Source organism: Hypanus sabinus, chromosome 2, assembly GCF_030144855.1.
Source record: "Hypanus sabinus isolate sHypSab1 chromosome 2, sHypSab1.hap1, whole genome shotgun sequence".
NCBI lineage: Eukaryota > Metazoa > Chordata > Chondrichthyes > Myliobatiformes > Dasyatidae > Hypanus > Hypanus sabinus.
In genome coordinates, this window is record NC_082707.1 from 11,183,406 (window position 1) to 11,255,494 (window position 72,089).

General features: G+C 43.3%; 1 protein-coding gene across 3 annotated transcripts; it reads left to right on the forward strand.

Annotated features, from left to right (window-relative positions):
• Window positions 1-2,752: 2,752 nt before the first annotated feature.
• mmp23bb (matrix metallopeptidase 23bb) lies at window positions 2,753-53,067 on the forward strand. Of its 3 annotated transcripts, XM_059988284.1 has the most exons (8): window positions 2,753-4,456; window positions 12,266-12,408; window positions 23,107-23,243; window positions 31,923-32,090; window positions 37,296-37,460; window positions 40,509-40,619; window positions 43,068-43,197; window positions 52,109-53,067. In XM_059988284.1, the coding sequence occupies exons 1-8, from the start codon at window positions 4,307-4,309 to the stop codon at window positions 52,320-52,322; spliced, it is 1,218 nt and encodes a 405-aa protein (XP_059844267.1). In that variant the 5' UTR covers window positions 2,753-4,306; the 3' UTR covers window positions 52,323-53,067. The 3 variants fall into 3 exon arrangements, with proteins under 3 accessions (XP_059844267.1, XP_059844274.1, XP_059844278.1); XM_059988291.1 differs by lacking the exon at window positions 31,923-32,090; XM_059988295.1 differs by lacking the exon at window positions 2,753-4,456 and having other exon boundaries at window positions 11,643-12,445.
• The last annotated feature ends 19,022 nt before the right edge of the window (window positions 53,068-72,089 follow it).

Sequence of the window (72,089 nt, forward strand, 5' to 3'; positions counted from 1 at the left end):
CATAACATTCCATCTACTGTACCCAGTGCATTGATCTATGAAGGCCAAGGTGCCAAAAGCTTGCTTTATGACCCTATCTATCTATGACCTACTTTCAATGAAATATGGACCTGTATTTCAAGATCCCTTTGTTCTAAACACTCCTCAGTGCCCTACTGTTCACTGTGTAAAACCTCTCACTTGGGTGCATTAAATTCCATCTGCCAATTTTTGGCCCATTTTTCCGGCTAATGCAGATCCCTCGGGAAGCCACGAAACCCTTCCTCACTGTTCACTACACCCTCAATCTTAGTGTCATCTGCAAATTTGCTGATCCAGTTTACCATATTATCATCCAGATCATTGATATAGATGACAAACAACAAGGGACCCAGCACCGATCTATGTGACACACCATGCGACAGGCCTCCATTCAGAGAGATGACTCTCTACTACCACTCTCAGGTTTCTCCCACAAAGCTAACACCTAATCCAATTTACTACCTCATCCTGAATGCCGAGCAAATGAACCTTCTAGACCAGCCTTCCATGCAAAACCTTGTCAAATGCCTTTCTAAAGTCCATGGTGACAACATACACTGCCTTGCCTTCATCCACTTTCCTGGTGACTTCCTTGAAATACTTTCTAAGATTGATTATACATGACCTACTATGCATGAAGCTGTGCTGACTATCCTTAATCAGTCCATGTCTATCCAAGTACATATGTATATGGTCCCATATAACCATATAACAATTACAGCATGGTAACAGGCCATCTCGGCCCTTCTAGTCCGTGCCGAACACTTACTCTCACCTAGTCCGACCGACCTGCACTCAGCCTATAACCCACCATTCCTTTCCTGTCCATATACCTATCCAATTTTTTTTTAATTGACAATATCGAACCTGCCTCTACCACTTCTACTGGAAGCTCATTCCACACAGCTACCACCCTCTGAGTAAAGAAGTTCCCTCTCGTGTTACCCCTAAACTTTTGCCCCTTAACTCTCAACTCACGTCCTCTTGTTTGAATCTCCCCTACTCTCAATGGAAAAAGCCTATCCATGTCAACTCTACCTATCCCCCTCATAATTTTAAATACCTCTATCAAGTCCTCCTCAACCTTCTACGCTCCAAAGAATAAAGACCTAACTTGTTCAATCTTTCCCTGTAACTTAGGTGCTGAAACCCAGATAACATTCTAGTAAATCTCCTCTGTACTCTCTCTATTTTGTTGACATCTTTCCTATAATTAGAATACCTATATGGAATACCCTCCAATAATTTTCCCACAAACAATGTCAGGCTCACGAGGCTATAATTTCTTGGTTTATGTTTAGAGCCTTTTTTTTAAACAGCGGAACAATATTGGCTGTGCTCCAATCCTCTGGTTGAATGCCCAGGCTGGTGCATTCTTTCATTGATTCTATTATGGTTGGAGTCATACAGTCGTAGAAAAGTACAGTACAGAAGCAAGAAGGGTCAGATAATGAGTTTCAAGGTCATAACAAGGTAGACCGTGAGATCAAGAGTCCATCATCAAGAGGTGGATGGTACCTTGGATAGTTTACCAAAGGTGGTAGTGGAGGTGATTCAGAGGCTCTTAGGTAGAAACATGTTAGTTCAGGGAATGGATGGATGTGGACCTTGTCATACCCCTTGGCAGAAGGGATTAGTTTAGTTAAGCATTTCATAAAACATGGAACGATATAGGCCCTGCAGCTCACCATGTTGTGGCATGTTGTTATCAAGATCAACCTAACCCCTTCCTCCCAAATAGCCCTCCATTTTTTTTCATTTATGTGCCTATCAAAGCCGTTTAAATGTCCCTAATGTATCTCCAATCCACCCCCCCCAGCAGCACATTCCACAGACCTGCCACTCTCTGTGTAAAATGCTTACCTTTGACATCTTCCCCTGTATGTTCCTCCAATCGCCTAAAATTTATGTCCTTTGCTAATCCCTCCTCTCCTCTCATATCTTCTGTTCCCTTTCATACAAGATGAGGAGGAATTTCTTTAGCCAGAGGGTGGTGAATCTGTGGAATTCATTGCTACAGATAACTGTGAAGGCCAAGTCATTTAAAGCAGAACCTGATTGACTCCTGATTAATAAGGGCATTAAAGGTTACGGGGAGAAAACAGGAGAATGGGGTTGAGAGGATGATAACATTTGCTTAGATACTGAGAAAAATTGAGTGAGGTACTTAATGAGAACTTTGCTTCACTATTTACTATGTAAAAAGATGTGGAGGGCCAGGAGATCCGTTCTGAGTGTATAAATACGTTAGGGCATTTAGAGGTCAAATAGGAAGATGTATTGGGCCTCCTATGAGTGTTAAAGTTGATAAATACCCAGGGCCTGATGGGATTTACCCCAATTTATTGACGGAGGCAAGAGATGAGATTGCTGGGGCCCTGACCAGTATCTTCCTATCCTCTCTAGCCACAGGCGAGGTCCCAGAGGACTGGTTTTCTAGCTGATGTTGTCCCTCTATTTAAGAAGGGAAGAAGGGAAAAGCCTTGGAACTATAGACTGGTGAGTCTCATGTCATTTGTAGGGAAATTGCTGGAGAAAATTCTTAGGCATAGAATATATGAGCATTTGGAAACACGTGGCCTAATCAGGGAGAGCCAGCATGGCTTTGTGCAGGGCAGGTCGTGTCTTACCAAATTGATTGAGATTTTTGACAAGGTGATGAGAGGGAATGATGAGGGTAGGGCAGTGGATATTGTCTACTATGGATTTTAGAAAGGCATTTGACTAAGTTCTGCATAGGAGCCTAACCAAGAAGATTAAAATGCATGTGGTCCCTGGTGAATTGGCTGTTTCAATTCAGAACATAGAAGACAAAGGCTAGTGGTTGAAGGGACTTAATAGTGGTGGTGGTCTGCAGGGATCTGTGCTGGGACCTCTGCCGTTTGTGATGTATATGAACGACCTGGATGAAAATGTAGATGGGTGGGTTAGTAAGATTGCAGATGATACTAAGAGTGGTGGAGTTGTGGATAGTGTAGAAGTAGGCAAGTGATATAGCACGATATAAACCAGTTACAGATATGGGCAGAGAAATGGCAAATGCAGTTTAATCCAGGAAAATGTGAGGTGTTTCACCTCAGTAGGGCAAATGCAAGGAGGCAGCACACTGTTAAGCACAAGATCCTGAACAGTGGTGCTGAGCAGAGATCCTGGGATTGAAGTTCATATCTCCCTGAAAGTGGCCACACAGGTCATAAGGTGGTTAAAAAGGCTTACAGAATGCTCGTTTTCTATTAGTTGTGGCATTGAGTTCAAAAGTCAGGAGGTTATTTTGCAACTTTATAAAACTCTGGTTAGGCCACATCTGGAGTATTGCAAACAGTTCTGGTTGTCCCACTATCGGGAGGATGTTGAGGCTTTGGCGAGGGTGCAGAAGAGGTTTACTAGGATGCTGCCTGGCTTAGAGGGCATGTGCTATTATGAGAGGCTGGATAAACTAGGGTTGTTTTCTCTGGAGCATCAAAAGCTGAGGGGAGATCTGATGGAGGTTTATAAGATTATGAGAGGCATAGATTGAGTAGACAGGGAGTATCTGTTTCCCAGGGTTGAAAGGTCTAATACCAGAGGGCATGCATTGAAGGTGAGAGGGGTAGGTTCAAAGGGAATGTGAGGAGTAAGTTTTTTTCTCAAAGAGTGGTGGATGCCTGGAATGTGCTGCCTGGTATGGTGGTGGTGGTGGCATATACATTGGAGGCTTTTAAGACATGTTTAGATAGGCACATAGATGTAAGGAAAATGGAGGGATATGGCCCTTGTGTAGATAGGAGGCATTAGTGTTTGGGTGTTTTTGATTTGCTTTTTAGCTGTTTCAGTACAACACTGTGGGTCAAATGGCCTGTTCCTCTACTGTACTGTTCAATATTATAAATCAGCTATGTTCTGAATGGCGGAGCAGACTTGATGGCCTGAATGGCCTAGTTCTGATCCCATGTCTTAAGGTCTCATCTCATTCCTAGTTTAATTAGTTCAACACAAACTTTTGGGCCGAATGGCCTGTCTGAACTCTGTACTGTTCCAGGTTGTAAATTAAACAGAGGCAGGATTTCTGTGCTGCCACGAGGCTGCCCTTGCTGTCTTCTCCAGCTTTGTACAGCTGCTTTCAATCTTGAGAGGTAACGCTGAGAGAGGGCTGTAAGCTACTCGTGGCATGTCTACGTATGTAATAACAATGCTGAGAACTGAAATATGCTAGAGATTGTTGCTAATACTGCTAACGGGGACTCATCTAGAGAAACTTTTACCTTTGTATTTCCTTAAGAAGTATTTTCAGCGTCTGTGGAGTGAAATGTGGGTGAAGCCTTTCGAAATGTGTTACCAGTCCAAAAAGGCTGATTGTGGATTATTTTCCTGGAGTTTCTCTTTGTTTCTGTTGCTCTGGATAGCCTTGCTCTTCCCCAGTCACCCTGAAGCTTTCCCTACATGGAAGATCGAGCTGGTAAGAGAGAGTTTTACAAAAATTTGGCCAGAGAAGTAAACTATTAATCTATTTACAGAAAGGAAGTGTTAATATTCCCTTTGGGGAGAACTATAACATCGATATTGAGGAATTATACAATTTGATTTAAAGTTTGTATAACTGCTTTGATATATTTAGGGTGTTACAGTAGCATAGTAGTGTGACACTACTACAATTCAGGGCACTTGGTGTTTGGAGTTCAATTCCGGCGCTGACTGTAAGGAGTTTGTACATTCTCCCCATGACCACGTGGGTTTCCTCCCACAGGCCAATGATATTCGAGGAGGTTAATTGGTCATTGTACATTGGCCTGTGATCAGGCTAATGTAAAATTTGTGGGTTGCTGGGTGATGCAGCTCATTTGGGAAGGTAGGCAGAGCTATCTTCTGGACTCGGCAGAGTCATAGATAGGCTGAATTGGAAAGGTGGGTATGGGTCCTGAGAGCATATTGAAGCAGCAAGTGGGAGTGAGGAATCACCCAATGTTTGGATGAGTTAAGCCCCTGGCCAGGTCAGGATGTCGGGGCTGGAGGTGAAGGATGGGTTGGTTCAGCTCACTACTCTGTGACGGTTACTCGGCCCTGCACTGAACGGGGGCCGTAGTTTTATGTCTGTGGATGCACTCATTTTTTGTTTGCATGACTTGTTTTCTTTTCCTCTCTCTCTACACATTGGGTGTTTGACTGCCTTCTTTTTTTAATGGGTTCTTTTGGATTTCTGTGTTTTGTGGCTGCCTGTAAGGAGACTAATCTCAAGGTTGTATATAGTATACATACTTTGATGTTAACTGCACTTTGAACTTGCTCAGGGTTGGTTCTGTGCAGTAGTGCTCTATGACAATATGACTATTTTAATGACCAGGATAAATCCCTCTCTGCTAAAAAGTTATGTAATTTTACACCATAAGACATAGGAGCAGAATTAGGCCATTCAGCCCATTGAGACTGCTACACCATTCCATCATGGCTGATTTATTATTCCTCTCAACCCCACTCTCCTGCCTTCTCCCTCTAACCTTTGATGCCCTAACTAATCACAAACCTATCAATCTCCACTTTAAATATATCCAATAACTTGACCTCCACAGCTGTTGGTGATAATAAATTCTACAGACTCACCACCCCTGGCTGAAGAAATTCCTCCTCATCTCTGTTCTGAAGTGCTGCTCTTCAATCTTGAGGCTCTGCCCTCTGATCCTATACTCCCCCAGTATTGGAAGAATTCTCTCCATGTCTACTCTATCTAGATCTTTCAATATTCGATAGGTTTCAATCCCACCTTATTCTCTAAACTTCAGTGAGTACAGGCCCAGAACCATCAAATGGTCCTCATACGTTAACCCTTTCATTCTAAGTACCATTCTCATGCATCTCCTCGGATCCTCTACAATGCTAACACATTCTTTATTGGGTGTGGCCTAAAACTGCTCATAATAACTCTCCAATATTCTCTGTGTCTTCCACAATGTTATTTCAATGACGAAGCCTAGACTCCGGAAATTACTTATCAATGAAATAGTGAGAAAATCCTAGGAGGAAAAAAATTACGGTGATTTTCAAGGTTGGACATTTTTGTTGTATTGAATTTTCCTTGATCACCCTTCTTAATTACAAACAGTTGGATTGAGAATCAATTATTATGCAAGAGGGTATCAGAATGTTTATTGCAGTACAGTCACCAGCCTCCCCTATATCGACTCTTGCTACATATCCCGCCGCCTGTGCAAAGCAACCAAAGTAATCAAAGACACCTCCCGCCTCGGCCTTTCTCTCCTCCCCACTCCCATTGCACAGAAGATACAAAGCCTTGGAAGCACACATTACCAGGCACAATGACAGCTTCTCTGCCACTGTTACAAAATTCTTGAATGGAATCTTGTATGATTGATCTCTCTGTCTACCTCCTCAAGGTCTTTGTACCTTATTTGTTTACCCGTTTTGCAAAAGAACATTGAGGTAGCACAGGGGGAGAAAGCAGTGACTTGCAGAGTATTTTGTTACAGTTGCCAAGCAAGTAAATCGTAGGTACAAAGCCATGATGAGGTCAGGAGTCCATCTTATTGTCCTGGGGAACTGTCTTATACTGTCCTTAAGCCTGGTGGTTTGTGCTTTCAGGCTTTTGTATCTTCAGTGTAATGGGAGACAGGTGACGACCATAAGAGTTGTGAAAAATGCAGCTCAGAACATCACAAATGCCAGCCTGCCCTCCGTGGATTCAGTCTACACATCTTGCTTGGTAAATTAGTTGACATAAACCAAAAGATTTCACCCACTCCAGAGATTCTCTCTTCTCCCCCCTCCCCATTGGGTAGAAGACACAAAAGCCTGAAAGCATGGACCACCAGGATCAAGGACAGCTTCTACCCCACTGCTATAAGACTACACTTGAACAATAAGATGGACTCTTGATTTCACAACTGACCACCCTATTTTCTTCCTACACTACACTTTTTCTTTACTCTGCATTTTGTTATGATTTTTTCTTTTGTACTACCGCAGGGTACCAATGTACGGATGGCAAACAAACAAAAGCTTTTCACTGAAATTCATAGAATCGTAGAGCAATACAGCACTGATACAAACCCTTCAGCCCATCCAGTCCGTACCAACCTGGTCGCCCAGCCAGCTCGTCTCAATTTCCAGCATTTTGCCCATATCCCTCCAGCCCCAAATCTCCTTACTCAGGTACAATGTATCTCAGCACGTGGGACAAGAATAAACCAGTTACCACTGATCCCCTTTCCCAGTTTGCCGGCACAGCTGGAAGAGTGGAGGAGACAGTGTGGAGGAGCTTGGAGATGAGACTAATTGTTGGTGTCAAGCTATGTACAGTTAACATTACCATAGCCAGCATCACGTTATGACTTTGGTTAATGACAGGTTTTGGATGCACAAGAATAACTCAAATTGCTGAGCAGAATTTCTCAAAGTTCAAAAGTTCAAAGTAAATTTATTATCAAAGTATGTATAGGTTACCATATAGTGTTACGTATTCAGGCAACAATAAATATATGAGTTTGGCAAGGGTTTCTTATAACAAACAACACGTTTATTAAACACAGAAAACAAACCCCCCAAAAGTAAACAAACACTACCGTAACCGGAAACAGCTGCTGAGCGGCAGCCCAAACAGTTCGTAAAGTGATATTCCAAAAACAGTTCTTTAAAGTGGTATTGCCAAAAGTTCGATATGCTCACAGTCCATTTAAAAGGAGAGACTTTATAAGACGATTTAGGTTCTCTTTCACGTCGCTTGCTTCGATCCCCGACGTCAAACTTCCCACGAAGAATTCACGAAACAGAACGGCTTAAAGGCACTGACCTTTCCTTCTCCACTACCTTCAATCCTTTCTAGTTAAACCTAGGGATTAACACGAAGATAGTCAATGAAATCCTTCCAAATAAGGATCAAACAAAGGTCACCCCCGTTTCACCGTAGAAAGCGATTCTCCTCGATCTTTAACTTCCAACTTCGAATCTTCACTCTCCACTAATTTCGAACTAACAGAATCATAAAAACCTGCTGGCAATGACCTCTTAAACTTTAGGCATTAAATAAAAACTTCATCCTTCAGCTAAACTGCGTCATCACTTCAAACACGCAGTGGCTTGAAGTCAACCTGGCAAATCCAGCCACAAACTGCCCCTCCTCACAGGGTGGGGTCTACCTTGTATAACCTGTAAAAAAAACCCATCACATGATCTCTACTGGCGGGAAAATGACGTCATTCCACCATCACAAGACCATCACCTCAAGTCCAGTACAGCTTCAACCCCAGTCACATGACAAGGGCTCCACTGTCATGTGTCACGAGTAGGTAACAATAGAAACATAGAAACAGAGAAAACTTACAGCTCAATACATGCCCTTCAGCCCACAATGATGAGCTGAACAAGTCCTTATCTTAGAAATTACCCAGGGTTACCCATAACCCTCTATTTTTCTGAGCTCCATGTACCTATCCAAGAGTCTCTTAAAAGACCCTATCGTATCTGCCTCCACCACTGTCACTGGCAGTCCATTCCACACACTCACCACTCTGCGTAAAAAATTTACCCTGACATCTCCTCTGTATCTACTTCCAGGCACCTTAAAACTGTGTCCTCTCATGTTAGCCATCTCAGCCCTAGGAAAAAGCCTCTGACTATTCACACGATCAGTGCCTCTCGTTATCTTATACACCTCTATCTGGTCACCTCGCATCCTCTGTTGCTCCAAGGAGAAAAGGCAGAGTTCACTCAACCTATTTTCATAAGGCATGCTCCCCAATCCAGGCAACACCCTTGTAAATCTCCTCTGCACCCTTTCTATGGCTTCCACATTCTTTCTATAGTGAGGCGACCAGAAAGGAGCACAGTACTCCAAGTGGGGTCTGACCTCTTGGTAACATTACCTCTCGGCTCTTAAACTCAATCCCAGGATTGATGAAGGCCAGTACACCATACGCCTTCTTAACCACAGAGTCACCCTGCGCAGCAGCTTTGAGTGTCCTATGGACTCGGACCCCAAGGTACCTCTGATCCTCCACACTGTCAAGAGACTTACCATTAATACTATATTCTGCCATCATATTTGACCTGCCAAAATGAACCACTTCACACTTATCTGGGTTGAATTCCATCTTCCACTTCTCAGCCCAGTTTTGCATCCTATCAATGTCCCGTTGTAACCTCTGACAGACCCTCCACACTATCCAATTAGGCTCATAAGGCACAGCCTGCCTCTGACAAGGCTATGCTGACTATTCCTAATGATATTATGTTTCTCCAAATGTTCATAAATCCTGCCTCTCAGGATCTTGGCCATCAGCTTACCAACTACTGAAGTAAGACTCACTGGTCTATAGTTTCCTGGGCTATCTCTACTCCCCTTCTTGAATCAGGGAACAAAATCCGGAACCTCTCCTGTCCCCATTGACGATGCAAAGATCATTGCCAGAGGTTCAGCAATCTCCTCCCTCACCTTCCTCGGTAACCCGGGGTACATCTCATCCGGTCCCAGTGACTTATCCAACTTGATGCTCTCCAAAAGCTCCAGCACATCCTCTTTCTTAATATCTACATGATCAAGCTTTTCATTCTGCTGTAAGTCATCCCTACAATCGCCAAGATCCTTTTCCGTAGTGAATACTGAAGCGACTTATTCCTTAAGTACCTCTGCTATCTCCTCTGGTTCCATACACTCTTTTCCAATGTCACACTTGATTGGTCCTATTCTCTCACGTCTTATCCTCTTGCTCCTTACATATTTTTAGAATGCCTTTGGGTTTTCCTTGACCCTGTCCGCCAAGTCCTTCTCATGGCCCCTTCTGGCTCTCCTAATTTCATTCTTAAGCTCCTTCCTGCTAGCCTTATAATCTTCTAGATCTCTATCATTACCTAGTTTTTTGAACCTTTTGTAAACTCTTTTCTTCTTGACTGGATTTACAACAACCTTTGTACACCACAGTTCCTGTATCCTACCATCCTTTTCCTGTCTCATTGGAACATACCTATGCAGAAATCCACGCAAATATCCCCTGAACATTTGCCACATTTCTTTCGTATGTTTCCCTGAGAACATGTTTCCAATTTATGCTTCCAAGTTCCTGCCTGATAGCTTCATATTTCCCCTTACTCCAATTAAACACTTTCCTAACTTGTCTGTTCCTATTCCTCTCTAATGCTATGGTAAAGGAGACAGAATTGTGATCACTATATCCAAAATGCTCTCCCACTGAGAGATCTGACACCTGACCAGGTTCATTTCCCAATACCAGATCAAGTTCAGCCTCTCCTCTCATAGGCTTATCTACATACTGTGTCAAGAAACCTTTCTAAACACACCTAACAAACTCCACCCCATCTAAACCCCTTGCTCGAGGGAGATGCCAATCGATAGTTGAGAAATTTCCCACCACAATAACCCTGTTATTATTATAATTTTCCAGAATCTGTCTCCCTATCTGCTCCTTGGTGTCCCTGTTACTAATGGGTGGTCTATAAAAAACACCCATTAGAGTTATCGACCCCTTCCTGTTCCTAACTTCTACCCACAAAGACTCTGTAGACAATCCCTCCATGACTTCCTCATTTCCTGCAGCCGTGACACTGTCTCTGATCAACAGTGTCATGCCCCCACCTCTTTTGCCTCCCTCCCTGTCCTTTCTGAAACATCTAAAGCCTAGCATTTGAAGTAACCAGTCCTGCCCCTGAGTCACTCAAGTCTCTGTAATAGCCACAACATCATGGCTACAAGTACTGACTCACGCTCTAAGCTCATTTGTTTAGTTCGTAATACTCCTTGCATTAAAATAGACTCATCTCAAATCATCGGTCTGAGCGTGTCCCTTCTCTATCACCTACCTATCCTCCCTCTCGCACCGTCTCAAAGCTTTCTCTATTTGTGAGCCAACTGCCTCTTCCTCCATCTCTTCAGTTCAGTTCCCAACCCCCAGCAATTCTAGTTTAAATTCTTCCTGATAGCCTTAGCAAACCTCCCCGCCAGGATATTGGCCCCCTGGGATTCAAGTGCAACCTGTCCTTTTTGTACAGGTCACTCCTTCTCCAAAAGAGGACCCAATGATCCAAAAATCTGAATCCCTACTTTCTGCTCCAATATCTCAGCCACACATTTGTCCTCTACCTCATTCTATTCCAGTACTCACTGTCGTGTGGCACAGGCAGTAATCCCGAGATTACTATCTTTGAGGTCCTGCTTCCCAACTTCTTTCCTAACTCTCTGTAGTCTAAAGATTAGCCTTATTTTTTCACATACACATCGAAATATCGAAATGTACAGTGAAATGTATCGTTTGCAGGAGGCAACTTGCAAGTGTTGCCATGCTTCCGGTGTCAACATACATGTCTACAATTTACTAACCCTAACCTGTATATCTTTGGAATGTGGGAGGAAACTGGAACTCCTGGACGAAACTCACACAGTCATGGGGAGAACCTGCAAATTCCTTGCAGACAGCAGCAGGAATTGAAAACCAATCTCTGATTGCTGTTACTGTGAAGTGTTGCATTGTCTGCTCTGCTACCGTGTTGCCGTATCTTGAGGTATGGTATCCTCAGATTCATTTTCATGTAGACAGTTCCAGTGAAAAAAGTAGAATAGAATTTATGAAAAAAATATTTATTAACAGGCAAAGACTGACAAACATCCAACATGCTAAAGAAGACAAAATATGCAAATAAATGAATAATACCAAAAACATGAGTTGTAAGTGTCCACGAAAGTAGGTCTGTAGGTCATCGAATCAGTTCAGAGCGGTGGTGAGAGAAGTTACCCACAGTTCAGGAGCCTGATGGCTGTAGGATAATGACAGTTCCTGGAGCTGGTAGTGAGGGACCTCAGACCTCTGTAGCTCCTCAACTCCACTGTTGATCACTTTGCAGACCAGGGTATTAATACTTTGATAAATATTGAGATAAGGATTAGATTTATTTGTCACATGTGCACAAAAACATTGAAACATCCAGGGAAATGTATCATATGCATTAACGAACACACAATTCGTAGTTTGCAAGTGCCAGCATGCTTCCAGCACCAACATAGCATGCCTAGAACTTACTAACCCTAACCCGTGCATCTTTGGAATGTGGGGGGACCAGAGCACCAGGAGGAACCACAGGGCCTAATGAAGATGGTGCTACATGTCAGTTTGCTTTTGAGTCCTCCCCATCTCCATGTTCCCCAGTGCTGGACATCTGGAGTTATTTATGTAGGAACTTAGGCAAGGTGGAGGAGATCCCACCAGCCAGAACATCAGGAGTCTGTCTAACTGCACCATCTCCATTACAGGAAGAAGGGAGAGCTGCACTGTGGAAATCGTACCAGATCCCAGCCTCAGCTGAAGAGATGCACAACATGTTTCTGCGACGCAGTAAGCGGTACGCCATTAATCCTTTGCTCCACAAGTGGGATCACTTCAACATCACCTACAAGTGAGTGGATCGTTGCAATGGGCAGACCTTACTTCAGGTACACTTCCTGGGCCAGCAGACCAAGTTGGCTGTCAAAAGCAGTGGGAAAATTCAAACACCATCTTTAATAGAAAAGTAAAATATGGCAGGAGCTGAAATTCAGAAGTGAAAATAGAGTACATTACAGAGCAAAAGTCTGAGGCACGTATATATAGCTCGGTGCCTAAGACTTTTGCACAGCACGCTATTTGTCAACATGGAGCAGAGAGTGAGTTTGGAAATCTGACAGGATCAAAGGATGTTGGGAATGGCGAGGGTGGAGCACATGGCAGGGGTGTGGGAGAGGTGGCAGAGAAGGAGTGCCGGGGTGGGTGGCACCAGTGCAGACACTTCCAGCCCTGAGACATCAGGCAGGGCCATTTAATTCCAAACAATTGCTTTATTGCTCATTACAGAATGGGTCTCTGGTGCTTCCCACTCCCTCCCCGCTTCTCCTTTTCTCAGCCTTGATTCCCCTCTCCCTTCACGCTCTCAGTCCAAAATAGAGACCCATATCAGTATCAGGCTTATTGTCACACACGGATGTCACAGTACTGTATCCTGACAATTCTCAGCAGGGCAGGCAGCACCTGTGGAGAGAAAAGCTAAGTTTACATTTCAGGATGCTACCCTTTCAAAATCAGAATCAGATTTATTATCACTGAATTATGCCATGTTAATGTGTTGTTTTGCAGCAGCTGTCAGTGCAATACATTAAAAATTACTGTAAATTACAATAATAACTAAACAAACAAATAAGTAAATAGTGCAACTGAAGAATAGTGGAATAATGGACAGTTCAGAAATCTGATAGTGGAGGAGAAGAAGCACTGAGTGTGGGAGTGTGGGTCTTCAGGCTCTGGTACCTCCATCTCTTGAAGTTGCCCTCCATGGTGGGGAGAGTTTTGCCAGTGATGGAGCTGGCTGAGTTGACCCTCATCAGTCTCTTGTGATCCTGGGCATTGGAGCCTCCGTAACAGGCTCGGAATACTCCCCACTGTACAACTGTACAATGTTAGCATTCATTTCACGAGGACTAGAATACAAAAGCAAGGATGTAATGCTGAGGCTTTATCAGGCATTGATCAGACCCCACGGAGTATCGTGAGCGGTTCTGGGCCCTTAACTGAGAAAAGAACGCGCTGGCATTGCAGAGGGTCCAGAGGAGGTTCACGGGAATTATCCCAGGAAAGAAAGGGTTAACATACAAGAAGCGTTTGATGGATCTGGGTCAGTGCTTGCTGGAGTTTAGAAGAATGAGGGGGATCACATTGAAGCCTATTGAATATTGAAAGGCCTAGATAGAGTGATGTGGAGAGGATGTTTCCTTCAGTGGGGGAGTCTAGGACCAGAAGGCACTGCCTCAGAACTGAGGGTGTCCATTTAGAATAGAGATGAGGAGAAGTTTTTTTTGGCCAGAGAGTGGTAAATCTGTGAAATTCATTGCCACAGACAGCTGTGCAGTCCATGTCAGTGGGTATATTTAAGGTGAAAGTTGATAGGTTCTTGATTAATTAGGTCATCAAAAGTTATAGGGAGAAGGAAGAAGAATGGGATTGAAAGGGATTAAATTGGCCGTGATGGAATGGTGGAGCAAACATGATGGGCTGAATGTCCTAATTCTGCTCTTATGTCTTATGGTCTTATGGTTTTCTTTGGTGTCATACCAAATCCCCTCAAACTCCTAATGAAGTATAGTCACTGGTGCGCCTTCTTCATAATTACAACAATACATTGGGTCCTTTGAGATGTTGATGCCCAAGAACTTGAAGCAGTTCACCTTTTCCACACCAATGCCCAGTGTTGCGCAGGGACAGGGAGCATCTTTACTACAGCTCAAACTGTTTTTCCACAACCCGAGTTAGAGTCACAAAACAGGAGCAATACAACACAGATATAGCTCACCCAGTCCATGCTGACCACAGTGCCCACCCAGCTAGTCCCAATTTCCTGCATTTGCCCCGTATCTCTCCAAACTCTGCCCTTCCATGTACCCATCCCATTGTCCCTGAAATGATACTATTGTACCTGTCTCAACCAATTCCCCAGGCAGCTCATTCCATATACTCACCACTCTGTGTATAAAAATCATTTGTGGATCTTTCTTCTGCCTGATAAGAAGGGGAGAAGAGAGAATGAACAGTTTCTTACCAGAAACTCATGAGAGACCTAAGTAAATCAGTTAGTGGGAAGCTTTCCCTGTAGCAGATGTATATAAAACTTGAAGGTACGGGTTTAGGTTAGGGGTTAAAATGTGAAGTCTGTACGTGCAGTCTCCACCCAGCTAACAGGAGTCACCAGCCACTCGTTTCCAACTCATCACCTGTACCTATTTAAACCCAGTTCTCATCCACAATCCTTGTTCACTCAAGCAAACCACCCACCCTCCACTGGTTGCTCCATGTCTTCAGTTATTATGCTGCCTTGTCATGTTTAGTTTCTGTTCTCTTTTGTTTTGAGGTGCCTCATGCCTTGTCGTTTTGCAGTTTATTATTAAAGGTTATTGCTCACCTCTAAATTGTCTCCACTGCTTGGCATTTGTGTGAACCAGCCAATGGCCCAGCAGAGTTTGCTTGCCTGAATGTTGTCGTCCATCAACATGAGCACAAAGTCCAGAGGCAGCAGGAAACCACTGACTGTGCTCACCACTCTCAACCAACTCTCCATCTCAATACAGTAACCTCACGCCAGTCAACTTCCTCCCTCGGAGCCCTGAATTCCAATGTCTGATCGCTTCGACTGAGCCCCAGCCTGATGTCACACCTTCCTCTCCCAGTACGTCTTACATTTCAAACTTCAGAGATCCCTGTATGTTACTGACTGAACCAAGATTGCCTTCATCGTTTCTCTCTTGACTGAGTGAGCTCTGACCTGGGCAATCGCTAACTGGGACAAAACCTGTTTGCAACCAATAGGAGGGTATCACCACTGAGATGCTCCGGGGTTTCAACCTTCTGGGAAGTGGAAGGAGGCAAATAATTGGATGCTTTGCCTGTGTCAAGCTCGGTGCTAGATTCCACCATGGAATTCAGAACCATCACGTTGGAGTGCGACTGGAATACACTACATCCAGGCCTTTTGGAGCACTTGAAAAATGTGCTGTCTACCCAGTAGATCTCCACCGACCTCAAAAGCAACACCTGGATGTTCAGTCCCGTTACACCTCCATTGCCCATCAGGAGGACCTTAAAGCTCTCTGCTTCTTTCTGGATAACAGACCCAACCTGTTCCCCTCCACCACCATGTCTGACAGAAATGGTCCTCCCTCTCAGTTTCTCTTTCAGCTTCTCCCACTTCCTTCAAACCAAAGGCATAGCCTTGGGCACTCACTCACATGGGTCCCAGTTATGCCTGACTTTTTGTTGGCTATGTGCAACAGTTTATGTTCCAGGGCAACACAGGTGTCACTCAGCAACTTTTCCTACACTACTTTGATGACTGCTTCCTGCACTCATGCTGAGCCCGTTGACTTCATCAACTTTTCCTCCAACTTCCACCCTGCCCTCAAATTTACCTGGCCCATTTCTGACACCTCCCTCCCCTTTCTCAATCTGTATCTACCTCTGGAGACAATTTATCTACTGATATCTTTTTATAAATCTTCTGATTCTCACAACTACCTGGACAATACCTCTTCCCACCCTGTCACTTGTAAAATGCCATTCCCTTCTCTCAATTCCTCTGTCTCAGATACATCTGCTCTTATGATGAATCTTTTCACTCTAGAACTAATGAGATGTCCTTCTTCCTCAAAGAAAGAGGCTTTCCTTCCTCCACCATCAACACTCCCCTCACCCGCATCTCTTCCATTTCACGCACATCTGCCCTCACCCCATCCTTCCGTCACCCCACCAGGGACAGGGTTCCTCTTGTCCTCACCTATCACCACACCAGCCTCTGCATCAGCACATAGTTCTCTGGACCTTACACCACACCATCTCCAGTGGGATCCCACCACCAAGCACATATTTCCACCCCCCCCACACTTTCTGCTTTGTGCAGGGATCGCTCCCTTGTCCATTTCCCCTCCCCACCGATCTCCTTCCTGGCACTTATCCTTGCAAGCAGGACAGGTGCTACACCTGCGACTACACCTCCTCCCACTACTATTCAGGGCCCCAAACAGTCCTTCCGGGTGAGGTAACACTTCACCTGTGAATCTGTTGGGGTGATTGACTGTATCTGGTGCTCCTGGTGTAGCCCCAATCAGTCCCCCGATACCCGTGGTCCCACATTGCTACAGATTTCAGCACATGTTTGCCTCCTATCAATGGGATCACAGTGATCATGGCAGTGATGGTCCAGCAGCCCACTTCACTACTCTCCCCAGACCTGCATCGGCTGCTGAGACATCAGAACTGGTTCTCCCACATGTAGTTTCCCCCAGGATATTGTGTTGGATTGAGACCCACAATGACCTCCTGCTTCTGGCGAGCTTTCTGCTCCCTCCTCCTTATCTCAGTGAATTTGTGCTCTGGCTATCATCCATAGATCAAAGGTCAGTCAGAAAGAGCCAATCAGGAAGTGGAGAAGTTTCCGTGATGTTTCACCGCCTCTAACCCTTCCACATGGAAGAAGTAGTTGCTGTGGGCTGAGCTGCCACAGGGAAGTCACCACATCTCTTCTGCCACAGGGTTGTCACCAAACTCATGATACTTCATGGCTACCAGTCCCCAACAGAGGAGCCGATGGTGGAGTTCTGGTCTAATGTTCATGGTTCACCATTTGATGGATTCAAGACACTGTGGACAGGGTGTGCAAAATCTGGTTGACTGGGAGAATATGGCCCAGGGGAGAGACTTTTGGTGCTGTCTGGTGACATCTTGGGTCCATTGCTCATCAAGAAGTTCCAGCATACCCATCTGGATCATCTTGGGTCATCAGGGGCCGGCTGTAGGAGGGATCCCGTCAGGCCTGCATATATAGGCTCCTCCTAGCTCACAGAAGTCATCTGCTACTCGTTCACAACGCATCACCTGCAGCCTATTTAAATCCAGCTCTCATCCACAGTCCTTGTTCACTCATACGAACCCCAGCAAGTTGCTCCTAGCCTTCAGTTACCTTGTTGTATCTGATCTCTCTTGTTTTGTGAATCCTCGTGGCTTGTCATTTTGCAGTTTATTATTAAAGTTATTGTTCACCACTAAATCATTTCTGCTGCTCAGCATCAAGCCTCCTCTACATTTCCTGACATAGCAAGCTTAGAAGGGCCTGTGGAAGAATTTCTTCACCCTGAACGCGATAAGATTGTCACACACAAAATATTAGAGCAACTCAGAAGATCAGGTTTGGAAAGATAGAATCAGGAAGCAGAGCCAGTTCCTCTTCGTTAAGAGTATCTATATCCAAAATGGTTACTAATAGTGAGAGCTTCGCTGGCACTTTAGTGCATTGGGAGATTCACCATTCATTTTGAGTAGGCACACACAAATTCCCAGGCAATAACAACTGTTATCTGACTCTTGAACAATTTTCTTGTGTGATAAGATGGATGCTTAATCTCACAATCTACCTGATCTAGTATCTTATTGTTTACCTGTACTGCATTTTCTCAGTAGCTGTCACACTTTATTCTGCATTGTTTACCTGACTGCACTGTGTAATGATTTGATCTGTATGAATGGTGTGTCGAACATGCCTTTCCCTGTACCTCGGCACTTACTGCCCGTTACGCCGCTGCATTTAGGGCAGAAATAAAGATGCTCCATCTCCGCTGATGTTCAGGGCTTCCTTCATCAAGTCAGTCGCTTGCTCTTGGTTTTCACTACTGTTGGTTATGCACGTCCCAGGTGGAGACTCAGGTACGGCCCCACTCAGATGTAGAATTTTTCATTGCTCTTTCCATAACAGTTTTGTTTGACCAGTCAGGGTTGCGAGCCCTGAGCGGAGCCCCTGAACCTGGAGGACCGGTGGACCACTCCCTAAGGGTAGTCTGGCCTCTGCCCTTTGACCTGTTTGACATGGGTAACCCTATTAAAAGCCAAAGCATAAAGACTTGACCCCATCGACATATCTCTCCAGGTCATTGAGGCATGCACACCTTCAAACCACGACAGGGTTGTGGTTCTCTTGGTGGGGTATTTTGGTACATGTGCCAATATTAAACTAATACCAATACCAAATATGCATTCCATATAGATGTTAACCTTCCCTGTTACCAACAATGCTAAAATGTAAAATAATCAATTCATTAGAAGATGGTGCAGGCACCTCCCATTGTCCTAATCCTGGATACTTACTCATAAGGCTTGTTGAACTCTGACCAGTCAAAGAGGGCTGGGCAAGGAAGTAATGCTGAGGCTTTATAAGGCATTGGTTAAACCTCACCTAGAGTATTGCGAGCAATTTTTGGGCCCCTTATCTAAGAAATGATGTGCTGGCATTGGATAGGAGGAGGTTCATAAGGATGATTCCAGCAATGAAAGGGTTAACAGATGAGGAGCATTTTATGGCTCTGTACCTGTATTCAGTAGAGTTAAGAATGAGGGGTTGATCTCATTGAAACTGATTGATGTCTCTTAGGAAGGTGGCATCCATCATAAAGGATTCCCATCACCCAGGACATCCCCTCTTCACACTGTTACCATTGGGAAGGAGGTACAGGACCCTGAAGGCACACACTCTGTTTCGGGAACAGCTTCTTCCCTGCTGCCATCTGATTTCTAAATGAACACTGAACCCATGAACACCACCTCACGACTTTTTTATTTCTGTTATTTTGCGCTACTTATTTTAACTTAACTATTTAATCGATATACATATATACATTTAATGTAACTCATTTTTTTCTCCGTATTTAGTTATCAAGTGTTTCATTATACTGCTGACATTAAGTTAATAAATTTCACAATGTATGCCAGTGATATTACATCTGATTCAGAATATTGAAAGGCCTAGGTTGAGTGGAGAATGTGGAGATGTGTCTCTACCAAAGGAGGAGCTCCTTCACTCTGCTAGCCTATAGGTCACTTTTGGGCAGCTGCTTAGCAATGTCCTGCAGCCATGGGATCAGGTACTGGATGGTTGTATGAGCAGCTGGTGTGTATCACAAGTCCTGGCTATGCAACCTTTGATGCCAGTAGACAATCTCTGAAGAGTATTGATAATGGCTGGGGTCACCTGTTTTGTAAAAACACTGTCCAGAAGAAGGCAATGGCAAGCTACTTATACAGAAAAAAATGCCAAGAACAATCATGGTTATGGTCTTCCGGAATTCAGTAGAATGAGAGGAGATCTTGTAGAAACATATAAAATTATGAAAGGGATAGATAAGATAGAGGAAGGAAAGTTGTTTCCACTGGTAAGTGAGACTAGAACTTGGGGACATAGCCTCAAGATTTGGGGGACTAGATTTAGGATGGAGATGGGGAGGAACTGCTTTTCTCAGAGAGTGGTGAATCTGTGGAATTCTCTGCCCAATGAAACAGTGGAGGCAACCTCAGTAAAAATATCTAAGACAAGGTTGGATAGATTTTTGCATTGTTGGGGAATTAAGGGTTATGGGGAAAAGTCAGGTAGATGGAGATGAGTCCATGGCCAAATCAGCCATGATGTTATTTGAATGGTGGAGCAGCTCAATGGGCCAGATGGCCTACTCCTGCTCCTATTTCTTGTGTTCTTATGTTCTTATGATAGAATGGCAGAGGAGACCCAATGGGCCGAATGGTCTAACACTTATAACCATATAACAATCACAGCACGGAAACAGGCCATCTCGGCCCTCCTAGTCTGTGCCGAACTCTTAATCTCACCTAGTCCCACCTACCCGCACTCAGCCCATAACCCTCCACTCCTTTCCTGTCCATATACCTATCCAATTTTACCTTAAATGACACAACTGAACTGGCCTCTACTACTTCTACAGGAAGCTCATTCCACACAGCTATCACTCTCTGAGTAAAGAAATACCCCCTCGTGTTTCCCTTAAACTTCTGCCCCCTAACTCTCAAATCATGTCCTCCCGTTTGAATCTCCCCTACTCTCAATGGAAACAGCCTATTCACGTCAACTCTATCTATCCCTCTCAAAATTTTAAATACCTCGATCAAAACCCCCCTCAATCTTCTACGCTCCAATGAATAGAGACCTAACTTGTTCAACCTTTCTCTGTAACTTAAGTGCTGAAACCCAGGTAACATCCTAGTAAATCGTCTCTGCACTCTCTCTAATTTATTGATATCTTTCCTATAATTCGGTGACCAGAACTGTACACAATATTCCAAATTTGGCCTTACCAATGCCTTGTACAATGCCTTCTCCTATGTGTTATAGTGATTTGGCCTTGAATCTGCTTATCACAACAGAGTCAGTCACTGAGCCAAACCACAGAGCAACAGGCTGTTTGGTCCATCAGGTCTATGCAGACAATCAACTACCCATCCATACAAACCCTCTTCTCCAACTGTGAGCCCATAGGTTGCACCTTAGTTCATGGTAATGCATATTGGCTGTTGTAAACTATTAGCTCAAATAAAGCAGTAAACTACCAAGTATGGATTTCTTTCACCTTGTGTTCCTTTAATTTAAATTTTGGTGACTTCTGCAGGGAGGAACCTTTCAGAAATAGCCATTTGATAACTAGACTAAATTTGAATGTTTCTACATTTATAGAATTCCCAATGACTGCACAAATAGACATTACAAGAAGGATCTTACTATTTTAGAAATCCAAATGGAGATGAAAGGAGAAAGGAATTATTATAACATTATAGAGATAAAAACTCAGTGGCCACTTTATTAGGTATAACTATACAGCTGCTTGTTAATGCAAATATCTAATCAACTAATCATGTGGCAGCAACTGAATGCATAAAAGCATGCAGACATGGTCAAAAGTTGTTGGTCAGACGTGGTCAGTTGTTCTGACAAATTATTAGAAGGGGGAAGAAATGTAACCTAACTGAGTTTGACCATGTCACATTTGATTGTTGGTGCCAGATGGGGTGGTTTGAGTACCTGAAAAGCTGCTGATCTCCTGAGCTTTTCACACAGAACAGTCTCTAGATTTTGCAAGGAATGGTGTTAAAAATGGAAAACATCCAGTGAGTGAAAGCACCTTGTTAATGAGAGAATGACTAGACTGGTTCAATCTGACAGGAAAATGAATAGGAACCCAAATACTGTAACCATGCATTAGAACAGGGTATGCAGAAGAACAGCTCTGATACACAACATGTCAAATCTTGAAGTGGATGGGCTACAGCAACGGAAGACTATGAGCCCAGGGGCCACTTTATTAGGTACAGGAAGTAGCTAATAATGTGGCAACTGTATGTATACTTATTGTAATTTATAGCAATTTGTAATGTACTGTATTGTTTCCACAAAAGAACATATTTCATGACATACGTCAATGATAACAAATCTGATTCTGATGTATAGTCCTGATAAAGGGTCTTGGCCCGAAACAATGACTGTTTACTTCCTTCCAAAGATGCTGCCTGACCTGTTGAGTTCCTCCAGCATTTCATGTGTGTTACTCAAGATTTCCAGCTTCTTCAAAATGGCTTGTGTTTGAAGATATATGAATAGTCACTATTGCCCAGAGTGAACAGGTTCATGGTGAAAGGGGGAGATCTGAGGGGTATCTTTATCATGCAGAGGGTGGAGGTTCTGTGGGATGTGTGGAAGGCCCTGCCATAAGATGTGGTGGAGACAGATACAATGTTGGACAAGAAAGGCATAGAGGGGTGTGACCTTAATACAGAAAAACGGTATTAATCTAGATAATTTGTAGACTCAAATACAATTATTTTCCCCAAGCAGTAAGTCCGATCAACACCTCCAACCCCCAAGCACAATTACTTTATCATTTCCTGTCAGAGACACTTCTGTGCTTAGCATCACTTTATGGACATACAAATCCAGGAATGAAAGGGTTACCATATGAGGAATGTCTGGCAGCTCTTGGGCTGAATTCCCTGGAGTTCAGGAGAATGAGGAGGGATCTCATAGAAATATTCTGGATGTTAAAAGACCTGAACAGGTTAGATATGGCAAAGATATTTCCCGTTGTAGGGGAGTCTAGGACAAGAGGGCATGACTTCATGATTGAAGGATGTCCATTTAGACCAGAGCTGGGGAGAAATTAATCAGAGGGTGGTAAATCTGTGGATTTTGTTGCCACAAGAGGCCGTGGAGGCCAGGTCATTGGGTGCATTTAAGGCAGCGATAGATAGGTTCTTGATTAGCCAGGGAATCAAAGGGTATGGGGAGAAAGCAGGGGAGTGGGAATGACTAGAAGAATTAGATCAGCCCATGATTGAATGGTGGAGCAGACTCGATGTGCTGAATGGCCTACTTCTGCTCCTATATCTATTGGTCTTATAGTCTTATAAGCTATCTTATGTATTTATAGTTATTATGTTTTTATTATTATTGTGTTCTTTATCTTATTATGTTTTGTTTGCTGCATTCAATCCAGAGTAACAATTACTTTAATTTCCATAAGACCATAACTTATAGGAGTGGAATTAGGCCATTTTCTTTTACTCTTGTGTACTGGAAATTACATTAAACAATCTTGATTCTTGAACTTTTTTGATCTTGAACAGGGTGAGACAAAGATTCTTTCTGTGCTGCTCTGTTCTATAAAGCAAATACGGAGACCAGAGTGAGCAGTCCATGAGAGGGAGAATATTTTATACAGGCAATCACAGAATCCCTTCCCTTTCTCCACAGGATTGTGAAATTTCCAAGCACCCTGAACAAAGATGACACCCGGAAAGCCATTGCAATCGCCTTTATAATGTGGAGTGACGTCTCACCTCTCACCTTTACTGAGGTCCCAACACAAAAGGATGCAGACATCAAAATTGGTAGGCACTGCTCTCCTTCCCCTTCCTTTTAGACTGAAGGACGTTGGAGCAGAATTAGGCCATTCAGCCTATTGAGTGTGCTCTGCCATCCCATCATGGCTGATTTCTTATCCCTCGCAACCCTGTTCTCCTGCCCTCTCTCTGTACCCTTTGTGACCTTGATTAATCAAGAACCTATCAACCTCAGTTTTAAATATACCCAATGACTTTACCTCCACAGTCATCTGTGGCAAAGAATTCAATGAATTCCACAAATTCACCACCCTCTGGCTAAAGTAATTCTTCTTCACTTCTGTTCTAAATCGATGTCCTTGTATTCTGAGTCAGTGTCCTCTGATCCTAGACTTCCACACTATAGGAAACATCCTCCTCATGTCCACTCTGTCTAGGCTTTTCAATATATGATAGGTTTACTCAGAACCTTTATGCAGAGACTTAATCATTTCCTTTTGATACAGGTGACCAGTCCATTAAGTATTTGTAGTCCCATTCCTCTCCCAACCTTCTTATATTCCCAGCAACTCTCCCATGTTTGAAATGTGATTTGTGATTCTTTAAGGTTGCGAACCAATATCAGAATCAGGTTTAATATCACCAATGACCAGGGTGTGTTGTGAAATTTGTTAACTTTGTGGCAGCAGTACAATGTAATTCACAATAGTAGAGAAAAAAACCGTATTATAGTATGAATATATATATTAAGTAGTTAAATTAAATACGCAATGCAAAAAAATATAAAAGTAGTGAGGATAGTATTCCTGGGTTGAATGTTCATTCAGAAATCAGATGGCAGAGAGGAAGAAGCTGTTCCTGAATCACTGAGTGTGTGCTTTCAGGTTTCTGTACCTCCTTCCTGATGGTAGCAATGAGAAGAGGGCATGTCCTGGATGGTGGGAGTCCTTAATGATGGATGTTGACATCATTGCTTGAAGATGTCCTGGATACTACGAAGGCTAGTGCCCATGATGGAGATGACTACTTTTATATCTCTCTGCAGTTTACCTTGATTCTGTACAGTAGCCCTCCATGCGAGATGGTGATTCAGCCAGTCAGAATGCTCTCCACAGTACATTTGTTTGGATGACATGCAAATCTCCTCAAACTCCTATTGAACGCCACTGTCTTGCCTTTTTTTGTAGCTGCATTGATATGTTGGGTCCAGGTTAGGCCCCCTGAGATACTGACACCCAGCAACTTGAAATTTCTTGCTCCTTCCACTTCTGGTCCCTCTTTGAGAACTGATGTGTATTCTTTCGTCTTACTCCTTCTGAAGTCCACAATCAGCTCTTTCGTCTTACTGACATGCAAGGTTGTTGCTGTGACACCACTCAACTAGCTGATATATCTCGCTCCCGTACACCCGCTCATCTCCATCTGAGATTCTGCCAACAATGGCTGTATTATTAGCAAATTTATAGATAACATTTGAGCTGTGCCTAGCCACACAGTCACGGGTGCAGAGAGAGTGGAGCAGTGGGCTAAGGACATATCCTGAGGTGTGATTGTCAGAGAGATGGGGATGTTATTTCCACTCAGCACAGATTGTGGTCTCCTGGTTAGGAAGTTGAGGATCCAATTTCAAGGATACCCCTCCTCCACCCCGCCATTTGCTACAACATACAAAAGCTGGAGGAACTCAGTGTCTGTGGAAGGAAATTGGCATTCGATGTTTCGGTCTGAGACCCTTCATGAGGACTCGAAGGAAAGAGGAGAGATAGAAAATTGAATGTAGAACATAGAACATTACAGCACAGCACAGGCCCCTCAGCTCATGATGTCGACTTTTAACCTGCATTTTCCTCAAACTCATGAAGCCCTCCAATTTTTCTACCACCCATTTCCCTATCTTTTATTGATTTAGACAGATGGGATGGGGCTGAACACCCCAATGAGGCCAACAATCCATCTATTTAACACAAGCCTAATCACAGGACAATTTACAAGGACTAATTTACCTCGTAACCTGTACGTTTTTGGATTGTGGGAGGAAAATGGAGCACCTGGATAAAACCTATACATTCATGAGAAGGGCTATCAAATCCTTACAGACAGTGCTGGAATTGATCTCTGAACTCTGATGCCCCAAGCTGCAGAAGTGTTGTCCTAAGCACGACGTTACCGTGGCTCCCAATCTAAGAGTTCCTGAAATGTATTTGCATCTACCAGCGCTCCTGACAGCTTGTGTGCGTAAAAAAAAAATTATTAGCTATTGAGAGATAACCAGTTAAAAAGCTACCTCCATTTGTTACATTATTTAATTTTTTTTTTGGATTGTGGGGATTGTTGGATTATCATCCACGCCTGATTGGGAGCTGCCTTCTTGAACTGTCTTGTGCTGTTTTCTTTTATTTGACCAGTGAATCCAGGAGCCGGGAGTAATATTCCAGCAGAGCAAAATCAAATTCCACCCATGGGAGATTGATTCCAAACTAGAAACAAAATCTAAAGCCATGGATTGCTTTAAAAATGCAGCTGTTTCAGAAGTGTCTGGCAAATCTCAAGAATAATAATTGTCGTTCTTATCCAGACTGACCTTGCCAAATTACAACCTAACAGATCTATATATAGTGCCTAAAGGAAGTATTCACCCTCCCAAAAATTTTCATGTTTTGTTGACTTACAATATTGAGTTTTTACGAAGATACTGACTCACCAGCAGTTGGACCTTCTGGATACCTGTGTATTTTTACGATACTGAATTGAAGCACCTTGACTGCACACAGGTCTCCAAAAACACATCTCCATTTAACTAATTATCTGACTTCTAAACCAATTGGCTGCACCAGTGATGATTTGGTGTGTCATATTAAAGGGGGTGCTTACTTATGCAATCAATTATTTTGAGTTTTATACCTGTAATTAATTAAGATCACTTTGTGGAGATCTGTTTTCACTTTGACATGAAAGTGTAGTTTTCTGTTGATCAGTATCAAAAAAATCAAATTAAATCCACTGTGATTCAAAGTTGTAAAACAATAAAACCTGAAAACTTCTAAGGTGGTGGGTGGGGTGGGGTGAATACTTTTTATAAGTACTGTAGAGATACAGTGCGTGACAGGTCCACCTAGCCCAATGGCCCAGTAACCCACCTATTTAACCTTAGCCTAACAGGACAATTTATACAATGACCAATTCACCTACTAACTGGGAGGAATCTGGAACACCTAGAGAAAAGCCATGTGGTTCATGGGGGGGGGGGGGGGGGGGTCCATAGAAGCCCTTTACAGACAGTGGTGGGACTTGAACTCCAAGCTCTGGAATGCTTTGAGCTGTAGTGTCGTGTTAACCATGTCGCTACTGTGGCAACTAACTTCACTTGCCGCACTATTATCTCATACGGCCATCACCCATCCTTTGCATCTTCTCACCTCCACAGAGTAGTACTTTACAGAGTCGTGGAGCAATGTGTGGGGGAAACAGGCATTTCAGCCCAACTCATCCATGTTGACCGGGTTCCTAACTGAGATAGTCCCATTCACCAAATTTGGGCTGTACCCCTCATAAACCTTCCTATCCATGACCATATTGGTGTACAATGGTATACAGGTGGATGATGCATTATATAGTGAGACTGTGAGGAAGGTGATTGTAATAAGCTTTTTGGGTTTTGTGCAGGGCACTGGAGGGTGTTTGGCTTCTAGTTTTTAGAGCACCTGATTTGGTTAATTGTTGTTTAATTAGAATCGATGATTGTTTAGAGTTCCTTGTGGTTTCTTGAGTGACTCGCTCTTTGTAATGCGGTCTCCTGGTGCTTTCTGTTTAAGTTTAATTTGATAGGCTTGGGGATTCCTTGTTACTAGGATTATTTAAGTGGTCACCTGATTAGCACGAGTTGCAGGGTCCTAGTTTTGAGAACGTTATGTCTCGCAGTGTCAATCAGCCAACTCACCAATGTTCTGTTGGAATTCTTATGAATAAACTCTGGTCACTGCCTTTTCATGGAGTCTGTCTTTCCTCTGCACTGGGTTCCGATATTATCAGCGCTCATCGGGACAAAGGTAGGGCAAAATTGTAGTCAGTGGGATGAGTTGAAGTGTAACTTGGGGACAAAATTGAAAAGGATGATGAATACAGGACTGAAGGTAATATAGTTGAAAACACGCAGTATATGGAATAGGTTAGATGATCTTGTATTGCAGGTAGAGATTGGCAAGTGAGATGTTGTGGGCATCACTGAGTCGTGGCTGAAAGAAGATCATAGGTGGGAGCTTAACATACAAAAACACATTGTATTGACAGGACAGTCAGGTAGGCAGAGGGGGTGGGTGGCACTATTGGTGAATAATGAAATTGAATCCTTAGAAAGAGGCGACATAGCATTGGAAGATGCAGAATCCTTGTGGGTAGAGTTAAGAAACTACAAGGGTAAGAAGACCCTGATGTGAGTTATATACAGGCCTCTGAATGATAGACAGGATGTAGGGTATAAATGACAATGGGAAGTAGGAAAGATATGTAATAAAGGCAATGTTACAATAGTCACAGGGATTTCAACATGCAGGTAGATTGGGGAAAATCAGGTTGGCTCTGGATCCCAGGATAGAATGCCTATGAGAATGCCTATGAGGTGGCCTTGTGATTGAACCCATTAGGGGATCAGCAATTCTGGATTGGGTGTTATGCAATGAGCTACATTTTATTAGGGAGCTTGAGCTAAACAAACCCTGTGGCAACAGTATTTGTAATGTGATAGAACTCCCCCTGCAGTTTCAGAGGGAGAAGGTAAAGTCAAATGTATCAGTGGAGTAACGGGAATTACAGAGGCATGGGAGGGTTGATTTTCAAAATTGTCTGGAAGGGAACACTAGCAAGGATGATGACAGAATAGCAATGGATGGAGTTTCTGGGGGCAATTAGAAAGGAGCAGGATAGATAAAACCCAAAGATGAAGAAGTATTCCAGGGGCAAGATGACACAACTGTGACTGACAAGGGAAGTCAAAGACAGCATTAAAGAAAAAGCGAGGGCAATATAATATAGCAGAAATTAATGAGAAGTTAGAGGATTGGGAAGCATTTAAAACACAGCTGAAGGCAATTAAAAAGCCACGAGGAGAGAAATGATGGAATATGAAGATAGGATATCCAATAATATAAAAGAAGATACATAAAGTTAATTTTTTAGATATATTAAGAGAAAAAGAGAGGTAAAACTCCTGGAAATGTCCCTGGAGAGTTAATAATGGGGGACAAAGAAATGGCAGAGGAACTTAATACTGTGAATATTTTGCATCTGTCTTCACTATGAAAGACACTTGTAGTATGCTAGAAATTCAAGAGTCATGCGGCAGAAGTGAGTGTAGTTGCTCTTACTCAGGAGATGGTGCTTGGGGAGTTGAAAGGTCTGAAGGTAGATAAGTGACCTGGACCAGATGGACTACACCCTAGGATTCTGAAAGAAGAAGCTGAAGAGATTGTGGAGGCATTAATAATGATCTTTCAAGAATCAGTAGATTCTGCAATGGTCCCCGAGGACTGGAAAATTGGAAATGTCATTCCACTCCTTAAGAACAGAGGGAGGCAGAAGAAAGGACATTATAGGCTAATTAGTCTGACCAGTGTTGGGAAGATATTGGAGACTATTCTTAATAATGAGGTTGCAGAGTACTTAGAGGTATGTGATAAAGTCAGCAAGGTTTCCTGACAAATCTGTTGGAAATATTTGAGGAAATCACAGTCGGGATGGACAAAGGAGAGACAGTGGGTGTTATGTACTTACATTTTCAGAAAGCCTTTCACAAGGTGCCGCAGATGAGGCTGCTTAACAAGATAAGAACTCATTGTATTACGGGAAAGACATTAGCATGGACAGAAGAATGTATGCTGGCAGGAGGCAAAGAGTGGGAATAAAGTGGGCCTATTCTGGTTGGCTGCCAGTGACCAGTGCTGTTCTGCTGGGGTTGGTATTGGAACTGCTTCTTTTTACATTATATGTCAACAATTTAGATGACAGAATTGATGGCATTTTAGCCAAATTTGTAGAAAATACAAAGATAGGTAAAGGGCAGCTATTGTTCAGGAATCATGAAGTCTACAGAGGGACTTAGATAGATTGGGAAAATGGGCAAAGTAGTGGCAGATAAAATATAGCGTAGGGAAGTGTGTGGTCATGCACTTTGGTAGAAGGAATAGTGGCAGAGACTATTTTCTAAATTGAGAGAAAATTTAAAAATCAGAGGTGCAAAGGGGCTTGGGAGTCCTTGTTCAGGACCCCCTAAAGGCATACTGGCAGGATGAATCAGTGGTGAGGAAGGCAAATGTAATGTTAGCATTTATTTTGAGAGGAGTAGAATATAAAAACAAGGATGTAATGCTGAGGCTTTAAAAGGTATTGGTCAGACTTCATGGAGTATTGTGAGAAGATTTCATCCTCTTAACTGAGAAAATATGTGCAGGCATTGGAGATGGTCCACAGGACATTCACAGGAATGATTCTGGGAATGAAGGGGGTTAACATATGAGGAGTGTTTGACGGCTCAGGGCCTGTACTTGTTGCAGTTTAAATGAATGAGGGAAATCTCACTGAAGACTATCAAATATTGAAAGGCCAAGATGGAGTAGACGTAGAGAGGATGTTTTTGTATAACAAGTGAGTTTAGGACCAGAGGGTACAGTCTCAGAACAGGGGGCTGTCAACTTAGAACAGGGATGATGGGGTGGTGAATCTGTCTAATTCATTGCCATGGATGGCTGTGGAGGCCAAGTCACTGAGTATGTTTAAAATGGAGGTGATAAGTTCTTGATTAAATAGGGTGCTAAATGCTATGGTGAGAAGCCTGAAAATGAGGTTGAGAGGTATAATAAATCAGCCACAGTGGAAAGGCAGAAGATGGGCCAAATGGCCTAATTCTACTCCTTTGTCTTAGGGTCTTATCTGACTGACTTATAAATGTCATAAATAAACCTGCTTCAATTACTTTTATATAACCATATAACAATTACAGCACGGAAACAAGCCATCTCGGCCCTTCCATAGACCCGCCCCTCTTTATATCAAGAAGTTACACCTCAGAAGTTACTCAGCATTTTAGGTACAGCCTCTTCGGCCCTCAGATTTCTGAACAGTCTCTCAGCGTATGAAAACTACCACACAATTTTGCTCTCTTTGTGCACTGTTTATTTACTTTTTATATATCCTTATTGTAATTTATAGATTTTTTATGTGTTGCACTGTACTGCTGCCTCAAAACAGCAATTTCACGTCGTATGTCAATGATATTATCTGATTCTGATAAATCACTCCCCTCTCACCCTACTGCTATGCCCTCTGAGTTTTGGTTCCGTTTCAATGTGTACGTTTATGCTGTCTATACTACTCATGATTGTATACGCCATTGTTCAAGGGATCGATTAGTCTTCCCACACATCCTCGCTTTTCTTTCTCCCTCTTCTCCCTATTGACCTTCCTCACCTGGATCTACCTATCACCTGCCAGCACTGGCTCCACCCCTTTACCACTTTTTACTGTCTTTTTGCTCTCTATGCTTTCAGTCCAGATGAAAAGTCTCAACCTGAAATATCGACTGTGCATTTCCCTCCACTAATGCCTCTGACCCACTGAGTTCCTTCAGAGTTTAGTGTGTGGCTCTAGATTCCAGCATTTTGTGTCCCTCCTTACACAGGCAGAGCAATCAGCACAAAAGAGGCCCTTCAGATGATGATATATTTCTGACTTTTTAGTCTTTTCCATGATCAGTCCAATGCTTCCCTCCCATATAGCCTCACATTTTTTCTCTATCTAAGAATCTCTCAAACATTCCTAATGTATCTGCCTCTACCACCACCCCTGGCAGTATGCTCCACACACCCACAACTCTCTGTGTAAAAAAAAGCTACCTCTGACATTTCCCTTATATTTTTCTCACTTTAAGATGATGCACTCTCATATTAGCCATTTCCACCAGGGGAAAAAGTCTCTGGCTGTCGTCTCTATCTATGCCTCTTATCACCTTCAAGTCACCTCTCACCTTCCTTTGCTCCGAAGAGAAAAGCCCCAGGATGCTCAGCCTTTCCTCAGCTAATCCAGGCAGCACACTGATAAATCTGTGCACCCTCTCTAAAGCTTCCACATCCTTCCGATAAGGAGACACCCAGAACCGAACACGATATTTCAAGTGTGGTCTAACCAGGGCTTTACAGAACTGCAACATTATCTCATAACTTTTGAACTCAATCCCCCAACTATTGAAGGCCAACACACCATATGCCTTTTTATCCATTAACCTCCAAGGCACCTTTGAGTGATCCACAGACATCAACCTCAAGATCTCTCTGTTTCTCCACACTGCTCGCAATCCTACCATTGACCATGTAATCTGCCTCTAAGTTTGATCTTTCAAAGTTCACACTTTACTGGATTGAACTCCATCTGCCACTTTTTAGCCCAGCTCTGCATCCTATCAGTGTACCATTGTAACCTTTGACACTATCCACAATCCCACCAATCTTTGTGACACGTGAAACTTACTAACCCACTTTACTAACTCAAACTTCTATTTCCTCATTCAAGCTAATGGTAAAATAGCAACAAGCAGGGGACAGAGAACAGATTCTTACAGAACACTACTGGTCACCGACCTGTACACAGAATGACCTGTCACATTTTGCCAGAAGTTCTTCTTCTTTGATCATGGAGAGGTGGATCTATTTGTTCTTAAATGCAAGTTGAAATGTGTTTCAGGGTTTTACACGTTTAACCACACTGACTGCTGGTTTGCCCCACTCCACCCCTGCTTTGACGGACTCAATGGAGAGCTGGCTCATGCCTTCCTGCCTCCACTCGGCGAGATTCACTTTGATAATCACGAGTTCTGGATTCTGGGCAAGTCCAGATTCAGCTGGAAACAAGGTACTGTCAGAAGGAATGAAAGGGTTAATGTATGAGGGGCATTTGTGTCTCTGGGCCTGTACTCACTGGAATTAAAAGGAATAAGGGGGATCTTATTGAATCCAATCAAATATTGAAGGGCCCTTTTCTCACACCTGTCTTTGTAAATGTCCTGAATCATGGGAAGTTCACAACTACAGATGCGCTGGGCTGTCCGCACCACTCTCCGCAGAGTCCTGTGATTAAGGGAGGTACAGTTCCCATAGCAGGCAGTGATGCAGCCGGTCAGGATGCTCTCAGTTGTGTCCCCTGTCGGCCTTAGAATTTGAGGGCCCATACCAAACTTCCTCAGCTGTCTGAGGTGAAAGAGGCGCTGTTGTGACACACAGCTGGTGTGTAAGACCAATCGAAGTCCTTGGTGATGTGGATGCTGAGGAACTTGAAGCTGCTTACCCTCTCAACCTGAGATCTATTGATGTCAACAGGGGTTAGCCTGTTTCCATTCCTCCTGTAATCCACAACCAACTCCTTTGTTTTTGCGACATTGAGGGAGAGATTGTTTTCTTGACTCCACTGTGTCAGAGAGATGACATCTTCCCTGTAGGCCACCTCATTATTGTTTGAGATTAGGCCAATCAATGTAGTGTTATTGGCAAATTTAATTAGCAGATTAGAGCTGTGGGTGGCGACACAGTCATGGGTATACAGGGAATAAAGGAGGGGACTTAGTACACAACCCTGAGGGGCTCCTGTGTTAAGAGTCAGAGGGCTGGAGGTGAGAGATACCTGCTGGCAATCTGACAGGAAGTCCAGGATCCAGCTGCATAAGGCAGGATCAATCCCTGAGCTTCTTGTTGAGCCTGGATGGAGCTATTGGGTTGAATGCTGAACTGTAGTCCAAGAACAGCATTCTCACATAAGCATCCCTGTGTTGACTGTTGATTGGTGTGCCAGTAGGCAAATTGTAGGGGGTCCAGTTTGGGTGGTAGAAAGCTGCAGATGTAATCCTTGACCAGCTTCTCAAAGCATTTGCTTATTATTGAGGTGAGTGTGACAGGACGCCAGTCATTCAGGCATGTTTTCGTGGTCTTTTTTGGTACGGAGACAATGGTGGATAATTTGAAGCAGGAAGGCACTCTACACTGGGAAAGGGAGAGATTAAAAATGTCTAAACACACCTGCCAATTATGCTGCACACATCCTGAGTACTCGCTCTGGGACACTGTCTGGTCCCACAGCCTTGCGACCGTCCACTCGTTGGAAACATCTGCGTACCTCAGACTCGGAGATGATCGGGTTGCAGGTTGTAATAGTGGCTTTCCTCAGAAGCTGAGTTAACAACATCGAACCGAGCGTAAAAGCGATTGAGCTCATCTGGGAGATAGACTGCGATGTTGGCGGCACCACAACGTTTGGCTTTGAAGTCTGCAATGGTATGCAACCCTGGTCACAAGTCATCTGTGCTATTCATTGTGAACCTTGACTCAATCTTGTCCCTGTATTGTTGCTTCACAGCTTTGATAGCTTTGCGCAGATCATAGCTGCTTTTCTTGAGCTCTGGCTGATTGTTGATGATCGATTAATGAGAGAAGGCAGTTTCAATGGCCCTGCATGGACTAGGTGGGCCGAAGTGCCTGTTTCAGTGCTGTACTTTTCCGTGACTCAATAAACTATCCTGAGATTCATTCCCTTGCGGGCAAGTTGTAAATAAATAGATAAACAAACAAACAAATAATAAAATAGATAAACAGAGAGATAAATAAAACAGAGACATGAGCTGTTGATACCTTGAAAGTTAGTTCATAGGTTGTGGAATTCTTTATCCATGCTAGTTCAGTAGGGTAGCAACTGTTCCTAAACCTGGTGTGAGGGATCTAAGGCTCATGTATCTCCTTCCCAATGGCGGCAGCAAGAAGATAGTGTCCTGGATAGTGGAGCTCCTCCATGATGAATGCTATTTCCTGTGACAGCACTCCATGTAGATGTGCTCATTGGTGGGGAGAACGTTGCCTGTGACAAACTTGGCTGTGCCCACCAATTTTTGTAATGGTTTTCTGTTCATGGGCATTGGTGTATCCATACCTGGCAGTGATACATCCACTCTCCATTGTACACCTATAGAAGTTTGTCAGACTTTTAGCGACATGCCAAATTTGCGCAAACAGCGGCAGCTTCTTTGTGAAGGAGCCTACATGCTGATCTCAGGACAGACCCTCTGATCTGATATGCTATGTAAAGAATTCAGTTTGTTATAAGAGCCTTATAACAGCAGGATAGAAGTTTCCTTTGAGTCTGCTGGTATGTCCTCTCAAGGTTTGCCCACAGGAGAGGAGGGAACAGAGAATCTCCAGAGTGGGAAGGGTCCTTGCTTATTTTGATTGCTGTCCCAGAACTCTGGATTTTCATCCAAATCATTTATAGAGTCAGAGAGTGTCATCAGAAGATAAATGCCATTTGGCCCAATATCTCTATGCTGACCACGATGCTTTCCTGCATGTGGCCCATATCCTGCCAAGCCCCTCCCCTCCATGTACCTGTCCAAGTGCTTCTTAAATGATACTAATGTACCTGCCTCAACCACTTCCTCTGGTAGCCTGTTCCATCTACTCACCACCCTCTGCATAAAAATCTTTTGCAGATCTTTCTTCTGCCCAAAAAGAGGGGGAGAAGGGAGAATGAGCTGAGGTTCCTTCCAGCAACTCATAAGTGGCATTATTAATTTAGTGGGAAGATTTCCCTGTAGCAGAAGCATACAAAACGTGAAAGTGTGGGTTTACGGTAAGAGCCAATAAGTCTAGATGGGTCCAAGGAAGAAGTTTTTTTCCCCACCATGAATCTGATTAGAATGTAGAACACCACACACAGGATGCTTGAGGAACTCAGCAAATGAGGCAGAGCATTTTGTGTGTGTTGCTCAAGAATTCCAGCATCTGCAGAATCTCCGGTGTTTAGAATGTGGAAGGCATTGCATGGGACGGTGGTGGAGGCATAGACTCTCACTACCTTCCAAAAGCATCTCAAGAAGCACTTAAGTCACCAACGCATTGAAGGATTGAACCAAATGTGGGCAGGTGCTTGATGATTGGCAGTATTGTGATGGGCCGAAGGGCCTGTTCTTGTATTGTAAGACTTTAGGAGTGAGCATTCTCGGATGTAACTCCCAGAGCAGTATTTAGACCCTAATATTGCAAGCGGCAGATTTAGGCCATTTGATTCATTAAGACTGCCCCAGCATTCCATCATGGCTGGTTTATATCCCACTCAGCTGCATTTTCCTGCCTTCTCTCCATAAACTTTGATGTCCTGACTAATGAAGAACCTGTCAACGTCTGTTTTAAATATTCCCAATGACTTGACCTCCACAGCTGGCCCTGGAAATGAATTCCACAGATTCACCACTCTGTGGCAAAATAAATTCCTCATCTCTGAACTAAAAGGACATTCCTCTATTTTGAGCCTGTGCCCTCTGCTGCAAGACTCCATGTCCACTCTACCTCGGCTAGGTTGTCAGAGGTGTTGCTCTTCAGGTGTGACCAAAGCCCCCATCCTTGAAATGCCTCATCATCTCAGCATGCCATCTTTTTGCAGCTGCCATCAAGCAGGAGGTACAAAAGGTTCAAGGACAGCTACTGACCTTCAACCATTCGGTTCTTGAACCAACTCACACAACCCTTGTCACTAACTCAGTATAGCAAAGCTGTGAGCACTTTTGACTGCTTTGTACTACAATGGACTTGGTTACTTTTTCAATTCAATTCAATTTGTTTAATTGTCATTCAACCATACATGAATACTCATGTATACAGCCAAATGAAACAGTATTAGTCTGGAACCAGAGTGCAAAAAACAGTACCGACAGTCACACACAGTACAAAGCACAGATAGGACATACAAGATAGCCAACACATAAGGATATCAGTAAGATACAGCCACACAGAAATGTTCCCCCATGACTCTGTGAGTCTCCTCCAGGTGCTCCTGTTTCTGGAAAATGCAGAAGAGCAAGGTATAGACCAGCAAATGGCCTAATTCTGCTGCTAAATCTTGTGATATTATGGTCTCAATATTGTACAGTGGGTTACATCTGTTATGAATGTACCACAGCTCTGAGGGGCTGAGGGGTGCGGGGTAGTCACCTCCTTTGTGAGAATCGCAAGATCACTATTGATTTGGGTCAGGAGACCCAGGAAATGAGAGAGAGACGTGTGGAATGTTTTGACCCCCCCCCCCCCCCCCCGGCGATATAAAGCTATGGGAAATGGCCATTGTCTCTTGGAGACAGACTTGTGTATTGCAATACTGTGCTACGTGGAGGCCCTCAGGCAAAGTGGGCTGGTTGAGGAAGGGATTGCATCACCCCACCCTGATTGACATCTGAGACCCTGTGAGTCAGGATAAAAGAGGGTCTGTGGGAACAGCCCCTTAGACACACCAGAAGAAACGCTAGCGATCGCGTAATAGTGGAAGCCAGTGGGGAGGCCACGTGCGTTCGGTTCCATTTTCCCTGGAAAAACGGCTTTTAGCTAACAACGGGGAAACCAACTCCCAATGACTCTTGGAGGATTGGCATCATAAAAGGACTGGGCAAGTTTAACATGTCTCTCTCTCAAACCAAAACGCTACAGCTTGAAAGAACTAACAGTGACTTTTATATTTCCATCGGACAATACATTATCCCCTAGACAACGATAGAGCTATTTCCTATTGATTATTATTATACCCGCGCTTTTAGATTTAGTATTGACGACGTATATTATCTGTATGTTTGCATTGATATTATTTTTTGTGTATCTTTATCAATAAATACTGTTATAAATAGTACCATCAGACTTCAACGGACCTCTCTATCTTTGCTGGTAAGTGACCCAGTTAACTGCTACGCCACCCATGGAAGGGATTATCAAGCATTCCCAACAGTCCGATTATTTTCCACCCCCCCCCCCCCCCCACCATCCTGATCTCCTGCCACCCATCTACAGTAGGGGTCAGGTTTGTCATTATCACTGACATACCTAGTGAAATTTGTGGTAGTACGACAGTGCAATACATACAAAATTACTGTATGTTACAATAGGAAATGTAGAAGTGAGTAGTTGTGCCAGAGGTGGGAACGACTGACAGGTCCATGCACTTATATAGCGTTGCGACTGTCTAAGGAAAGCGGATACTCTACAGGAGTCATGGTTGTGGCTTAATGGATAACCATCATTCTGTTTCTGTTGACAGGTGTCTGGCTGAATGACCTGGTACAGGTCGCAGCACATGAGATCGGACATGCGCTGGGGCTGATGCATTCCCGCAACATGAGTGCACTCATGCACCCCAATGCAACTTTCACCGGCCAGCGACGAATCACACAGGATGACATCTGGGGAATCCAGAGACTCTATGGTGGGTGAACTGTGAATGAAGTGTGTATGATTAGTTGATGCTCTGGTCAGCTAGAAGAAAATAGGAGCGGCGTAGTCCATTCAGCCCCTCTAACCTGCCCTGCCTTTCAATCTGGTCTTTGTTGGCTTCAATCCCTCTTCAATTCCAGATGGCCATAACCTTCAACTCCCCTGACCTGAAACGTTGACTGCTGCTTTCAACGGATGCTGCCCGACCTGCTGAGTTCATCCAACTTTTTTGTACGTGTTGATTTGACCACAGCATCTGTAGTGCACTTTGTGTTAACCCTCAACTCTCCGATCCTTCAAATACTTGTCTGTCTACAGCTTAAGTATATTAATAGAGAGATGATGAACAACAATGGACCTAGCACTGATCCCTATGGCATATCACTAGTCACAGGCCTCCCATCAGAGAGATGACCATCTAATCCCTCTGACTGTCTTCCCCACTGAGTTAATTCTGTCTAATCCTAAATGTGAAGCAACTAAACCTTCTTGACCTGCCTCCCAAGCGAGCTTGTCAAAGGACTTGCTAAAGTTCACGTAGACAATGTCCACTACCTTTCCTTCATCAACTTTCCTCATAACCTCCTCAAGCAGTATGTAAAACAGCTTATTTATTTAAATTATTTATTGAGGTACAGCAGGGAACAAGTCCTTCTGGCCTTCAAGCTGTGCCACCCAACAATCTACTGGTTTAATCCTAGCCTAATCACAGGGCAATTTACCATGCCCAATTAACCTACCAACCGGTACGTATTTGGTCTTTGGGAGGAAACCGGAGCAACCAGAGGAAACCCACACAGTCAAGGGGGGATCGTACAAACTCCTTACAAGCAGCGGCAGGAATTGAATCTGGGTCACCGGCACTGTAAGATGTTATGCTAACCACTATGCTACCATGTCATCCCAGGTTAGATATGTTCTACCAGACACAAAGCTATGCTATCTCTAATCAAGCCCTGTCTATCTAAATACTCATGTATCCTGTCCCTTAGAGTTGCTTCCAATGATTTACCGAAGACTAACTTCAGACTGAGTGGCCTGTAATTTCCTGGTTTATTGTAAAAATGCACTTTCCTCAGCATGAAGAAGCTGCCCCTGAAGTACTTTTAAATTGCCCCTTTTAAATTACTTGCTTTTAAGGTGGCAGGGGCAGATACATCAGGGTGATTTAAGAAGCTCTTAGACAAGCCCATAGATGATAGAAAAATGGAGGGCTATGTGGGAGAGAAAGGTTAAATTGATCTTAGAATTGGCTAAAAGATCAGCACAACATTGTGGTTTTGTATTGTTCTATGCTCTAATCTCAGACCTGGGCACCTCATCCATGGGAAAATGACTATATACTTTAACCCTGTCTAAAGCCCTCATGATTTAATATATCAGGTCACCCCTCAATCTCCTATGTTCCAGGTTTCTTTTTTCAGTGTTACCACACCCTGTGAGACTGACCAGGTTACCCATTTTTCACATCTGTCCAGATGTGCTGTTCGCCCACATGGGAATTGGCCCTGTGCACTACTCTCTTCCACTGCTGCTGTACGTCAAAACGTACAGTGAAATGTTGTTTGTGTCGACTACCAGCACGGTGTAAGGATGCACCGAGGGCAACCCACAAGTGACCTGTGCTTCTGGTGCCAACATAGCAAGCCCACAATTTACTAAGCTGAATCTGTGCCTCTTTGGAATGTGAAAGGAAACTGGAGCAACTGCAGAAACCCAAGTGTTCACAGGGAGGAGGTACAAAACTCCTCACAGGAAATGAACCTGAACCACTGGCACGGTAAAGCTTTACGCTAACCGTTGTGCAACCACGGTACTAGTCATTCAGCCCAGGGTGTTGTGCTGACTTTTTAACCTACTCCGAGATCAGTCTCATCCTCCCCTCCCACACAGCGCTTCATTTTTCTATCCTGCATGTGTCTCCTTAAGAGTCTCTCAAATGTCCCTAACATAACTACCTCTACCACCACCCGTGTCAGTGCCTTCCATGTGCCTATCGCTGTCCGTGTTAGAAGCCTCTGCCTGGCATCCTCCCCTGTATTTTCCACCAATTACTTTTAAAAATATAGAACCTAGAACTGTACAGCACAGGAATAGGCACTTCAGCCCACAATGTAGTGCTGAACCAATTAAATTAGTATTCATATGGTCAACAAACTAATTCCTTCTGCCTGTATGTCATCTGGTGTTGGCTGTTGATGTCCCAGGAAAATGACACAGGCTGCCTTCTTTTTGTATGCCTCTTATAATCTTATACACCTCTATCAAGCCCCTTGAAGGCTCCTATCTGTAGAATTCTCTGCCCTGTGAAGCAGTGAGGGATACCTCAGTAAGTATATTTAAGACAAGGTTGGATAGATTTTTGCATAGTAGGGGAATTAAGGGTTATGGGGAGATGAGTCCAAGGCCAGATCAGCCACGATCTTACTGAATGGCAGAGCAGGATGGCCCACTCCTGCTCCTATTTCTAATGTTCTTCTGTTCTATGACATTGGCCTCTACCACCTCCCAAGGCAGCACTCTCCAGAAACCCACCACTCTCTGCATCTAAACTTGTCCTGCACTTCTCCTTTGAAATTTCCCCACCCTGTCACCTTACATGCACACCCTCTGGAGTCAAGCATTTCAACCCTTTGAAGAAGGTATCTATGCCTCTCACCATTGTATAAACCTCAGGTGGGATCCAAGTTCAAAATTCAAAATAAATTTATTACCAAAGTACATGTAGAGTGTGTCTCCATACACTAGCCTTCATTTTCTTGCAGCAATTCATGGTAGATTCAAAGAAACATAATAGAATGAATGAAAAACTACACACAAATTCGGACAAACAACCAATGTGCAAAATATAACAAATTGTGCAAATACAAAAAGAAAAACAACACAATAATAAATAAATAATAAACAAATAAATAATTAATAAATAATATTGGGGACATGAGTTGTAGAGTCCTTGAAGGTGAGCTCATAGGGTTCAGAGATGGCCCTGAATAATTTCCCACTCTCTGCCTTGCTGACTATATTATGGGTCTTCTTCCAGGCTGCATCGACAAGAAGAGGCTGTGCAATCCATGGGCTCGTGTTGGATTCTGCGAGAAGCGACGTTCGTTCATGAAAAAGCATTGTCCCAAAGTGTGTGACTTGTGCTTCGGTGAGCTTCAGTAGAACCTGCTTGTTGCAATGGTTGTGGATGTCCGTCAAAGCTCCCCTAGTGGAGCTGTTCATTGTTCTGTACGACCCACCAATGAGCAGCGACAAGGTGAAGACTGGTATTGTTATTGCTAATATAACAGTTAGCATAACACTTTACAGTTCAATGCCCACTGCTGTCTGTAAGCAGTTTGTACGATTTCTCTGAGACTGTGTAGGTTTACACCACGTGCTCCAGTTTCCTCCCACATTCCAAACATGTATGGGTTAGGGTTCAGTAAGTTTTGGGCATGCGACGTTGTCACCGGCAACATGGCAACACTTGCGGGCTGTGCCACATGTCACAGCCTTGGACTGTCTTGGTCATTGACACAAGTGACCCATGTTTTGATGTACATGTGACACATACAACTAATCTTTTAATCTTTTATAATCTTCCATTTCTTTATTAAATCAGTAAATAATTAAGTGACTTACTAAACTAATCACTTCTACCTACACAATGTCCATACCTTTCCATTCATGTCTCTATTCAAGAGCCTCCTAAATCATATTTGCCTCAGCCACCACCCCAGGTACTACATTCCAGACACCCACCACTCTGTGTAAGCAAACTTTCCCCTCACATCTCCTTTGAATTTACCTCTCTCACTTTAAATTAATTCCCTCTGGTATTAGACATTTCAGCCCTGGGAGAAAAGATCTGTCTACCTCATCATCTTCTTCATTATGTGCCATGTTGTTTGAAGTGGGTGGCAAATTTTTCTACAGAAGTGGTTTGCCATTTCCTTCAATTGGGTGGTGTCTTTACAAGGTGGGTGGCCACAGCCATTATCAATACTTGCCAGCGGTCGCATAACCAGGGCTGGTGATTTCCTACGACCATCCACCACCCGCTCCCATGGCTTCACTTGACCCTGATCGGGGGCTAAGCAGGTGCTACACCTTGCCCAAGAGTGATCTGCAGGCTAGTGGAGGGAAGCAGTGCCTTACTCCTCCTTTGGTAGAGACGTATCTGTCTATCTATGCCTCTCATTATCTTAGGAGCTTTCTATTGTTTCCCCTCTGCCTCCACTGCTCCAGTGAAAACAACTCAAGTTTGTGCAATCTCTCCTCATACCACATATCCTTTAATGTAGGCAACTGAATAAGCCTCGTTCTTCACTCTCTCCACTTCCTTCCAGCAATGGGAACTAAGTGTAATACTCCAAATGCAGCCTAACCAGAGTTTTATATACCTGCAACATAACTTCCTGACATTTGAACTTACTTGACTAAAGAAGGCAAGCCTGCTTGTAAACTAAATCAGAGTTATAGAACACTACACCACAGAAACAGGTCCGCTGCATCTAGTCCATGACAAACGATTAATCTGTTTAGTTCCATCAAACTGCACCTGGACCACAGTCCTCCATACCCCTTCCCATCCATTTAACTATCCAAATTTCTCTTAACCGTTGAAATCAAACTTGCATCCACCACTTCTGTTGACAGCTCGTTCCACACCTTCATCACTCTCTGAGTGAAAAATTTCCCCTTAAATATTTCACCTTTCACCCTTAACCCATGACTTCTAATTCTAGTCTCACCCAACCTCAGTGGAAAAAGACTGCTTGTATATACCCTACCTATACCCCTCATAATTTTGTATACCTTTATCAAACCTGCCCTCACTCTCATATGCTCTAACTTCTGTAACAGAGCAACATGCACAAAATGATGGAGGAAGTCAGCAGGCCAGGCAGCATTTATGGAGAAGAATAAACAGTTGAAGTCTCAGGCTGAGACCCTTCTTCAGGACTGGTGACGTTTCTTCTATACCACCCTCTGCACTTTCTATACCTGTCACGATGTGCATTGGCAATATTGGAACCCAAGTATGGAGGAAAGACAGACTCCAATGTAGAGATGGTGTTAGAGTTTATTCATAATAATTCCAAAATAATGTCAGTGGCCAAGTGTCACTGCGAGAAGAAGCTTACTAAAAACTAGGACCCCACAATTAGCGCTATTCGGATGTCCGCTTAAATTCTCCACCTGAATCTCTGAGCCTACCAAAATAAAATTAATAAGGTTAAATAGGAAGTACCAGGGGACTGCATTATAAAGAGTGAGTCTATTAAGAAAAAAACAAGAAACTCTAAACAATTAACCATTGTCATTAAATAACAATTAATCAGTTCAGGTGCTCAAAAAACCTTGGCGCCTGGTGCTCTCTGGCGCCCCACACAGGCTCAGAGTAGTAATTACAACAACACCCTGTCAACCCGTGCAACCACTTTCAGGGGTGATGGACTTGGATCCCAAGATCCTTTATACATTACGTTAAGGGCCTTGCCATTGACAGTGTACTGTCCTTAAGTACAAGCAGCTGGGGTACGGGATCAGGAACAGCCACCAGCCAACATTGAATAAAGTTCAATAATAGACTTGTAATCTTTCCTTTCAGAACCACCAGATGAAGTAATTACAACCACAGCTCTACCTCGGAATGTTAAGATGAAATATGTGTCCAAGGGTCGCATAGTGACTTTCCGCTGTGGGCAGGTACCTCCGAGGACAAATTCTTTGAAAGTCAGGTGAGTCGCATTGAATCATACCTGTTGATTATGGGCTGAGTAATCAAAGGGTAAGCAGTAATGAGAAATTCTCAAAAACACCAGAAAGTCTGCAGTCGCTGGGAATCTTGACAGACACACACAAAATGCAGAAGGAACTCAGCAGGTTAGGCAGCATCTGTGGAAATAAATAAGTAGTCAATGTTTTGGGCCAAAGCCCTTCTTCAAGACTGAAAGGAAGGGGGAAGATGCCAGAATAAAAAGGTGGGGGGAGGAGAAGGAGAATAGCTGAAAAGTGGTAGGTGAAGCCAGGTGGTTGGGAAAGGTCAAAGGCTGGAGAAGGAGGAATCTGATAGGCAAGGAGTGAACGATGGGAGAAAGGGAAAGAAGAGGGTACCCGAAGAAGGGATAGGCAGGTGAGAAGAGGTAAAAACGTGAGAGTGGGGAATAGAGGGTGTGGTGGGGGGTGGAATTAGTTTACTGGAAGGAGGAATCTGTATTGGAGGCCACCCTGACAGAATATGGGATGTTGCTTCTCCAGCCTGAGGGTGCCCTCATGTTGCCACAGGAGGAGACCACGGACTGACATGTCAGAATGGGAACAGGAATCAGAATTTAAAAGTTTGGCCACCAGGAAGAGATTCTCCCAGTGTCTGGCTTGCAGAGCAGTCCTCTCATTGTGGTCTTGGAAAACAGCATGCAGATTACTAATTCTCTTGCAGGGTAACAAGGCCAGAATTTATTGCCCATTGCTAATGGTCCTAGAGATGGTCATAAAACTGGTGTCTTTAACCACTCCAATCCTTTTGGTGAAGATGTTCCTCAGTTTTTTAAATATGGGGGTGGGTGGGTGGTGGGGGGGGGTCAGTGATCTTGTTTCACTGAGCTAAAGGGATATCTGTAGCTATTTATGTAGAAATAGAACACAAGTTGCTGGAATTGGAGCATTGTACAAAATGCTGGAAGAACACAACGAATCAGGCAGCTTCTGTGGTGGGAAATGGACAATCAATGTTTTGGGTCTAAACTCTTCACCTGAATTGGCATAATCTTGAGCAAAACCTTAACTGTGCATTGTCCCTCCAAAGATGCTGCCTGACCTGCTGAGCTTCTCCAGTTCTTTGTACAGAGCAGTACAGCACAGCAGACCATTCAACCCACAATGTCTATGCTGTCCGTGATGCTAATCCAATAATCCTGCCTCCACATGGTCCACATCCCTCCAGTCCTTGTAACTCTTCATGTGTCTTTTCAAATGATTTTAATAATCAATAGAAAAAAGCCTAGCGAAGGTAGAACAGTTTAGGAGAGGACCAGGCCCTTTGGCCCACAATGTTGTGCTGAAATAATTAAATAAGTAATTAGATGGTCAACTAAACTAATCACTACTGCATACACAATCCTTCCATTTTCCTCACATTCATGAGCCAATCTAATCACCGCTTAAAAGTTTTTACTGTTTCTGCCTCTACCAGGCAGCACATTCCAGGCATAGCACTCTTTATGTAAAAGAAACTGGCCCCTCTTTTGAAGTTACTGCTTCTCACTTTAAATGCCAATTGATCTTAGATATTTCAACCCTGGGATAATGACACCGTCTGTCGACTCGATCTATGTCTTTCATAATCTTATAAACCTTTATCAGGTCTTCCCTCAGCCTCTGCTGCTCCGCAGAAATAACCCTAGTTTGTCCAACCCCTCCTTGTATTCATGCCCTCTAATCCAGGCAGCATCCTGGTAAACCTCCTCTGCACCCTCTCCTGTAAGAGGGCAAATAGCACTGTATGCAATATTCCAGATGCACCCTAACTAACAGAGGCCTCCATTGGTCAAGGTTGACCACAGATATTGCGTCTTTCCTGTCTAGATACACATTCAATACAATATGGAGAGCAAGCTGTTGCCATGTAGAAAGCTCCCATTCTCCTCATGTCTGATGAATCCGAAGGAATGGCAGAGACTGATACAGTTTGGAACTAGCAGCTTTGCAAGTATTGTCAGTCATCATTGAACTCAACGTAGGACTGCCTTAAGGACCCCAGCTCCAAATTTTCCCTTGCGATTTAGTTCAGAAGCTTTCCCCATGAGTGGGTATAACCACAAGGCAGTGGAGGTTTGAGATCAGAATTTTCCTTCTTCTAGATGAGCTGCCAACTAGGGCTGACGAGTCCAATCTGCTCAAAGCAATTGGTTTTAAGGCACCAGTAACCCGTCTTTGCCACTTCAACTGTAAGTAGAAAAAGTTCTTCCAGGCTTAGCAGCTAAGCCACACTTGAAGGCTAGGTGCTGGACTTGGTTGTCAGAGGCTATTTGAGTCGCACGCCATTGGGAGCTTGTCACCATTACCACTTCGAGCTTTAACAACCTTAAGAAACCAAATACAGGCTAACTAGAGTTTTATAAAGCTGTATTATAAATTAATGACTTTCAAACTCAATGCCTTGACTAATAATGACAAGTATACTATATGCTTTCTTAACCACCCTATCAACCAGTGCAGCCACTTCCAGGAACCTATGAACTTGGACCCCAAGATCCCTCTGCTCATCAACTGTTAATTGTGTTCCTTAATAGTGTACTGTCTCTTTATATTTCAAGCATTCAGTACTGAGGTATCTGTCAGAGTCAGGCAGTATAGAAAGCATAGAGAACCTACAGCACAATACAGGCCCTTTGGCCCACAAAGTTGTGCCAAACATGTGCCTACATTAGAAATTACCAGGCTTACCCATAGCTCTCTATTTTTCTAAGCTCCATGTACCTATCCAAAAGTCCCTTAAAAATCCCTATTGTATCCTCCTCCACCACCGTTGCTGGCAGCCCATTCCACGCACTCACCACTCTCTGCGTAAAAAAACACCCCTGACATCTCCTCTGTAACTATTCCCCAGCACCTTAAACCTGTGCCCTCTTGTGGCAGCCACTTCAGCCCTGGGAAAAAGCCTCTGACTATTCACATGATCAATGCCTCTCATTATCTTATACACCTCTATCAGGTCACCTCTCATCCTTTGTCGCTCCAAGGAGAAAAGGCTGAATTCACTCAACCTTTTTTCATAAGGCATGCTCCCCAATCCAGGCAACATCTTTGTAAATCTCCTCTGCACCTTTTCTATGGCTTCCACATCCTTCCTGTAGTGAGGCAACCAGAACTGAGCACTGTAATCCAAGTGGGGTCTGACCTGGGTCCTATATGGCTGCAACATTACCTCTTGGCTCCTAAATTCAATTCCACGATTAATGAAGGCCAATACATAGTATGCTTTCTTAACCACAGAGTCAACCTGCACAGCTACTTTCAGCATCCTGTGGACTTGTACCCCAAGATCCCACTGATCCTCCACACTGCCAAGAGTCTTACCATTAATACTATATTCTGCCATCATATTTGACCAGCTCATACTTACCTGGGTTGAACTCCATCTGCCACTTCTCAGCCCAGTTTTGCATCCTATCAATGTCCCGCTGTAACGTCTGACAGCCCTCCACACGATCTACGACATCCCCAACCTTTGTGTCAACAGCAAACTTACTAACCCATCCCTCCAATTCCTCATCCAGGTCATTTATAAAAATCAGGAAGAGTAAGGGTCCCAGAACAGATCCCTGAGGCACTCCACTGGTGACTGACCTCCATGCAGAATATCACCTATCTACAACCACTCTTTGCCTTCTGTGTGCAAGCTAGTTCTGGATCCACAAAACAATGTCCCCTTGGATTCCATGCATCCTTACTTTCTCAATAAGCCTTGCATGGGTTACTTTATCAAATGCCTTGCTGAAATCCATATACACTACATCTACTGCTCTACCTTCATCAATGTGCTTAGTCACATCCTCAAAAATTTCAGTCAGGCTTGTAAGGTATGACCTGCCCTTGACAAAGCCATGCTGACTATTCCTAATCATGTTATACCTCTCCAAATGTTCATAAGTCCTGCCTCAGAACCTTCTTCATCAACTTACCAGCCACTGAAGTAAGACTCACTGGTCTATAGTTTCCTGGGCTATCTCTACTTCCTTTTTTGAATAAGGGAACAACATCCGTGACCCTCCAATCCTCTGGAACCTCTCCCATCTCCTTTGATGATGCAAAGATCATTGCCAGAGGCTTAGCAATCTCCTCCCTCACCTCTCACAGTAGCCTGGGGTATATCTCATCCGGTCCCAGCAACTTATCCAACTTGATGCTTTCCAAAAGCTCCAGCACATCCTCTTTCTTAATATCCACATGCTCAAGCTTTTCAGTCCGCTGCAAGTCATCATTACAATCACCAAGATCCTTGTCCATACTGAATACTGAAGTAAAGTATTCATTAAGTACCTCTGCTATTTCCTCCGGTTCCATACACACTCTCCCACTGTCACACTAGATAGGCCATATTCTTTCACGTCTTATCCTCTTGCTCTTCACATATTTGTAGAATGCCTTCGGGTTTTCCTTGACCAAGTCCTTCTCATGGCCCCTTCTGGCTCTCCTAATTTCCTCCTTTAACTCCTTCCTAGTAGCCTTATAGTCTTCTAGATCTCTAACATTACCTAGCTCTCTGAACCTTTTGTAAGCTTTTCTTTTCTTCTTGACTAGATTTATTGCAGCCTTTGTACATGATGCACCATCAATAACTCTAGGAGACTGGAAGTGAACGATAGGCTTTTATTAGCAGCAAAAAGGGAGCACGACATGTCGGAGACTGAGGGAGGAGCAGTGCCCCAATCACCTTTATACAGGGGTCTGTGGGAGGAGCCACTGGAGCAGTCAGCAGAGGGGCGTGTCCAGACAGGTATACACAGTACACCACAGTTCCTATACCCTACCATAACTTCCCTGTTTCATTGGAACGTAGCTATGCAGAGCTCCACACAAATATCCCCTGAACATTTGCCACATTTCTTCCATAACTTTCCCTGAGAGCATCTGCTCCCAATTTAAGCTTCCAAGTTTCTGGCTGATACCCTCATAATTCCCCTTACTCCAATTAAACCCTTTTCTAAATTGTCTGTTCCTAGCTGTCTCCAATGCTATTGTAAAGGAGATAGAATTGTGATTACTATCTCCAGAATGCTCTCCCACTGAGAAATCTGACACCTGACTAGGTTCATTTCCCAATACCAAATCAAGTACAGTCTCTCCTAATGTAGGCTTATCTACATATTGTGTCAGGAAACCTTCCTGAACACACCTAACAAACTCCACCCCATCCAAACCCTTGCTGTAGGGAGATGCCAATCGATATGTAAATATAGTAATCGATATTGTAAATGGTAGGGCATTGAGTTTAATGCTGAGAAGTGTGAGGTTCTACATTTTGGCAGGAATAATCCAAATAGAACATACAGAGTAAATGGTAGGGCATTGAGGAATGCAGAGGAACAGAGAGATCTAGGAATAACTGTGCATAGTTCCCTGAAAGTGGAGTCTCATGTAGATAGGGTGGTGAAGAGGGCTTTTGGAACGCTGGCCTTTATAAATCAAAGCATTGAGTACAGAAGTTGGGATGTAATGCTAAAGTTGTACAAGGCATTGGTAAGGCCAAATTTGGAATATTGTGTGCAGTTCTGGTCACCGAATTATAGGAAAGATATCAATAAATTAGAGAGAGTGCAGAGATGATTTACTAGGATGTTACCTGGGTTTCAGCACTTAAGTTACAGAGAAAGGTTGAACAAGTTAGGTCTCTATTCATTGGAGCGTGGAAGGTTGAGGGGATTTGATCGAGGTATTTAAAATTTTGAGAGGGGTAGATAGAGTTGATGTGAACAGGCTGTTTCCATTGAGAGTAGGGGAGATTCAAACGAGAGGACATGATTTGAGAGTTAGGGGGCAGAAGTTTAAGGGAAACACGAGGGGGTATTTCTTTACTCAAAGAGTGATAGCTGTGTGGAATGAGCTTCCTGTAGAAGTAGTAGAGGCCAGTTCAGTTGTGTCATTTAAGGTAAAATCGGATAGGTATATGGACAGGAAAGGAGTGGAGGGTTATGGGCTGAGTGCGGGTAGGTGGGACTAGGTGAGATTAAGGGTTCGGCACGGACTAGGAGGGCCAAGATGGCCTGTTTCCGTGCTGTGATTGTTATATGGTTTGTTATATGGTTACATGTGTGAAATTAAAATCTACCACCACGACAACTCTGTTACTATTACACCTTTCCAGCATCTGTTTCCCTACCTGCTCCTCGATATCCCTGTTACTATTGGGTGGCTTATAAAAAACACCCAACAGAGTTATTGACCCCTTCCTGTTCCTAACCTCCACCCACAGAGACTCCGTAGACAATCCCTATATGATGTCTGCAGCCATGACACTATCTCTGATAGTATTTATCGTAGTATTTATGATCTGTACATTGAAACAGACAGTGAAATGTGCCATATGTATGAACAAACTAAGGAGGTGCTGGGGACAGCCCACAAGTGTCACCACACATTCTGGTGCCAACATAACATATCCATAGTATTCAGCCGAACAGCACAAGCAACAAGAACAGCAATAAAATGAAGCACCTTTCCTCCCTCTCATCCACCCGTACCCTCATACAGAAAGACAGGCCTCCAACCCCAGGACAAGCCTCCAAATTGAGGCCTCCAGCCTCCAATGGACACACAGACCCGCAGACTCATAGGCATCAGGCCTTAGAAACATAGAAAACCTACAGCACAATACAGGCCTTTGGCCCTCAATGCTGTGCTGAACATGTACTTACTTTAGAAATTACCTCCAGTTACCCATACCCCTTTATTTTTGTAAGCTGCATGTACCTAGCCAGGAGTCTCTTAAAAGACCCTATCGTGTCCACCTCCACCACCGTTGCTGGCTGTCCATTCCACACATTCACCACTCTCTGTGTTAAAAAAAAAACTTACCCTTGACATCTCCTCTGTACCTACTTCCAAGCACCTTGAAACTGTGCCCTCTCGTGTTAGCCATTTCAGCCCCGGGAAAAAGCCTCTGACTCTCGATTAGTGCCTCGCATCATCTTGTACAGCTTCTGGCTCAAAGTGCGGGTTTTGTGTAACGTGCTTCAGAAACAAGATTACCTCTGCAGGAACTGAGTCCATCACTTCGACTAATAACCCCAAGTGGCTGTCAGGGCCTCCTATTCTGTTGGAACTGTCGTTGTGTGCTTTTGGGGTCCACACACGTGGATCCCTCAAGGTTGCCGGGCAAGTTGATAGGGTGTTTACAAAGGTGCACAGAGTGTTGGCCTTCAGTAGTCTGGGAATTGATTTCAAGAGCCAGAGTCCATGAGGTAATATCGTACCTCTACAAAACCCTGTATATACCACATTTGGTATACTGTATTCAGTTCCAGTTGCCTCATTATAGGAAGGATGTGGAAGCTTTACAGAGTGTGCAGAGGACATTTACCAAGATGCTGTCTGGACTGGAGGGCATGTCTTACGAGGATAGATTGAGCGAGCTAAGGCTTTTCTCTTTGGAGTGAAGGAGGATGAGAGGTGACTTGATGGAGGTGTACAAGATGATGAGGTATGGATAGAATGGATAACCAGAGACTTTTTCCCAGGGTGGAAATTGCTAATACTAGAGGGCATAATTTTAAGGTGATTGGAGGATAGCATAGGAGGGATGTCAAAGTTAAATTTTTTGCACAGAGAGTGGTAGTTTTGTGGAACATGCTGCCAGGGGTAGTTGCAGAGGCAGATACACAGGATCATTTAAGAGACTCTTAGATAGGCACATGGATGACAGAAGAATGGAGGGTATGAAGGATTGAAGGGTTAGGTTGATCTTAGAGTAGGTTAAAAGATTGGTAGGACATTGTGGGTTGATGGGCTTGTACTGTGCTGTAATGTTCTAAGACTTATGGCATGATAGCTTTTATTAGTTAGGTATTAAGTCCACAATTCTGAAAATAATGTTTCAGCTTTATAAAGCTCTGGCTAAGCCACATCTGGAGTATTGCATTCAATTCTGGTCGCCCCATTAAAAGAAGGATGTGGAGTCTTTAGAGAGGGTGCAGAAGAGATTCACTGGGATGCCACCTAGATTGGAGGGCAAGGTGTAGTTGAATAAGAAGAACTTGGGATAATTTTTTCTGGAGTGGCGGAGACTGAGGGTAGTGGTTTATAGATAGATAGATAGATACTTTATTCATCCCCAAGGGGAAATTCAACATTTTTCCAGTGTCCCATACACTTATTATAGCAAAACTAATTACATACAGTATTTAGCTCAGTATAAATATATGCATCTAAAATCACCCTCCGAAAAAGCATTAATAAATAGCTTTTAAAAATTTCTTAAATAGTTTACTATTTAAGAGTTTAAGTTTAACTATTTAATAGTTTACTATACAAGACTATGAGAGGCATAGAATAGATTGCCAATATCTTTCTCGCAGGATTTAAAAGTCTAATAGAGGGCATCTATTTAAAGTGTGTGTTAGGGGTGGGGATGAAGTTTGAAGGAAATTCGTGGTCAAGTGTTTCACACCTAGCTTGGCGATGCCTGGAATGCACTGCCAAGGGTGGTAGTAAGCACAGGTACGACCGGAACGTTTAAGAGGCCCTTAGACATGTAGATGAATATGCAGTGAATGGAGGGATATGGACCACGTGCAGACAGAAGGTGTGACTGCAGTTAGGTAGCCTTGGCTTAAACAATTCTGCACAACACCATGGACTGAAAAGTTTGTTCCTGAGTTGTACTCTTCTGTGATCTATGTTCCATGTTCTAAAACAAAAGAGGAATTTTATGTTCTGCCTTCTGGTGTGAACACCAAGTTTGCTCTTCAACATTTTTCTCAAAAAACATTGTCAAAACTGATCATTGACCTCAGTGGGTTCTTGCTGTGTGCAGAATGATCTGTGTGTTTGACACTTGTTCTCATTGCCATTCGATCGGTAAGTTTCTGTAAGAATGTAAGCTCTTTGTTTTCCTTTACAAAGGTTCACTTTTGGTTTGGTTCCTTTCAGTTGGTACAAGGATGGCGAACTACTGGCCAATTCCATCCCTGGATACATCATTGTGAAAGGACAGAACCTCAGTATTGTAGCAAATGAGTATAACGAGGGCCTGTACACCTGTCGAATTCATCGCAAGAACACTACATTTCAAGCCAATTCTTGGTGGATCAGGGTCAAGGAAAACAATGATATTGCTGAGTCACAAAGTACCAACTTGCATTGAGGATGTGGGTTCCCAAACCAACCCAACCCATTGTAAAGATGATTACGTGACTCTGGAAGCTAATGCCTTAAGTCTAAACCAATGTGGACATTTTTTCTTGGCAACAGATTTGAGTTCCCAACCTGATCATCATGAGGTCAACATGAGGGTGCCATGGTAGCATAGGAGTTAGTGCAGTGCTATTACAACTCAGAGCATCAGAGTTCGGTGATCATTTCCAATGCGGTCTGTAATGATTTTGTAATGGGCTTCCTGTGAATGTGTAGGTTTCCTCCAGGCATTCCGATTTCCCCCCACAGTTCAAAGACTTACCAGTTAGTAGGTTAATTGGTCATTGTTAATTGTCCTGTGCTTAGGCTAGGGCTGAATAGGTGGGTTGCTGGGCAGTGCAGCTTATTGGGTTGGAAGGGCTTGATCTGTGCTGTATAACTCTAAATAAAAAATAAATAAAATAAATAAACTTACTAACTTATTTCGATGGTAAAATTGATGACTTCCAAAAGTATCCTTTCAGTCAGTGATGATCATCTCACCAAAGGAAAAGACTTCCACACCCCCATCAACTGGCATGGTAGTGTAGTGATTAGCATAACAGTATTGCAGTGCCCATGAATTGGGTTCAAATCCACCACCGTCTGTATGTATGTTCTTCCCATGACCCATGTATTTCCTTCGGGTACTCTGGTTTCCTCCCACATTCCATTGTAACTTCAAAACATAAAATGAATCAAAATAAAAACATGGAGCTGGGAAAAATGCGTCTTGCTTCATTTTTACTTTAGGCAAGGCATGCAATAATGTGGTGGTGTGATAACGTGCCATTCAGGTACTTCTACATATAACCCACAATGCATTATATAAATGACAAAGAATGCTTAATCAAACTATATATTTACAATATTACTGAAATATTAAATAGACAACACTCCTCCTTGCTTAGCTATAAACTCCAACTCCACATCCACAGCAGCATAGTAAATTTTAAATTGTCCCATTCAGGCCTAGGGAGTTAGTCACTGTGGAGGGTTTCTTACTGTTGTGGGATAATGCCTTTCCTGAAGGGGGTGGGGTGTGGGGCCACTCTGCTTGGCAGGTGAGACTTGTGGCCATGAAATGCTCTCAGATACTGCAGCCATGGTGGTTGGAGGAGTTGATTCTGGGACTGCAGGAAGGTGGTTCTGTCAGTTCTGGACATCTTTTTTCTGGACGTGTTGGCGTCCCCAACAGTACATGGCAAGCTGCTTGGTCTTCTGATCTATCCCAGGCCACCAGACAAAGCTTTGAGATAATGCTTTCATCTTGACCACACCTGGATCAACAGCATCCTCTTGAGCTCCTCCAACACTTTAGCTCTCAGCTTGGTAAGTGCAACAGTTCTCAATCCCACCATGAGGCAACCTCCACAGTAAGTGATGATTGGTTTAAAGAATCCACACTTGCTGTGTCATGCGCTGAGCCCATAATCTCCTAATCCATGTATCACTGTCCTGGGATTTTGGAGATGTTCCTTGTCATCCTGAACAGTAACAATGATGCCATCCAGGTAACACAGCCCTGCAGCACCTGGTCCATAGCTTTCTGCTAAAGTGCAGGTGAGGATGCGACTCCAAAAATAAGCCTATTATAGCCATAAAGCCCTTTGTGAGTGTCTTTGTTGAGAAACACTTTGGACACTTCTTCCAAGTTTGCAAATTAATTAAAATGGAACACACTGGCTCAGCTGTTTCAGTTATTCCACAAAGTCAGTTTGAAAGGGCTTTAAAAGTACAGATCTGAAACCTGCAGATATCCAACTAAGAACTCATACTGGAGAAAAGATAACTCCAGTGGGGGTGATATTCGTAACAGTGAAATACAGTACAACAACCAAAGACTTGCAAAGATATCCTCTAACCTAGACAGAGGGCATTGATCTACCCTCAGTTCTGGGTTGATGGTAACCTTAAAATAACCACAGATCCTGACAGCCATTTTTCTTGGCTACTGGGAACATTGGTGTTGCTCATGAGCTTCACTCAACCTTGAAAAGAATTCTTGCAGCCCCCATGCGATTCCCCTCACTGGCTACTCTATCACAAATGGTATAAGGAACTGGATGGGCTTTGCAAAACTTGGGTGCAGCATTTTCATTTAATATTATTTTAACCTTGATGTGTTTAAGTTTTCCAATGCCATCTTGAACACTACTGTGGCATCGTTCAGTCGCTTTCAGTTAACTCTGTTTCAGGGGATGAGGCATGCAAATGGTGGATGGATCTCCCATCAAGTTGTAGTTGTCTCAGCCAATCACAACCCCACAATGCTGACCCTCCTGCTTTCATTACAGACATACCCAATTTGTCTTGTTGGTTGTTGTACTGTATTTCACTGTTACGAATATCATCCCCGCTGGAGTTATCTTTTCTCCAGTATGAGTTCTTAGTTGGATATCTGCAGGTTTCAGATCTGTACTTTTAAAGCCCTTTCAAACTGACTTTGTGGAATAACTGAAACAGCCGAGACAGTGTGTTCCATTTTAATTAATTTGCAGTTCACTTCTGATATAAGCTTGTCTCTTGTTAGTTTTCATATTGAAACTCTCAGGGCTACTCAGTTCTCATGACAGATTTTTCATCAACAGCATGCTGATTAGTGAAACTGAAACTTGACTTTGTATTGTTTTCCCTTCCCTGTGCAGTCCATTTATTTTTGTCTGTCTGACTTGCTCTTTGTATGTGTTCTACTTTGTTGCATTTTCTGCAAGTTGTGCCATTAAAACTGCATTGGTCTGGTGTATGTAAGCCCCGCCACAGAAAAATGACAAGAAATAGGAGCAGGAATCGGCCACCTGGCCCGTTGACTCTGCTCCGCCATTCAACAAGATCATGGCTGATCTGGCCATGGACTCATCTCCACCTACCTGCCTTTTCCCATAACTCTTAATTCATCTACTATGCAAAAATTTATCTAACCTTCTCTTAAATATACTTACTGAGGTAGCCTCCACTGCTCCATTGGGCAGAGAATTCCACAGGTTCATCACTCTCTGGGAAAAGCAGTTCCTCCTCATTTCCATCCTAAATCTACTCCTCCGAATCTAGAGGCTATGTCCCCTAGTTCTAGTCTCACATACTAGTGGAGACAACTTTCCTGCCTCAATCCTATCTATCCCTTTCATAATTTTATATGTTTCTATAAGATCTCCTCTCAGTCTCCTGAAATCCAGCAAATACAGTCCCAGGCGACTCAATCTCTCCTCATAATCTAACCCCCTCATCTCTGGAATCAACCTGGTGAACCTCCTCTGCATCACCTCCAAAGCCAGTCTATCCTTCCTCAAGTATGGAGACCAGGACTCCACGCAGTACTCCAGTTGTGGTCTCACCAGTAACCTGTACAGTTGCAGCACAAACTCCCTGCTCTTAAACCCAATCCCTCTAGCAGTGAAGGCCTTCTCGATAGCCTGCTGCACCAGCAAACCAACCTTTTGTGATTCATGCACAAGCACTCCCAAGTCCCTCTGCACAGCAGCATGCTGCAATTTTTTACAAGTTAAATAATAATCTGCTCTTTTATTTTTCCTTCCAAAGTGGATGACCTTGCATTTACCAATATTGTACTCCATCTGCCTACTCACTTAACCTGTTTATATCTCTGTGCTGACTCTCTGCACCTTCTGCACAGTTTGTTTTTCCACTCAATTTAGTATCATCAGCAAACTTAAATACACTACATTCAGTCCTTTCTTCCAGATTGTTAATGTATATCGTGAACAGTTGTGTATCTGACTGTCCAGATAGAGCCATTGTTTCTGTCTGCTCTTCCCCCACTAAACTCACGTCTGCATACCTCGCCTCTATTCTATCTCTTGGTTCAGTCCCTTTCCCACCTACATCTATGACACTTCTCTTGCCCACGATCTCCTCAACAGCTTTCAATTCCTTGCTCTGAGCACCTCACTTTCACCACAGATGTTCAGTTCCCATACATTTCTATCACCAGTCAATGAGGCCTTATTGCTGTCTGCTTCTTTCTTGACAACGGATCCAACCAGATCTTTCCACCACCACCCTCCTCCCATCTGACGGAGCTGTTGTCACACTCAGCAGTTTCTCTTTCAGCTCCTCCAACTTTCTCCAAACTTAAAGTGTAGCTGTGAACACCTGCATGGGCCCCAGGTGTTCCTGTGTTTTCACTGGCTGTGTGGAACAGTTACAACTGCATACCATAGTGGTTCCACACATACGGTATATACAGAGACATGCAAAAGTTTGGACACCACTAATCAAAATTTCTGTTACTGTGAATAGCTAAGCAAGTAAAAGATGACCTGATTTCCAAAAGGCATAAAGTTAAAGGATGACACGTTTCTTTAATATTTTAAGCAAGATTACTATTTTATTTCCATCTTTTACAGTTTCAAAACAACAAAAAAGGAAAAGGGCCCAAAGCAAAAGTTTGGTCACCCCGCATGGTCAGTACTTAATAACACCCCTTTGGCAAGTATCACAGCTTGTAAACACTTTCTGTAGCCAGCTAAGAGTCTTTCAGTTCTTGTTTGGGGGATTTTCACCCATTCTTCCTTGCAAAAGCCTTCTGTGAGATTCTTGCAGGCACTGTTCTTTTGAGATCTATTCACAGATTTTTGATGATGTTTAGGTCAGGGGACTGCGAAGGCCATGGCAAAACCTTCAGCTTGTACCTCTTGTGGTAGTCCATTGTTGTTTTGAGATGTGTTTAGGGTCATTATCCTGTTGTAGAAGCCATACTCTTTTCATCTTCAGCTTTTTTACAGATGGTGTGATGTTTGCTTCCAGAATTTGCTGGTATTTAATTGAATTCATTCTTCCCTCTTCCAGTGAAATGTTCCCCGTGCCACTGGCTGCAACACAAGCCCAAAGCATGATCGATCCACCCCAATGCTTAACAGTTGAAGAGGTGTACTTTTCATGAAATTCTGCACCTTTTTTTCTCCAAACATACATGCTTATTGCAGCCAAAGAGTTCTATTTTAACTTCATCAGTCCACAGGACTCGACTCCAAAATGCATCAGGCTTGCTTAGATGGTCCTTTGCAAACTTCTGATGCTAAATTTTGTGGTGAGGATGCAGGAAAGGTTTTCCTCTGATGAATCTTCCATGAAGGTCACATTTGTGCAGGTGTCGCTGCACAGTAGAACAGTGCACCACCGCTCCAGAGTCTGCTAAATCTTCCTGAAGTTCTTTTGCAATCAAACAGAGGTCTTGATTTGCCTTTCCAGCAAACCTACAGCAGTTCTCTCAGAAAGTTTTCTTGGTTTTCCAGATCTCTACTTGACCTCCACTGTTCCTGTTAACTGCCATTTATTAATTACATTATGAACTGAGGAAACACTTTGCTATCTTCTTATAGCCTTCTCCTGCTTTGTGGGCATCATTTGTTTTAATTTTCAGAGTGCTAGGCAGCTGCTTAGAGGAGCCCATGGCTGCTGATTGTGGGGACAAGGTTTGAGGAGTCAGGGTATTTATAAAGCTTTGAAATTTGCATCACCTGGTCTTTCCTAATGATGACTGTGAACAAGTCATAGCCCTAACAAGCTAATTAAGGTCTGAGACCTCGGTAAAAGTTATTTGAGAGCTCAAATCTCTTGGGGTGCCCAAACTGTTGGATGGTGCTGCTTTCCTTTTTTTCCACTCTAAAATTGTACAAAACAAAAATAATACACTAATTTTGCTTAAAATGTTGAAAAGAATGTTTTGTCTCTAACTTTATGACTTTTGGAGATCAATTCATCTTCTGCTCACTTCACTATTCACGGTAACAGAAATTTTGACCGGGGTGCCCAAACTTTTGCATGCCACTGCTTGTGCACATATAAGGGGCCAAGTGGCCTTCTGTTTCTATTTCTTATCTTTGAACACCAACTTAAGCTTAAGGCAATAGATAAAAGCCATGCAGAGTTAACTGGAAATAGGCAGACATTCTTACCTGACTCTCAGCCCCAGGTCAGTGTGTAACATACTCTGAGTTAGCAAATTATGGGTACAGGGTCCGGATATCTACACACCAAGATTTAGTCTGATGTGGTATTGTAAAAGATGCTGTCTTTCAGATTAGCAGATGGACTGTGGCCCAACAGCCTCTTAGACAAATAAAGAGACCAAGTTAAAGATTACCTTTATGTGTCGCATGTAAATCGAAACGTACAGTGAAATGTGTCATTCTGCATCAATGACCATTGCAGTCGGAATATGTGTTGGAGGTGAGGCAGACTGTGAGGGATGCCTCACCTCTCCACAACCTACTACCCTATCCCATACATTGCTGGAGCAATCTGGCATACCTGGAGGTTAACCCACGCAGTAATGAGGAGAACAGAAAGAGGGTACAAACTCATTACAGACAGCGGCGGAAATCGAACCCTTGTCACTGATTGCTGTAAAGTGATTGTGCTAACCGCTACAAAACCATGCCACCCACATTTGCTATAGTAAGGCCACTGTAAATTAATACTTGAGTAGATGGGTGGTAGGAGATTAAGGGAGTTGTTAGCACAATGAATATGTAATGGGTATATAAATAGGAAGAGGGTGTCTAAAGTTGGAAGTGAACCATGATAAATCAGACAGATGAATTCATGTAACATGGACAAAGAAAATCATTTTGTTGTTGCATTAGTTGTCATCATGGAGGGTTAGAGCTGATGCAAGCATTCCTGCGATTATAGGCAGGCTAGCTTTAAATAACAGGGAGGATGTCTGTTGTTATCTGCACAAGACCATGTAAGTACAGGTGCAATGAAAACTTACTTGCAACATCACAGACACAGAGCATCAGATAAGCAGTGTTCACAAGAAAAAAAGTAAAATAAATTATTGACAAATTCTACAAGCAATGATAGAATTATTGGAATAGGAATTGGTTTATTATCGTCATATGTGTCTAGGCACAGTGAAAAGTGTGTCTTGCATACTGTTCACACGGATTAAGTCATAAGATCATAAGACTTAGGAGCAGAATTAGGCCATTCAACCCACCGAGTCTGCCCCACCATTCCATCATGGCCGATTTGTTATCCTTCTCAACCCCATAACCTTTGATGCCCTTGCTGATCAAGAACCTATCAATCTCCACTTTAAATATACCCAATGACTTGGGCTCCACAGCGCTTGTGGCACTGAATTCCAGGGACTCACCACCCTCTGGCTAAAGAAATTCCACCTGACCTCTGTTGGAAAGGCTCGTCCTTGTATTCTGAGTTTGTACCCTCTAGTCCTGGGCCCCCACATTATAGGAAACCTCTCCACATCCACTCCATCTAGGCTTTTCAATCAGATCCATCCTCAGGCTTCTGAAGTCCAGTGAATACAGTCCCAGAGCAGTCAAATGCTCCTCATACATTAACCTTTTCATTTCCGGGATCATTGTCGTGAACCTTCTCTGGGCCCTCTCCAATTCCATCACATCCTTTCTTAGATAAGGGGCCCAAATCATTACATAGTTCATTGAGGTAGAACAAGGTAAAATAATACCAATGCAGAATAAGTCTAACAGCCTCAGAGAAAGTACAGTCAGGGTAAATAAAATGCTGCAAGCTCATAACTATAAGCCCATAAGACATAGAGCCGAATTAGGCCATTTGGCCCAGCGAGTGTGCACTGCCAAGCTATCATGGCTAATTTATTTTCCCTCTTAATGACATCAAATTCATTGTTTTGTGGCAACAGTACAGTGCAAAGACACAAAATTACTCTAAATTCCAAAAATAAATATATAACAAAAAGGAATAACAGGGTAGTATTTATGAGTTTATGGACGATTCAGAATTTTGATGGCAGAGGGGAAGAAGCTGTTCCTGAATCACGGAATGTGTGTCCTTAGACATCTGTATCTCCTTCACAGTGGTAGTAATGAGAAAAGGGCATGACCCAGAGGATGGGATCCTTAGGGAGGGATACCACATTCTTGAAAGAAACTGAGAGGCACTTCTGCATTGAGTTGCTGCAACAAAATTGGCTGAGTAGATCTTTGCAGGTGTACAGGTTCCTTAAGGTTGTTATAGCTGGGGTTGGTAATGGGGACAAGCTCCCATTGCCTATGAAATGCTCCCAATGGCATGCACCTCAAATAGCCTCTGACAACCAAGTCCAGCTCCTGGCCTTCATGTGTGGCTTAGCTACTAAGCCCGGTGGAACCATTTTTACTGGCAGGAGAAGGGGAAAAGGTGGGTTACTGGTGTCTTAAAACAGATGGGACAGATGGAGTTTGTCAGCCAAGGTCGGCAGCTCATCTAGGAGAATGAAAACTCTGATCTCAAACTTCTGCTGAGAAAAATATTGTGAATTAAAGATTTTATAGACAAAGGTTTAATATTGGCTTTCTCAGTATGGAAACCACTTTGCAGCTTAGTTTGTTATAGATATGGCCTTGGCTTTCAGCAGAGACGACTCTTGCAATATATTCTTGCAATTAGACTCATGGATATGAGACAAACGGTTAATACAAAGTTGTACACAGTACTGAAGTTTTAAATTTTGGCTGTTGCTATGGGTATAGTTCATCACAAGAGAACTGCATGTGAACGTAGTTTATTTTTTCTAATTCACCAGGTTAATTGAACAACCTTTGCTTTTGCAATCGATTTGTACATGTATATAAGGAGCTGTGCTTGTTGTATCCTTTGGAGTTCAAAAACCATTGTTGGTTGGAGGTTCTACTTCCCATGATATCATGAATAAAGTCTCTTTAATTCGAAGTCAGTGTCTAATTTTCTTTCGTTCTACTTTAATCTAATTTCCTTAGCAAATTAATTTCCCTAACACTAAGGCAGTCCTACATTGAGTTCAATGCTGACCGGCAACTCCTGTGATGCTGCTGGTACCAAACCTTATCAATCTCTGCTGTTCCTTTGGGTTCATCAGTTGTGTGGAGAGGGTGAACTTTTCTAAGTGGGAAACAGCTTGCTGTCCAAATCATACTGCCCAAGCTTGCGTATCTGGACAGCTAGAATGCAATATCCATGGTCAACTCTGACCAATGGAGGCCCTCACTGGTGTACCTAATAAAGTGGCCGCTGAGTTTATGAACTTATTTACGCAATATTATGTTGAGACTGTGTAAGGCATCGGTGAGGCTTAATTTAGAGTGCTGTGTGCAGTTTTAGTCACCTACAAAAAGGAAAGATGCAAATGAAATTGAAAAATTGTAGAGAAAATTTATGAGTAAGTTGCCTGGACTTGAGGACCTGAGTTAGGGGGCAGGGATGGCCAACCTATGGTGCATGCGCCAAAAGCGGTGCATTGGATGATTAACAACACACACAAAAGGATGGAGGGTCTCGACCCGAAACATCGACAGTGCTTCTCCTTATAGGTGCTGCCTGACCTGCTGCGTTCCACCAGCATTTTGTGTGTGTTGCTTGAATTTCCAGCATCTGCAGATTTCCTCGTTTTACATCGGATGATTAGAAGCGGCGCATTGCACCCCAGTGATAATAATAAAAAGTAACCCTACTCATGCAAAAAGTATTAATCAAAATCTGATTTGTAGAAAAAAAATCTATGACAGGAATTCAAGTAGCTCAGAGCTAGAAGAGGGTTTTATTGAGAATAAATCTAAAACTTAGCTATTATTTTTAGCAATTTTATTATTTCATGCATATCTTTTGGTAAATGTTATCCTCTTTCACATTAATCTGTTTTCAAGTAAAAAAAATGTTCAATGAGTCAAACTAGGAAAGAAGGACTTTTATTCTGCAGCCGCTCTGTAACTGTTCAATACACGTTTGATCCTGAGGCGCCAGGCATCTGCACCAGCGATGCGTCGCAGGTTTTTGCCAGTCAGTTTACAATTAACACCCGTGTGCTACGGAGTTGTGCTTTGTTCGTCCTTTGTGAACATTTGCAGTTTTGTACTTTTTTGAAAATTAAGCCTTGTTTTTTAACGTTCAGTTACCCATCACAGTGCAAAAGAAAATGAGCGGCGACACACGCCACATGTGGAAGGGCATCCGGGACATCACCAATTACAGGACAACATCACCTGACTGTGCAGGTGATGCCTCCCTCCCAGATGCGCTGAATAACTCCTACACCCAGTTTGAGGTGGAAAATTACGTGGTGGCGAGGAAGTCCACCCCTCCTACAAATGACCAGGTGCTGTGTCTCACCGTGGCCGACGTGAGAAGAACCCTGGGCAGGGTCAACTCGCAGAAGGCTGCTGGACCAGACAACATCCCTGGTAGAGTGCTCAGAGGATGTGCAGACCAGCTAGCAGATGTTCTCACTGACATCTTCAACATCTCCCTGAGAAGCCCCGTCATTCCAACGTGCTTCAAGGCCGCCACCATCGTCCCCATGCCGAAGAAGTCTTCAGTGTCCTGCCTAAGTGCACTCACATCCATCATCATGAAGTGTTTCGAGAGACTCGTCGCGAGGCATATCAAAACCCTGCTGCCCCCTCACTGGACCCCCTGCAGCTTGCGTACTGTCCCAACCGCTCAACAGATGACGCCATTGCCACCACCCTCCACCTGGCCCTAACTCACCTGGACAAAAAAGACACATACATTTGGATGCTGTTCATAGACTTCAGTTCAGCATTCAACACAATCATCCCTCAGAAACTGATTGGAAAGCTGAGCCTACTGGGCCTGAACACCTCCCTCTGCAACTGGATCCTAGACTTCCTGACTGGGAGACTGCAGTCAGTCTGGTTCGGGAGCAGCATCTCCAACACCGTCACACTGAACACGGGGGTCCCTCAGGGTTGTGTGCTCAGTCCACTGCTGTTCAATCTGCTGACCCACGACTGTGCTGCAACACACAGCTCGAACCACATCATCAAGTTCGCCGATGACACGACCGTGGTGGGTCTCATCAGCAAGAACGACGAGTCAGCTTACAGAGAGGAGGTGCAGTGGCTAACAGACCGGTGCAGAGCCAACTACCTGTCTCTGAACATGAACAAAACAAAAGAGATGGTTGTTGACTTCAGGATGGCACAGAGAGACCACTCCCCGCTGAACATCAATGGCTCCTCGGTAGAGATCGTAAAGAGCATCAAATTTCTTGGTGTTCACCTGACGGAGAATCTCATCTGGTCCCTCAACACGAGCTCCATAGCAAAGAAAGCCCAGCAGCGTCTCTACTTTCTGCGAAGGCTGTGGAAAGTCCATCTCCCACTCCCCATCCTCATCACATTCTACAGGGGTTGTATTGAGAGCATCCTGAACAGCTGCATCACTGGCTGGTTTGAAAATTTCACCATCTTGGATCACAAGACCCTGCAGCAGATAGTGAGGTCAGCTGAGAAGATCATCGGGGTCTCGCTTCCCGCCATCATGGACATTTACACTACACACTGCATCCTCAAAGGAAACAGCATTATGAAGGACCCCACGCACCTGTCATACAATCTCTTCTCCCTTCTACCATCTGGGAAAAGGCTCCGAAGCATTCGGGCTCTCACGACCAGACTATGTAACAGTTTCTTCCTCCAAGCTATCAGACTCCTCAATACCCAGAGCCTGGACTGACACCTTACTGCCCTATCATCCTGCTTATTATTTATTGTAATGCCTTCCCTGTTTTTGTGCACTTTATGCAGTCCTGTGTAGGTCTGAAGTCTAGTGTAGCTTTCTCTGTGTTGTTTTTTTACGTAGTTCAATCTAGTTTTAGTACTGTGTCATATAATACCATAGTCCCGAAAAACATTGTTTCATTTTTACTATGTACTGTACCAGCAGTTATGGTCGAAATGACAATATAAGTGACTTGACTTGACTTGAAAAGAAAAGCAGAAAGTGATATTAAGCGTGAATTCAATGAACAGTGGGAGAATGAGTTCTTATTTATAGTGGGTCTGTCAGGAAAACCGTTGTCATTGTTTGTGAAAATACTTTCTCACATAATAGAAGACGTGATCTTAATAGACACTATAAAACACAACATCAGACTGAAATAGAAGGAAAACTGAAGCTAGTGCTTGGGTCTGAGTTATGGAAAGAATATGTGATTAAGAAAAAGGAAGAAATCGAAAGAAAACAAAATATATTTGTTAAAAGTCTCATTAAGGTAAGCAATATTTATCTTGTTTTTATATTAAATTAATATATCATGTAAAATGCTAAATATGTCTATATTAACATATTTTTGGGAGAATTGAATGGGGGTACAAGAGTTGTATAGTGCATCTGAACTCGTGCATGAAGAAATTGACTCATGGAATGTAAAAGTTTGGCCACCCCTATTATAGGGAAAGCTCAAATAGATTAGGACTTTATTCAAAGTATCAAGGAATGTATAAATTATACAAATTGGAGATTTGATCACAGGCAGCCACAAAGGAAGAAACCCAAAAGAACCCAATTAAAGAAAAAAAGTGAAAGCCCAAAAAAAATACAAATGATGAAAACAATTGAAATGAACAACAACATTCTGCACCAAATTGAGTCCTCAGATCCAATCCTGGAGTGGCCCAGAATGGACCCAAAGCCTTGCTTATCAGTTCCTCATATTAGTGGTCATGGAGTACAGCAGCTGGGGTAATCTTCATAGCCTCAGCGCCATGCGGAAGCAGTGATCATCGTGGAGAATGAGCAAATTCGGCTCTCGTCTTGAAACAGAATGCCCTGTCTTTTCACTCTATCTGGGAAGGCATTTAAATTGACCAAACAACGAAACAGCAAAAGGCTCCAGTATCCTAGAGAGATGAGTGACCATTGTGGAGAGTGACAAAATTGACTCTTGCCTCGGATCTGGGCTGAAGATATACGAAAGTACGAGGGTATAGATAGGGAAATGCATAGAGACTTTTACCACTGAGGTTGGGTGAGACAAGAACTAGAGGTCAGGATTAAGGGTGAAATGTGAAGTGATTAAGGGGAACTTCACTCAGAAGGTGATGAGAGCTTGAAACATGCTGCCAGTGGAATTGGATGCAAGGTCAATTTAAAATTTAAGAGAAGTTTGGATGAGTAAGGTGTATGGAAGACTATATCTGGGTGCAGGTCAATGGGATGAGGCAGACTAATGGTTCGACCCAGACTGGATGGGCTGAAAGGCCTGTTTCTGTGCTGTAGCGTTCCATGGTCTATGACTTTGATACTGAATTTCCTTTGAACATTGATACTTTGGCCACAGAAACCATTTTCCAGCTATCACTTCACCCTTTCACAAGATGATTAAATTCACTCCTGTTGTCTTAAGGCATTAACCAGTTATTAGTTACATATTCCAGTGCCAACAATTATTTTATAAGTGCTAAGTTCTGATTGAATACTCTATAGAGCTGATGCATTAGAGTAGAAACAAATAAAATATTTGGACCTCTGCCACCTCATCAACAAAGAGAAACAGGTTTGATCTGTCCCCATGGATCGCTCAGCTGGCTAATTCGCTTATTCATACATGTATTGAGGTCAATTTAATCTTCCACTTGTCAAAGCCACTTCAAGCTTCATTGTCTTCCTTGTATATATCATTGGACAAGCTGATTGGCCATTATATCACTATTTCAACATACCCTGTTTCTATTTGTCCAAAGACTGGGGAGCATTTGATATTAATCCTTTAACCACCTGTTATAGAGTCCCTGGGGTGTATGGAATATGCAGTTAGGGGCAGCACATCTGATGAAGGGGCTTGTCATGTCCATTCTGGGGCAGCTCGCTCACTCACTGGACACTCAGCTCTCTCCTGTGTCTCCAAGTAGCTGTTTGCATTGCAACAGCGGCCACACCCCAGTACACCACTCCAACAAGCGGGCTAAACCAGGTGAGGGCCTTTTATCCCAGTGAGAGAGGGACGTGCCTGCCCTAGCACGTGAAGTTGGCCCTGGCAGTCCAGACAGATGAGCTCTACAGTGAGACCCAACGGCCAGGAAGGTGGTTTTGCAACACTCTGTGGAAAGCCAAGGGTATGGCTACAGTCATGGTGATCCACTGCAACCAAAGAAGACCTCAGTTTGTGACACTTGTTTGTAAACTGAATCTGGACTTCTGAGGTCAAGAGAGTGGAACTGCCTCAGTGTCATGGCTTTTATCATTTAAAAACTCTCCTGCACAGGTTTTCTGTCATCAAACACAAAGGACAATCATCATAAGTCCCAAAGGCCTTAAGACATAGAAGCAGAATCTTTGATCAAGTCATTGAATCATCTCCACTATTTGATCGTAGCTGATTTATTTTCCCCCTCAGCCCTATTCTCCTCATAACCTTTAACACCCTGACTAATCAAGAACCTATTAACCTCCACTTTAAATATATCCAATGACTTGGTATCCACAGCTGTTTGTGGTAATGAATTCCACTGATTCACTATGCTCTGGCAAAAGAAGTTCCTCTTCATCTCTGTTCTGAAGGGTATGCTCCTAGTCCATGTCCTATAGCCGAGACTGTCCCTCTATTGGACACTTTCTCTCCACATCTGCTCTATCTAAGCCTTTCAAGGTTTGGGAGGTTTCAATGAGAATCCCCCCCTCATTCTTCCAGTGAGTGCAGGGCCAGAGCCATCGAATGTTCCTCATACATTTGACCCTTTCATTCCTGGGACTATTTTCGTAAACCTCCTCTGGCCCCCTCCAGTGCTAGCATATCATTTCTTAGATAAGGGGCCCAAAACTGCTTACAATACCCCCTGCGGTCTGATGAGTGTCTTATGAAACCTTAAGATTACATCCTGGCTTTTGTATTCTAATCCTCTTGCAATGAATGCTAACATTGCTTTTGCCTTCCTTACCGCAGACTCAACACGCAAATCAACCTTCAGGGAATCCTGCATGAGGACTCCCAAGTCCCTTTGCACCTTCAATTTCTGAATTTGTTTCCCATTTAGAAAATAGTCTACGCCTTTATTCCTTTGACCAAAATGCATGGCCGGATACTTCCCTCCATTGCAGTCCATCTGCCACTTTGTTGACCATTATTCTAATCTGTCCAACTCTGTCTGCTTCCTCAACACTACCTGCCCCTCCACCTACCTTTGCTTAATCAGTGAAGAGTCGACCAGCATGGATGCAGGCCCTGTGGGCCAACTGGCCCATGCTGACTGTGTTGCTCGGTGAGCTAGTCTCATCCGACCGAGCTTGGCCCATAGCTCCCTGAACCTCTCCTTTCCATGTACTTTTCCAGACGGCCTAAAGCAGTGAAACTCCCCGGGTCATTTCAGAGTCACTTTGTACTTCTACTGTAATAGATAAACTACATTTCTATCCATGGAACACCAATTCAGTTGTTTCATGGTCACAATTGAAATATTATTATTATTTAATGAATGAATTAGTTAATAGTCCTCTGTTCCCTTGGTGGGGTTTGAGCAGGTGGTTCCTATTCATTATCCCAAGACTTCACAATCGAACCATTACACCATTGTATACAGTATGGCAGAGTCTGCTGTTGAAATCCCAAACTGAAGCATTTATTTTTAATTAAATCTGTGTAAGCCTGCAATCAATTCCAGTGTAGCTGTACAAAATGTTGAAACTAATTAGGGCACCATGGTAGTGTAGCAGTTAGCCTGACACCATTACAGCTTGGGGCGCCAGAGTACAGAGTTTAATTCTGACATCATGCCGTATGTAAGGACTTTGTATGTTCTCCCTGTGACCCACGTGGATTTACTCTGGGTGCTCGGTTTCCTCCCTCAGTTCAAAGATGTACTGGTGTATTCACATTGCAATGAAAAAAAGGACACCAGGGGGTCACTGCTCTGAAAGAAATAGATTCACACATTACACTTCATCCCCCTTGAGATTAATGCAACATAAAACTGTATATGTACAAAACATTCAATTTCCCTTTCATAAACCCATATTCCAAATAAACATGCATTCACAATAACAGTCCATAACCAACTTAACAGTTCTAAAAGTTCAATGTTCTGGGTGGTGCTCTGCTTCTTTCAGGATACTGCCTCCAGACCTGTGCAGTGGCATTACGTTTGGCGGGGTCTTGTCAATGATAACTTTCTTGTCACGCCTCTAGACCTATGGAGTGGCATCGGGTCTTGTCTAAGACAATGTTCTCAGTTTCTCATGTCCAGTTGCTGTCGGTGACATGATCATCACTGCCAGGCAAGCCTGGTGACTGTAATGTGCTTGTCTTGTTGGATGTAAGCGACTCCGGTGTGTTCTTCTGTTGAGGATCCAGTATCTGGTCCACATGATGTCTCTATGTCTGATCTCCAACATCCACTGGTCAGTGGTCCAGATCATGTAGCTATCCTAGTAGGTGCCTACTTCTCTGCTCAGTAATCATGTGCTAGGACCTCCTGTTCCATCTGGAAGCTCCTTGCTGCTTCACTAGGCAACTGGCTGAACTGCTTATTCTGTACTTCGCTCCAGAGATCTGGTTTCAGGAGGTCTATGCTCGATCTCAGTTTCCAGTTGATGAACAACATTGCAGGTGTTTGACTTGTCATAACATTAACAGAGTTCCGATACATAAAAAATAAATTGTCCACCTTGTGCTGTGGAGGGATGTCCTCCTTGTCCTCAGCTTTAATGGACTTCTTGAAGGTTTGGATAAACCTTTCAGCTGACACATTCATTGCTGGGTTGTGAGGAGCTGACTTGAAATGTCTGATACCATTTTTCTTCATGAACAGTCAGAATTCTTCTGCTGCGTATTGTGGTCCGTTATCACTCACAATTTGTTCTGGTAAGCCATTTCTGGTGAAAATAGTCATCAGAGCAGAGACAGACTTTGCTGACATGGTTGACTTCATTGGTATAACCTCTGGCCACTTCGAATGAGCATCCACAACAATCAGAAACATGGAGTCCAAGAATGGCCCAGCAAATCAATATGTATTCTTTGTTGTCGTGATGACAGCCACTCCCATGTGTGTAACAGTGCCTGTAGAGGTGCATTTTGAACCTTTTGGAAACTTGATCAGCTTTTGGCCAGGTCTTCAATCTGATTATCTATTCCCGGCTACCATACATAGCTCCAGGTGTTACTCTTCATCTTGACTGTGCCCACGTGTCCTCAATGCAGATTTTCTAACACTCTGGTGCACAGTTCAGAGTGAACCATAACATGTTCCACACATCAATGTTCATTGACATATCAACAGTGGTCTGGTCTCGCTGAGAACTCTGGAAATAGGGTTACTGTGAGCTGGCCATCCTTGCACGGGGATTTCCCAGACTTTTGACAATGTTGGGCCATTCCTTGTTTCCCTTTGTATTTCAGAATTTGTTACCAGTTACTGGTCCACCGACGCAGTGAGAAACACTTCTGCTGGGTCACTGTATGAAGACTTTTCTTCTTCAGTTTGCCCTCCTTCACCTTTTTTTAACCTTCTTCCATGTCCCTTTTAAAACATCTAAACCCTGGAACATCCAGAAGGCATTCCTGACATAGTAACATAGAACACAGACATCGACAGCACATTACAGGCTCTTTGGCCCACGAAGTTGTGCCGACCATGTAACCTACTGTAGAAACTGCCTAGAATTACTCTACCGCGTAGTCCTCTATTTTGCTAAGCTTCATGTACCTATCTAAGAGTCTCTTAAAAGACCCTATTGTATCCGCCTCCACTACCATCACTGGCAGTGCATTCCATGCACCCACAACTCTGTGTGAAAAACATACCCCAACATCCCCTCTGTACCTTAAAAATATGCTCCCTCATGTTAGCCACTGGGAAAAGGCCTTTGGCTATCCACATGATCAATGTCTCTCATTATCTTATCCAAGGAGAAAAGGCTAAGTTCACTCAATCTATTCTCATAGGGCATGCTCTCCAATCCAGGCAAAATTCTTGTAAATCTGCCCTGCAGTCAAGTGTCTGTAATGGCCACAAAGTTGTTGCTCTATGCACTGTTTAAGTTTTTAAAAAAAGTTGCTAACCAAATTAAATAAATTATTCTCCCCTTCTCCAAATGGTACGTGGAATGTTATATCCATTGAAATGGGCAAACAGGGCCTGCTTAGTACTCGTTCCCAAAGATGTCACGTCCAACAGTCACTTGAGTCAAGTATGATGTTCTCCAAAGGGGTTATTCCCTCAATGGAGAACACTTGTGTGTGACTTTGTTTAACACGGGGAGGCTAATACACAGGCAGCCACCATACAATCCTTGACAGATCATGGCCAGGACACATTGGTATGGAAAGCAAGATGACTGGGGACCCTTCACTGCTGCAGCCTTCCCCCATTGTGATGTGACCTCCAACAGTGCAGCACTCCCTTGAGATTTCCATTGACAGTATCAGCCTGGATTTTGTGCTCAGGGTAAGCTATATTGGAAGCTTAAGGAAAAAATAGGGATAATAGAGAAAAATAAAAATAGCAAGACACCCACAAAACACTGGAGAAACTCAACAGGTCAGGGTCTCGGCCTGAAACATTGACTGTTTATACCCCTCCACAGATGCTGGCTGACCTGCTAAGTTCCTGCATCATTTTGTGTGCCAGAGAAACTCTTGTGCATAGAAGTAATTGGAGTAGTGACCTGCCCTTAATCTAAAAACTAATTCTGAGGTATTTTCTTCTAATTTATTTTAGTGTTTGAAGGGAAAATTAATCACGAAAGGTTTTGGTTTAATTATGCATTATTTTCTACAATATCAGTAATAGTCCAAACACTTAATTCAGTACAACGCAGATTGATATGCAGACAGTATACAATACAATATGCTTGACAACTCCACACAATTAAAGTATTGTCATAGTTCCCATTATCACCCCCTTTACTATTCAGATTGAATTTCTAATGTACTTGTAGAATTCCTGTACTTTTTGTGGAAATAATCATTGTAAGAAACTCTAGACAAAATAACAATAAAAGAACCTCACAATTCAATAGCTGTTCTGAAAGAAAGGTTGAGGAGGCTGATTATGTTTGTCTGTCATGACAAGATAGGTGTAAGAGCAAACAGAGAAGTAGCAGGGAGTTGGTGTTTGAAATAAAGAGCAATTTATTAAAGAAACTGGCGCTCGCCAGCAGTCAAGTCAAAGCTGATCTGATGGAGGCTTATAAGATTATGAGAGGCATAGACAGAGTAGACAGACAGTATCCCAGGGTTGAAATGTCTCATAACAGAGGGTATGTATTTAAGGTGAGAGTGCGGTAATTTCAAAGGAGATGTGAAGGACAGAGCCTGGAGGCCTGGAATGAGCTGCCTGGGGAGTTGGTAGAGACAGATACATTAGAGACTCTTAAGAGATGTTTAGATTGGCACATGGATGTGAGGAAAATGGAAGGATATGGACATTGTGTAGGTTGAGGGGATTAGTTTAGTTGGCCATTTGATAACTAATTTAATTGTTTCAGTACAACATTGTGGGTTGAAGGGGCTGTTCCTGTGGTGTACTGTTCTATAAAAACATAGAAAACCTACAGCACAATACCAGCCCCTCGGCCCACAAAGCTGTGCCGAACATGTCCTTACCTTAGAAATTACCTAGGGTTACCCATAACCATCTATTCTTCTAATCTCCAAGTACTTGTCCACGAGTCTCTTAAAAGACCCTATTGTATCGGCCTCCACTACTGTCGCTGGCAGCCCATTCCACTCCCTGTGTAAAAAATTTACCCCGACATCTCCTCTGTACCTACTTCCAAACACCTTAAAATTGTGCCCTCTCATGCTAGCCATTTCAACCCTGGGAAAAAGCCTCTGACTATCCACATGATCAATGCCTCTCATCATCCTATGCACCTCTATCAGGTCACCTCTCATCCTCTGTTACTCCAAGGAGAAAAGGCCGAGTTCACTCAACCTATTCTCATAAGGCATGCTCCCCAATCCAGGCAACATTGTGGAAAATCCATGTTCTATGTTCTATGATGTATC

Excerpts from the sequence above, each read along its gene's own strand:
- mmp23bb (XM_059988284.1), top strand. The coding sequence starts at position 4,307 with ATGTGGGTGAAGCCTTTCGAAATGTGTTACCAGTCCAAAAAGGCTGAT. Across the intron at positions 32,091-37,295 it reads CAGATTCAGCTGGAAACAAG|GTGTCTGGCTGAATGACCTG; the intron begins GTACTGTCAGAA and ends TTCTGTTGACAG. Across the intron at positions 40,620-43,067 it reads AGTGTGTGACTTGTGCTTCG|AACCACCAGATGAAGTAATT; the intron begins GTGAGCTTCAGT and ends CTTTCCTTTCAG.